The sequence below is a fragment of the Pteronotus mesoamericanus genome, unplaced genomic scaffold (genome assembly GCF_021234165.1).
Source record: "Pteronotus mesoamericanus isolate MK-2021 breed Mesoamerican mustached bat unplaced genomic scaffold, CSHL_Meso_final contig_502, whole genome shotgun sequence".
NCBI lineage: Eukaryota > Metazoa > Chordata > Mammalia > Chiroptera > Mormoopidae > Pteronotus > Pteronotus mesoamericanus.
In genome coordinates, this window is record NW_026555187.1 from 1,950,031 (window position 1) to 2,001,396 (window position 51,366).

The window sequence follows — 51,366 nt, forward strand, 5'->3', positions numbered from 1 at the left end:
ACCCAGACCGGGTCCCCTTGGCGATAAGCCCAGCATCCCACCAAATTCATACCTGGCTGGAACCCTCAGTATTTCCTTTAAAAAAAGGCACCGTGCATTCATTCACCCATAGGGTTTTCTAGGGCCAAGGGGCTTGTGGTGACCATTCTGAGCCAGGTCCCCAGACACTGTCTTCCAGAGTACCTTAGGGACCCCTGTCTAGATCCAGCTGGACACCACCCCACTAGTCACGGACAGATTCAGCGGCCACACTGGAAATCCCTGACATCTGGGAAGGGCTGGATCCCTATTTCAGACAGAGACCGTGGGTGCCAGCTGTGTGGTTGGAAGTTTAGGGTCCCCTCCCAGTCCACGGTGTTCTAGATTCCACACATTCCACCCATGCCCAAGATACCGCTGTGACCACAGGCAGGTTGAGACCCAGGCTGCGGAGGCCTTTATTCATTAGATCAAGAGAGCCACAGGGCACCTCCTTGTTGTCACCCAACCAGGCAGCCAAGGTCCTAGACTCCTGGCCACCGCATGTTCTGTGGGTGGTCCCACACCGCTGTTCTCAAGAGCGCATCCGTGGTGAGGGAAGCTCGGGTATAGTGGCCGCGCCAGGTGGCTTGGAGCATCTTGGCTGCTGCCTGCTGCTGCCTCAGCCGGCGACGCACAACGAAGCCCCTCCAGGCCGACTGGATGACTACGGCGGCCTTATTCTGGCACTGGAGCTTCTGCCGGGGTCTCTGGGGAGTCAGCTGGGTGTCATAGCCCCTCGGCATGCCCGCCTGGCCTGTAGTGCCCTGGCCCATGCCCTGTACCACCCGCGTGGGCAGGGTGTGGCCGCACATGTGGCATGTGCGGGGGCTGGAACCCACAAGCATCACTGCACTGGGTGGGCTCCCCAGCCGGGGACACAGTGACTGGCAGAGGGTGCACACCTTTGGCTGGCAGGACTGGAAGCAGCGGTGGTTGGAGGTCAGCCTGACCTTGCCACTCACTTCAACCCACGTGCCAGGGAACAGCATTTGCCGGGCTCGTCTCTGTCGGGTGCAGTAGCCTCGCCACGTGGCCTGGATGATCGTGGCAGCTCTGCAGAGCTGGGCCAGGTTCCGCCGCACGCAGTGGCCCCGCCAGGCAGCCTGGATGACGACGGCCCACTGGCGCCATACCCTGATGGTACGGCGCACCAGGTAGCCCCGTGCGCACGCCTGTATAGTGGTCACAGCTTGCACTATTATCTTCTCCACAGTCTGCACTGATGCCACTAGCTCACGCAGCTGTCCGGGATCCGTCGCTGCCTTGCTGACCACAGCATCCCAGGGCACAGGGCACCTGGCTGGTTCCAGTGCGCCGCAGGGGGCCTCGGCACTGTTCATGGGCCTGACCGCAACACTGGGGACAGCGGAGTTCAATGCTTGGCCACCAGCCACGCCGGCATCCACGGGGCCCTGTAGTACAGTGGGAGTCAGGGGTGCCCTGTGACTGTCCACAGGAGCGACAACGCTATGGAAATCCTAAGGGCCCTGTAGTGAACCTTGGTTACCAAGGAGTTGCTGGGAACCACTTGGTGAAGACTCATCACCCAGAGATACCCTTTGAACCCTGTGGTGCAACCTAGGGGTGGCCCCGCTGTGCGCCAGATCACCAGTGTAGACAATTGGCGTTGTGCCTGGCATTGCGCCCATGGACATTTCGGGACCTCCCTGGGTGGGCCTGGAGGATGCTCCCCAACCTGCCGGGAGGGCTCAGTCTTGGCCACAGAACCGTCTAGCACTCCAGAGACAAGGCCACCATTCATGGACCTGGAGGACGTTCCGGGGCCAAGGAGGTCGTGGTGGCTTCCCTGAACCAGGTTCCCAGACGCTGGCTCCTGAAATGCACCGGGGACAGCTTCCGCCTGGAGCCCACCGGCTGGCACCCCACTGGCCTCCAGTGGCCACGGCAGCATATGTGAAGCCACACTGGTGGCCCCCAACCTCTAGGAAGTGCTTTGGGCCCCCTCCCAGGCACAGACCCCAGGCGCAAACCGGATGCCTCAGAACTCCTATGGACCAGCGGGGGTGACCCTGATATCACTGCAGAAGCTGCCATGCCACGGGAATGGCTCAGGGCATGTGAGAAACCAAGGGGTTCAGGGGGGAACACGCAGTTGAGGGGCTGCCAGGGACTGCGGTAGTGGCCAACAGGCTCCTGAGGACCAGCAGTGTGGCCAAGGGGCTCCGGGGCACAATGTGAGCCACTGACTCCGGGTGAAGCAAGGGGGCTCCAGTGTCCATCTGCACATGGGGGACCCCACGAGAAGTCACAAAGTGGGAGCTGGGTGCCCCCCAACTGGTTGCTGACCCCTGCTGCAGAGTTGGGGTGACGCTGCCAGCCTTGGTGTGCTTGGCGAAACTTGGGGGCTGCGGAGGGACAGGGTCCATGACACTCATCATAGGACTGGCTCGGCTGGGAGCCACCTCCTCCAATGGCAGCCTTTGGCCTTTAGGGACAGTCTTGTTGTCTGCCAGGAATTCATGGCCATAGTTGACATCAGGCGCCTGGGGACTCTCAGACATCCACGGGGTTGCCCCAAGGACCCTGGATTCCCTACTGGATCCGGACCCCTGGGATAGAACCTCGTTCAGGTCTTCCAGTTTCTCCATGGCCTGGCCATGTCTGGTCTCAAAGGCCATTGTCCCAAGGAGGTGGCTCAACTGTGAGGCTCTTTGCAGAACCAAGGGTACTTGGTGCACTCCTCTGGCTCTGCATCGAGCGCCTAAGGCCTGGGGATGAGCTTGAGCCATGCTAGTGGCATAGGCTGCCTGAAAGGGGACTGTAGACCCCTCCTCAGCCAGGGCCCTGCGGTAAGGGCAGGGGGTGGGTCCAGTGAGCGTGGGCCCCTGAGGAAGGCTGGAAGCCATGTCTCCAGCCGTGAGGGGGGGACAAGCTACACTAGCCGTGGACCTCAGAACTAGGCCCTGACTCAGTTCCCCAGTCATACATCCTGGGGCCACACTAGAGACCAAAGAACCAGAAGAGACATGGGGGCCCACCCCATTTGCCACTGAACCTAAGAGCAGGCTTGGAGAGGTTAGACTAGCGGAGGATTTTACAAACAGACATTGCCTCTTCCCATCAGCACCAGGTGCTGTAATTGGTCTTGGGGGCACACCACTCACCACAGAACCTAGAGGTAGTGTCCTGGCCATGCCACTGGCCACAGAGCCCAGAGGACCCTGGCCCATGCCACTGGCCACAGAGTCTGACCATATAACCTATTAGAAACTCAGGGGGCACACACCTGACCCCAGGAAGGGCTCTGGCCCACACCCCTGATCACAGGCCCTGTGGGAGGGCTGGGGGCCATGCCACTGGCCACAGTACCTGAGGCCGCAGCTGTGGCTGTCCTATTGGCTACAGCACCTGGCACCAGAAGACTGGCCATGCCAATCACAGGCTCCTGGCTGAAAACATTTGCTTGTTGGTAACTGGATGCGGTGACTGCGAACACAGGAGGACAATGGCGGTCCATAGAGACTGGGAGATCAACACCGACCTGAGATATGCTGGGGCTCACGTGGGCCAAGGAAAATCTGGATGGACTCAGACCCAGTCTGTTGGGCACTACAGCCTGAGAGAAGCCAGGGCCCACCCCTGAGGCTTGTTCATGAACCAAAGGGGTACCTGCCCCAGAGGCCCAGGACGCCCATAGGAGCCACACCGCGGCCCTCCTGAGGTTGCTGTGGGCCCATAGAAGTTGCCACTCTTCTCTGGCACGTACTCTTTGTAATGGCAGGAGACACAGGGGCCTGAGACACACTTGGGAAATTGCCATCAACCAGGGTCTCCCAAGATACATTCGGGCGCCTGCCAGCAGCCATGGTGCCCTGAGACATGCCTGTGGCCAGGCCCCTGAACAGAATGCCCGGAGACGTTCTGGTCTCCTGGCCTAGAGGAGAGTCCTTTCCACTGGCCACAGTGGAGAGGTTTGGGGATGAAACAGTGACAGCAGAACGTTCTGTTGTGCTTGGGCACCTCCCACCAACACTAAGTGGCTGATGAAACCCAGGGGACAATTCACTGGGCTCAGGAGCCTGGACGTTTGAGGTCACCCCATGACCCATCAGATGATCTTGACATGGATCTACCCCAGTGGCCAGCGACAGCGGGCTCAGCCACTGGTCCATGCTGCTGTCCCTGGATGGACGTGTGCATTCGAGGTGACTTCAGTCAGAAAGGATGAATCCCATGGACAAGGGGCCACTGCGTTCACCCTTGATGACAGTGGATCTGAATTCACCTCGGGAGCCTAAATTGGCTGCCTAAGTGCATGACCCATACCGCTCATCACAGATGGCCGACCTCGGCTGGGGACCATACTACTGCCCATATTTGCATAGGCTAGGCTAGGGGTCACCCCACTGGTCACAGGTGGCTGACCTAGGCTGGGGCTTACCCCACAGGCCTTAGATAGCTGGCCTATGCTGAGGGTTACCTTACCAGCCATAGAAGGCTCGGTTAGGCTGGGGGGATCCTTATTGGCCATAGAAAGCTGGCCTGCGTGAGGCCACCTTACTGGTGGCTGAGATAGGTTTGGGATCAACTTCTTGGTCAAAACTGGCTGCTGATACAAGGGAGAGGCCACATTACCTAAAGGCAGACTTCTCTTCAATCCTGTCCTATAGGGTTTCTGGCACAAGCTATCTTTCGGACCCATAAAGTTTTGGCTTGAGGACAAGTCCCTCTCATCCCAACCGCCTGAGCCCTGGTGGACATTGAAGGTCAAGTGACTGGACACTGAGCTGGTTTGCAGAATGGGGATCAGCTCTAAGGCTGGGGAGGGCAGGTGGTGGAGGCTTGGGGTCATGTGCCCATGACCTACTCCTTCCATCTCTTCCAGGTCCCCAGGCCTCTGGGACCTCCCCATGGCCTCCCCAGAGAGGAAGTCCCCATCCGGGCTGGCCTCTCTGGACAACTCCTCCACCAGGTCAACAGCGGTCAGGCTGGCCACAGACATGGTGGAAAGGCTGAGTGAGCTACAGCAGCACAGTGAGCTCTGGGAATTGCTCACATTTAGGCCATAATCTGGGGAGCCCTGGGAGAAGCTTCTGGCTGGGTCACTATCTGAACCCTGTGGCAAATGGCCTGCCAGGTCGCTGAGTAGATGGCCATCCACCAGCTCCTGTGGGCATGCCAGAAATGATACACTGTGTTCGATTCTTCTCCTACCCAGGGCTGGCTGCGTGGCGTGGGGTGGGCATCAGCTGGCTTCCTGGGGAGGCTTTTGACAGACTGGGTTCTCCCTGACTCTTGAATGCCCAGCGATGACCAGGAGCCATGGAGCCGGGCAGAGGGCCTGGGGTTCTGTCACAGGCCCTAAGGGCCTGTGGTTGGGTCAGGGGCACTTTGCCCACTGTGGTGGCCCTCGGCAGACCCGAGGTCACCTTGTTGATCATCTCACTACTGCCCACAGAGACCTGCTTATGCTTTGGGGACTGAGTCCTCTGCGTGGTCTCCTCAGGGACCATGAATGGCTGTTGCAGACTTTTGGCTACCGATGGCCAGTACACCGTGGGCGTCTCCCGGGTGACTCCAGAGGGTTGACGCCAACAAGGACACCATCCATAGGGTCTTCAGAGGCACACTGGTGGGAATGGACAGCCCTCCTACCACCTGCAGAGCTGGCAAGCTTCTCTGGGGCCACCCCACCCTCTCCCAATCATGCCAACAGATGTGGGGCCGCCCTGCTGGCCATATGGGGCTTGTGGGAGCTTGGGGCCATGTCACCAGCCACCCATGACCAGCCATGGCTTGGGGCCATGCCATTGGCAATAAGCAGCTCCCACAGATGGCGGGAGTGGCTGCAGGGGGAGCGGCCCGGGCAAACTGCGGCCTGTGTCACTCGCCCTGGGCTTGAGATGTGATGCCAATTCGCCAGCTTCTGGGTGCTCTTGGGTCCCTGGGGGACCCCATATCCCATGACAGAGTGGGGCCCAAACCAGCGATCAGGGGAAACTGAAAAATGGTGGTGATCGCCCTACTGACCAAGGAGGTGTCCAAGAACTGACCAAGACCATGGACAAGCAGGGTGACGCCCCCGACCATGGGCCCATCCCCCACTTCCTCCAACAGCCCAGTTGGCCAGCCTGTGACGAAGCCCTCCCAGGCCCCACCCAGGGGAACCCTAACCTTGCTGGGCTGTGGTCTCACACAGCCCAGGGTGGGCCCCCACGCAGCTGACGGGCTCCCCCTGTAGGTCACCTCCACGGGGGCCGGTGTCACCATCATCCCACTTCCCAATGTTTTCGAGGCAGCCTTAGGAAGGATGAGTCCAGCCCTCAGGGCCGCCTGAGACAAGGACTGGTTCAGGATGGCGCCCAGCTCACCCTGACACAGGGCCTGGTTCAGGATGGCCCACTCCTCTTCCGTCAGGGCCTTGCTCAGCACATCCACCAGTTTGCCCTGCATGGCCTTAGTGAGTTCTGCCCGCAGCTCACCCCGGGAAAGGGCCCAGGACAGCGTAGTGCCCAGCTCACCCCAGGACAACGCCTTCACCAGTGCTGTGCCCAGCATGCCCTGGGGCAGGACCTTGGCCATCAGGGTGCCCAGAACCTCCTTGGACAGGGCCTGGTTCACTGCCGCCCTCACTTCCCCCTGGGAGAGAGCTTTCGCCAGCAGATCACGGAGGTCTTCCTGAGAGCCCAGCACAGCAGCCAGCTCAGCACACAGTGAGGCAAGCTGAGAGGCCACCAGCTCCTCCTGACAGGGCACAGCTGCGCTGGCGGATGATGGCTGGACCCGGGAGGCTCCCCTGTCACCGCAGGATTCAACATTGCATGTGAGGTGTCCAGCGGATGGCAGCAGAGGCACCAGCATGCTCTGGGCCTCGGAGGCCTCCTGGTGCAGGCTCTGGGTGGCTTTACCCTGGGCATAGCTGTGCCCTGCGAGCTGGGTCGGTCTGTTCTCTGGCTTGGCTCGGGACAAAGTGCCAAGAGAGCCAGCATGTTGGCAGGGCTGGGTAGAGGCCTTGAACCCAGCCAGGAGTGGCGGGGGCTGGGTCTTGCTGCTCAGCTCAGCGGCCTGGTGGGCAGTGTAGAGGCACTTTGCTGTTTCTGTGACCAGCCGGACTCGGGACTGGGCCTTGGTCAGCCCAGTAGGCAGATCTGCCTGAGACTGGACCTTTATCACTCCTGTGGCCAGATGTGCCTGGGACTGTGTCTTGGCTAGATGTGTGCTCTGATGGGCCAGGGTCGCGGCCTTGGTTAGCTTGGCAGGTAGATGTGCCTGGGGCGGGGGCTTGGACAGACGCGCACCCAGACTTGCCTGGGGTAGGGCTGCAGACAGCTTGGCAAGCAGATGTCCACGGGGCGAGGCTGTGGTTGAACAGGTGGCCGTCTGTGCCTGGGGCAGACCCACATTCATTTCTGCAGGCACATATACCTTGGACTGAACTTTGATAGAATCTTTCTTCAGGTGTGCCTGCGATAAGATCTTGCTCCTATCCTCTGTCACACGGATGTTAGATGTGGTTGCTGTTTTCACTTGTTTTTGAGAGAAGGCCTTGATTTTCTCAGCTTCCAAAAAAGGCCTAGCCAGAGCCTTGGGAGCCCCAGCCCCCAGGTGTGGCGGGGGACAGTATTTCACCTTTCCCTCAGTCAATTGTGAATGGGACGAGGCTTTGACCATATCTGTCGTCTGCCTCACAGTTACCACGGCCTTGGCCTTTGGTCTATTCAGACATATGTGCGATGAGGTATTGGGAATCCCGGCTGCCACAACTGCTGGAGGTGAAGCCTTCAGATTTCCAGCTGCAGAAGGGGGCAGGCACAGGGTCTTGAGAATGGTGGCCACCGAGCGTAACTGGGCTGGGGTCTTGGTGATCATGGCTGCCAGACGCGTCTGGGGAGGGATCTTGGTCATCGAGGCCCCTGGGAGTGTCTGAGATGGGGTTTCAGAAGCCACTGAACATGTCTGCAGTGGAGTTTTGGCCATTGTGGCTGCTGGGCGCATCTGTGGTGGGGTCTTGGCCATCACAGGCACCTGGCACGTTTGGGGTGGGGTCTTGGCCATCACAGGCACCTGGCACGTCTGGGGCGGGGTCTTGGCCATCACGGGCACCTGGCACGTCTGGGGCTGGGTCTTGGCCATCACGGGCTCCGGGCATGTCTGGGTTGGAGGCTTGATAACTGAGGTCAACAAGCATATCTGGGGTGAGATTTTGGCCATGATGGCAGCTGGTTGTGCCTGGGGTGCAGTGTTGGTCATTGAGGCTGCTTGTTGCATCTGAGCTGGAGTCTTGGTCGCTGGAGCCGCCAAGTACTGCTGGGGTGGGGTCTTCGTCATCATTATTGAGGATGCTGGGCATGGCTGGGTTGGGTTCTTGTTCAAGATGGCTGCCAGGCATGACTGGAGTGGGGTCTTGGCCACGGGGGCTGTCGGGTCCACCTGGGGTGGGGTCTTGGCTATTGTTACTGTGGGTGCTGGGCAAGGCTGGGGTAGGGTTTTGTTCATCATGGATGCCAAGCACAACTGGAGTGGGGTCTTGGTCATTGCAGCTGCCGGGTACATCTGGGGTGGGGTCTTAGTCATCGTTATGGTGGATACTGGGCACTGCTGGGGTGGGGTTTTGGTCATCACAGAGGCTTGGCCTGTCTGGGCTGGGGCTTTGAGGACCTCTGCTTCCACACGATCATGGTTCTGGGTCTTGAGGGGTCCGTGAAGTTCCTGGGCACATCTTCCACAAGGTGGTGGCCCTAGGGCTCCTCCCTTGTTGGCTCTGGCAGTCACTTGTGTGGTCTTCATTATGTCACCTTCTTCACGGACAAGACTGGCACTTCTGACAGTTCTTGTTAGCAGGCACTGGTGGCATTTTATGTCTGGACTCACTGGGCATGGAAGTCTGATGGAGACCATCTGTTGTGGTGGGAAAGTGACGCTTGGGCCTCCAGTGGCACAAGGAGCCCGCACGCTGGGCTGTGGGATGCCTGGCGGCTGTACAGGCAGCTGGTGGGTACAGGTAGCTGAGAGGCCAGCAGAAGGGATCTGGGTCTCCTTACTCACCATGACAGGTGGGGCCGGAAGATACTTGCCTTCTTCTGAATGCCGGAACCGCACTTGCTGGGGGGGGTGGTAAGGGATGTCCCCTTCATCCATGCTCACTTTTTTCTCCACTTCCTTGCCAGACCGGAGGAGGCGCCTGGTATACAAGCGTCGCCAGGCCTCCTGGATGGCTTTAGCTGCCAGCATCTGGGAGGTCAGCTTCTGCCGGAGCCGGTAGCCCCTCCAGTTGGCTTGGATAAGGGTGGCTGCTCGAGACATCATCAGGTCCATCTCGTCCACCAGGACGTTCTTGAAGGCCTGGCTCTCGACCACGGCCCGGAGGCGTGGAATGCGGCGAGGCGCCGTCTTATTCTTGTCTGGCTGTTGCAGGAGGGTCTCCCTGGATGCAGGCGGCTCACGCTGGGGCTGTGGACACAGTGTCCCCACATTGTTTTGAAAATTGGGGGTGGGGTGGGGCTGGAAGGAGCTCTGTCCACCGGGTGACACTTGTGACTGTGTTGCTTGCCGCATTGTCTTGGTTCCTAGGCGGATCAACTCTGCCTGTGGGGGGCGCCAGGAAGGTGGTCAGAGAGTGGAATCGTGAAGACAATGGGGTACTGGCTGGAGCAAGTACTTGTCCTAGGACCTAGATCTCGTTCCTGGCACCTTGCAATCTTTCTCCTATTCATTGCCCTCTCTGTCCTGGCCTCCTGGCCACCTGTATCTGGAACATATTGTGAGTACAGAACTAGTCACACTGTTTTGGGAATTTACTGTTTATGTGTGTGTGTGATTGTTATTTGCCACTCATAATTGACTATGAATCCCTAGAGGGCAAGAAACAGGTCTGAGTCACTTCTTTTACCTCATCTCAGTCATAGGGTCTGGCTTCCGGGTGTGAGTGGGAGGGAGGGTATTGGGTGAGTGGCTAACTTGACTAATAAATGAATGGGTGAGTGGGTTGAAAGTTGGATGGATAGATGGATGCATGACTAAATATTGATAAAGTAGATCAGTGGATGAATGAATGGTAGATCAGTTGGAGGGATGGATGAAGGGTTGGGTAAAAGAATGGATAAGAAAATGAAACTGATGAATTTATGAACAGATCATAAATAAATGAATAAATGGATGGATGAATGGGTGGATGGATGGATGAGTGGGCAGGTAATTGGAGGAATGAGTAAATGGATCAATGGATGGGTCAATACATGAATGGATGGATAGATGAGTAGATGAATGGATGGAGGAGTAGATTGGTGGATGGATGGAGAGGTGGGTGGATGGATAAGTGGATGGATGGATGAATGAATGAACAATCGAATGAATGATTGGATGGATGGGTAGAGGGAGCAAGGAATAAATGAATGAATAGATGCATGGATAGGTGAATGGACAGATGAAACCTGAGTAGATAAATGGGTATGTGAATGGAGAGAGCTGAAGAAATTGGTGAAGAGACCATTGGTGGACTGATGAACGGACGGTGGATTACTGATAAATCAATGGCAGGTGGAAGGATGAGTAGAAGGAAGAATGAGGAGATGACTGTGGTTTTCAGAAGTACCTTAGTGCAGAGATTTGGGATGCTGTCAAGCAACTGTGATGCATAATCTGGAGCCTATGATTGGGTGAAGTCCCCTCCTTCTGGCTGGGGACCCTTGCCCAGCCATCGTCATACCTTGAGGGGTCATAGAGAGTTGGAGGAGGAGCAGGAAGAAAAGGTGCAATCTCAGAAGCCAGCTCGTAAGAGTAAGCAGCGTTCAGCCCTTTATCCCATGCAACATGCAACAACACTCACTGGGCTGGCTCTGTCCTCAAGACCAACATGAAAAAAGGTGTTAAAATAAAAAAAAAAAAAACCCTAAAATCTCAAGAAGACAAAAAACTTTTAAGCCCACAAAGATGAATATACACGAAATCTTATTCCAGTGTTATTTTGTGCATAAAAACAAGACAATTGGAGAGAACCAAAAAGGTGATTGCCAGGGGGTAGGTTGCAAGTGCATAAAAAAGGGTGTTCCAGGATTTCATCACTGTACTGTTTAGAAGAGTAAATACTGAAAACAGCCCAGGCTGGGTGGCTCTTTTGGTTGGAGCATTGTCCCGTACACCAAAAGGTTGTGGGTTCAATCCCGGGTCAGGGCACGTACCTAGGTTATGGGTTCAGTCCCCTGTTGGGGTGCGTGTGGGAGGCAGCCAATTGGTGTTTCTCACATGGATGTTTCTCTCTCTCTTCCTCTCTCTCTAAAAAAACCCAATAAACAAATCCTTGGGTGTGGATTTAAAAAAATTTTTTTAACCTGAAAACAACCCAAATGTTTATTAACAGGAGGTTCTTAAATTCATCAATAGAACACTTGTGTAGGGGTACTCTATCCAACTGTCAGAAATGGTGTTCAGACCCACAAGAATGGCTAAAATTAAAAATGTGGACCACTTGGGGAAATTATCGGTTTCTTGAAGGCAACTCAATCCACGCTGACAAATATACTCAAGAGGCCTCAGTGTTTATACACACCCCAAACAAGAAACCATACAAATGCCCATCAACAGCAAATGACTACATCAACTGCATATTAACAAAATATCAATAGAAGTATCAAGAGATTCATATTAATGTATTTGTAAATCAATGTATACTATTCAACACAGCAAGGAGAATGAGCTTGGCAATATACATGTATCTCACATATATTATTTTGAGTGAAAGAAAAAAAGAACAAATTGATTATCCCAAGTATACGAAATTAAAAAGGGAACAGAAAAGTTAAGTTCTGCTATTAGAAGACAGGCCCTGGCTGATGTGGCTCGGGCCCCGGCTGGTGAGGTTCAGTGGATTGAGTGCGCGCCTGTGAATCAAAGAATCGCCTCTTCGATTCCCAGTCGGGGCACATGCCTGCGGTGCACGCACCCAGTCCCCAGTAGGGGGTGCAATTGATGTTTCTCTCCCTCTCTTTCTCCCTCCCTTCCCCGCTCTCTAAAAAATAAATACATTAAAAAAAAAAAAAAAGAAAGCAGGATATGAGTGGCTGGGAGGGCGCATAAGGAGGCTTTAGGGACAGTCACATGGGTTTGTGTCGGTTGTGAAAATGAAAGCTCATAGATAAGATGCAATTATTTTAAAGAAACATGATCAGTTATCAACAGAACATCATAGCCAAGTAGGATTTATTGCAAGGCTGTAAGAATGGTCCATATCTCTAAATCTCCAAGGTAATTTACTATATCTAGAAATTAAAAGACAGCTTATTGGTTTTTTTTTTTAAGTGTCCAAAGGTATTTTATCAAATGCAATGACTATTTTTTAAGCTTTTTATTTATTGATTTTAGAGAGAGAGGAAGAGGGAAAGAAAAACATTGGCTTTCCCACTTATTTATGTATTCATTGGTTGGTTCCTGTATGTTCCTTGACCAGGGACCAAACCCACAACCTTGGCGTATCAGGACAATGCTCTAACCAACTGAGCTACCTGGTCAGGGTCGGCAATGGTTGTTTCTAATAATAAAAATTTATAAAAGTATATAGAATAGTATGTAAATACAGTCAGGATAACCATAAAACCACAATAAATGCCACATTAAATGGTGAAATCCTAGTCATTTCCCTTAAAAGAAAGAATAGGTGCACAGCTGGCCACCCTCACTGAGGGCATCATTCTTGGTGGTCACAGCAAAGCAAGATGACAAGGACTTGAATAATCAGTGTAAATATTTTAAAAGGAGAGCCACTTGGTGTAGGGATTGTCTACCTAGAAAAACCAAGATATTCTAATTTTAAAATATATATTTATATAAATATATATGAGGGGGGACCCAAAAAACCTATAATTTATTTTAAAAACTGTTTGTTTATCCTTACATGTTTAAACTTCAGTCATCTTCAGAGTACTCTCCATTTGATGAAATACACCTATCAAGACATTTTTTCCACTGCTCAAAACAGTTTTTGAACTCATTGATTTTAATGCTTTTTAGTGCTTCTTCCATTTTTTTTTTGTTTGTTTCACCTCAAGTGTTTCCCTTTTAGGACTTTTTCATATGGGGTAACAGAAAAGAACAGGTCACTCAGGGCGAGATTGGGTGATTAGGAAGGGCGGGGAACAGGGGTCATGCCATTTTTGGTCAAGAACCACTAAATACTCAGCATGGTGTGGACAGGTGCACTCATAAATCGCCCATCATGAAATGGGCAAATGCATTGAAAGAGTCTTCAAAACAAATTCACTGAAGCTGAACTCAGCCTCTCACAACAACGCCAGCTGGAACAGATACAGATGGGTTCCTAGAACACTTGCCTAGTTGGGGAGAGTCTGTACTACAAGAGGCCTGCCCTTCAGAAGATAATTCCAGGCTTTTTTGAGTCCCCCTCATATAGCTATGTAAATATGTATTTGCATATCCTAAATTTAAATATATTATTAATATTTTAATTTTAAAATATAGTTTACATAGTTATATAAATCTGTATCTATCTATTTTTATTTCCTATCTTTCCCAAGGCATGTGGTTGCATACAAAACCAACAGCATTTCTGTATTTGACAAGAAATCAGCTGGATATGAAAATGGGGAAAATACCATTCATAGTAATGTGAAAAACTATACAATTCATAGAAACAAATTTTACACAAAAACCAAAGGAGTTATATGGCCAAGAAAGGAGACAAAAGCCATCTGAAAGACAGACCACAAGGTTAGGAATAAAGAATTCACATAAATTAGTATTACACAATGCCACAATTCACAGAGAGCAGTTCATATTCAATTAGAATCACAACAGGGAGTTTTCTGAAAATGGAAGGAATGCTATCAATGTTCAAATGAAAGAATAAATGAGAGTAGCGCAGATCATGAACACGAAGACTAGTAAAGAGGACCTTGACTTGCCAGACATGTAAGAATACTCGAGAGCCATCTCGACCACAGTATGGTACACACCCAGAACTAGACAATCCATTGAGACAGAAAGGTGAAACCAAAATCAATCCCAATGTAACAATAGTATATTTTATTTTAATTCAAGAGGTAAAAATCATGGCATAAGGTATAAAACAAATGGTACAAGGCAATCCACCAGGGAGAACAGTTTGGATCCCTGTCTTACAAATAGTCCAAAAAAATTCCAGATGGATTTAAATTATGAGAACCATTGCCCTTGCTGGTGGTTTGGTTGGTTGGGACAACGTCCCTACACCAGAAGGTTGTGGGTTTGATCCCTGGTCATGGCACACACTGAGGTTGTGGGTTTGATCTCCTGTCGGGGCATGTACATCAATGTTTCCCTCTCACATTGATCTCTCTCTCTCCCCTTCTCTCTCTAAAATCAATGGATATATCATCAGGGGAAGATTTTTTTAAATTATAAGAACATTTATTAGAATGTGTGTATTTATTAGAATGTGTAACATGTAAATTAGGGAGCTCTCATAATACTAAACAGGAAACTCGAAAGATCTGAACAAGATAAAAGCTTGACTTCATAAAGAGAAAAATAACGTATGGCAAATGATGCCATAAACAAGGTCAAAGGCAAAAGACTGTGGAAAATGTTTCCAATGCATGTGATAAAGAGTCCAAGTTAGTTGACTGCTAACACAAAAATAACCACACTTTTTGAAAGAATATAACAGAATCCAGAGCCTCCACAACATAACACTCACAGTGCCTAGGCTATATTACAAAATGACTCAGTCTACAAATGAACACAGAAATGTAACTCATCCTCCTGAAGAAAAAAAAGTTATCAATAGAGCATGACCCCCAAGATACCCTAGATGTTGAAATTAGCAGGCAAGGATTTTAGAGCAGCTATATAATTATGATTAATAGGAAAATGCCAGTATGCTCATAATGAGTGAAGAGATGGGGCATCTCAGCAGAGAAACAGAAAAAAAGAGATAATAGAAAAAAACAGGTGGAAATTCTAAAATTAGAAATATATAATACCTGAAATTTCAAAATTCTCTGAATGGGCTAATCAGCAAAGTGCAGATGACAGAAGAGTCAGTGAATCTGAATATAAATAGATAGAAATTATCCAAACTGAAGAACACAGAGGAGGAAAATGGGCCATAAAGCAGGACTTAGGGACTTGTGAGACAAAATTGAAAGGTCTAACACATATAATTGGGGTCCAAGAGAAAAAAGGCTATAAAAAAAAAGTGAAGAAATAATGGCCAAAATTTGTTGAAAAAAATGTCTTTATAGATTCAAAAAACTCAGGAAATCCTAAGCAAGATAAATACAAAGACTACACACCTGGGCTCAATCCAGTCAATGTCTTGAAAAACAAAAGTGAAATCTTGAAAGCAGCCAGAGAAAAACAATATGTAACACCCAGTGGAGCAACTTCATCAGTCAGCCAGCTTTTCATCAGAAACTGTGGAAGCCAGAAGACAGCAGAACCACTCTGCAGCAATCTGGTCCCAATCAGGGGACAGAAACTACACAATAGTTTAAAGTAGGGAAGTTTAATAGACTTGTTAATGATGATCAAAGACTAACCATAAGATAGAATGAAACTCTAAGTGGTCTCCTAGGGCTCAGAGAGCGTTTCCAAGGAAGAGCAAATTTGGAACAGATTCAGACCTCCTTGGAGAAGATGTGGCTTGGCCCATTAGATGGCAGAGATGTCTGCTGGTTCGGCCATGCGATTCCTGGTCTGGAGGTGCTGGGCAAGGAAAAGTTGGAGAAGTAGGTGGTCAGCAGCTGGCGCAGTGAGCACGTGCTGGGAGTGCAGGTGCCGGTGGGGCTGGAGGCCTGCAGTGCATGGGCCGCCGTGAGGGCTCTGGTTTGGGGTCAAGAAGCCTGGAGAAAGGTTTCATCAGGTTAAGGCTGCAAAGCTGCAGTGGGATGATGATCTGTACCCATGACTGAATCAGGTTCCACCTGGAGTCCCCACAGTGGCCCTTCTTGCAAACGAGCCTCTTCGTCCAGCAATGTCCTAACAGTGCCCTCTATTGAGAAAGATTAACATCACACTCACTTGGAAGGAGACAATGAAAGGAACTCCTTTATCCCAGAGAACATACTGAGAGGTTCATTTAAAGATTCAGATAACCCAAAAGGAGGCAGAAGAGAGGGAATACAGGACCAGAACTGAGGTACAACAGAAAGAAAAATAGTAAAATGTTAGACTTCAGTCTGCCATATCATTAATGGAGATGATGAGGGACTAGACATTTCCAGACAGAGTTGACCAGAATCAACTCATTTTCAAAGACCCAAGCACTCCTGCCTTCATGACGAACATTCTGGCTTCACCCGCGAGGGCCTGAATGCCCAGTCCCCTGCCCAGCCTTCACTCCAGCCTCAAGACGGCCGAGCCCATTCAGAAAAAGGGGCAATGAGAACTGAATCAGAAGAGCAAATGGGCCTGAGGCCAGCTCCCCTGGAGGTGGGCAGTCATTGTCCCCATTTCAGAGGAGGGACCTGAGGTCTGGAGAAGCCAACATGCTATGTGACTTGCTTCTTTACACTATTTCTGATTTTCCTTTCCCATTAGACTATGAGCTACCCATAGGTGGGGATGTCTGTTTCTTTTGTTTGCTCTTGGATTCCCAGAGTCTAGAACAGTCCACTACTGAGTAGGTGCTCAGTAGATGTTTATAGATGGATAAATGGATAGATGGATAGATGAATGGACAGATGAGATGGACGGATGTAGCCCAAGGTTCAAACTTGGAGTTGGCAGCTTCAGGGTCTGAATTGGTTCATCCTGGGGTTTTATCAACCCCATGGTTCAGCCCTTTCGATGAAATCAACCAGAATGAGCAAACAAACAGATGGCAGAGTAAGAGAAATGAGATTACAGGGGGTAGGAAGGAAGAATAGGGGTCCCTGAACACACAAGGTGAAATGTCCGGCTTGGCAATTTTGAGTGAACTCTTTTGAGTCTCAGTTTCCCTATGTGTCACATGAGCAAAGCCCACTTTCCCAGGCTCCCAAGATGTGATAGACTCTCCAGGCTGGGCCCCCAGGCAGACAAACCCATCATCAGGCCTTTGGGGGCACTTAGCATCTCTGCTCTGAGAGATTGGAGTGCCAACCCCCCTCACAGAGGCTGGAAGGCCCAAGGAGACTCAGGACACTGGATCAGAGAAGAATGACCAGGTCCCCATATACCCACCACGAAGCCCTCCAACCAGCCCCACTCACCTGCCCCTGAAGCTGAACCCACCAGCCTGAATGACCAACCGAACAGCCCTGGTTGCCACGGTGGCTTTATGACTCGCTACCAAGTTCTGGCCAATCACTGCAGGCTCCTGGGAGGAGGGAGTTCTAGAAGACAGACTGGTGGTGGGGCAGGACCAGGTCAGAGCTGAGAATCACAGTGGTTGCTATATATTAGCCCATCCTGGGCAGAAAATTAGGTCTCTAAGCACAGAAATGACCCCAAAATCTCCACCTCTACATGTCTGGAAGCAGCCTCAGGCTCTTATCCCTTGGGCATTTGCTGAGCACCTACTTAAGGCCGGGACCTGATCTGAGCCTGGGGACACAACTCAAATTAATTTGGGGCTGTGAAACCGAGGAAGGGACCAAAGAGGGGATGGGATGGGCTGACCCACAGGACAGGAGTTGGCTGTGGCAGGCCTGGGTGAAGGGCATATCAAGTGGAGGGGACAGGATAGGCAAAGGCCCTGGGGTGGGAATAAGCTGAGCACAATGAGGGAACACACGGGAAGTTGATATGGATGGAGAGGAAAGAGAAGAGGGGGAGGAGGAGTCACAGGTGAGACCTGGGAGAGGAGTAGGGGTGCTTGGGTTTTATGGAGAAGGTGCCCAGGAGCCATGACAGGGTTTAGAAAAAAGGAAACTCTGACTTCTTTTTTTTAAATTTTTATTTATCTTTAGAGAGGGGAAGAGAGGGAGAGAAACATCAGTGTGTGGTTGTACCTCATGCACCGCCCCCTGCTGGGGACCTGGCCTGCAACCCAGGCATGTGGCCAATACTGGGAATCCAACTGGCAACCCTTTGGTTCACAAGCCAGCGCTCAGTCCACTGAGCCACACCAGCAAGGGCTCTGGCTTCTTTTTGTTTTTATTTTTTAGAGAGAGGGAAAGGGAGGGAGAAAGAAAGGGGGAGAAACGTCGATCGGTTGCCTCCCATAGTGCCCCGACTGGGACCAAACCTGCAACCGAGGCATGCGCCCTGACTGGGAATTGAACCGGTGAACTTTCGTTCTGCAGGACAACACCCAACCAAGATGCACCAGTCCGGGCCTGACTTACTTCTTAGAAGGCCAGCTGGTATCTGTGTCTGTCTCTGAGGATGGAGGCTCCTCAGGGTGGGGCTGGGCCCAAGACACCTTAAAATCCACACACAGCCTGGTGGGAATGGACATTAACTCTTAGCCAGTCCTGGAGAGGGCAGAGAAGCTGCCACCCCCAGCCACCTCCTGGGGCTAGACCCAGGCCTGGTGTGAATCACTGCTGGCAGGGCTGGGGCTGACACACATCTTGGCCTCAGCGTAGCAGGATCCTGCCAAAGTCACAACAGCTTGGCCCAGGGGCCTCTGCCTGGCCTCCCTGGGGAGCCGATGGGAGGCGCCAGAGCAAGAGGCCAGCTGCAAACTGGTCTTCAGAAAAATTGAGGCTAGATTAGTGGGTTGGAAGTTTTTTTAAAGATTTCATTTTTAATTTTTATTAAAGATTTTTATTTATTTATTTTTAGAGAGAGGGGAACAGAGGGAGAAAGAGAAGGAAACATCAATGGGGGAGCCAGCCTGCAGCGCAGGCATGTGCCCCAACCTGGAATGAACAGGTGACCCTTTGGTTTGCAGGCTAGCACTCAATCCACTGAGTCACAGAGAGGGAGCCCAGGTTTTATTTATTTTTAGAGAGGGAGAAAGGGAGAGAAACATCGATTGGTTGCCTCTCATACGCCCACAGTCAGGGACCTGGCCTGCAACCCAGGCCTGTGCTCTGATCGGGAATCAAACTGGCGACCTTTTAGTTTGTGGGATGACACCCAATCCACTGAGCCACACCAGTCAGGGCGGTGGGCTGGAACTTTCAACCCCACCTCCCAAGTCTCCTGGGAGGGAAGAGGGCCTGGATATTGAGCTAATCATCAAAAGCCAAAGATTACATCAATTGTTCTTATACAATGGAACCTCTGGGGTTTAAGAGAGCTTCCTGGTTGGTGAACACATGGAGGTGCTGGGCGGTAGGGCGTGGGGCACAGCCCGGAAGGGACCTGGAAGCTCAATGCCCCGGACCTTGTCCTGTGCATCTCTCCCATCTGGCTGTTCCTGAGTTGTAGCCTTTTTAACCAGTAATCTAGTAAGTAAAATGCTTTCTGAGGCTCTGTGAGCTGTCCTAGAAGATTACCAAGCCTGAGGAGGGGGCTGAGGAAACCCTCACTTCAGAGCTGGTTGGTCAGAAGTACAGGTGGTACCCTGGGACTTGTGCTGGTGTCTGCAGTGGGGGCAGTCTTGTGGGACTGAGCCCTTCATCTGTGGGGACTTTGCCAATTCCAGTGAATAGTGTCAGGACTAAACTGTAGGGAACTTGGCTCATGGCTGGAGTTGGAGAGCTGGTTAGTGTAGGGAACAAAACCCACACAACTGGCATCGGAAGGGTCGGCAAACACAGTGTGGGCAGATCTCCTAAACTCCCCGGACCTCCCCTTCTCTCTAGATTGGAATACTGCTCAGGGCATACTTGAGTATTAACTATGTCATTGTTGTTCATCCCCCAAACACTTGCCACTTCTGCCCTGGGAGACGTTTCCTGGACGTGAGCACACCCACATCACAGCACCTCAGGTAAAAGCCAAAGTGGGAAGACTTGGCTGAGGTCACAGGGCAAACTGGTACCCAAGTTGGGACTCGGTCTTCAGAATAGTGAAGCTTTACCCCGAAAACATGGCATTTGGCCACCTCTGTGTCAAGATACCATTTCAGCATCAGCCCTCACTTCTGGGGCCCCTCCTGAAACACCTGCCTAAAGGTAGTGCCAGGTGAAGTTAAAAACCAAACCCCAAGACGGCTCTTAAAGCCTCAAGCAGTGGGCAGCCAGGGTGACGGGGGCCAGAGGGAACATGCAGATGGTGAGGCACTACTCTTCGATGGCAGAGGGACTGTGGGCACAGTGTTTCTTCTTTGTACCTGTAAATCAGGCACAATTCAGCCACCTTCTGGGCAGGACTGGGTACAGTCAGCATTCAATACATGCCTACCAGCCCAGCTCATCCTGTGTCCTGGGCCACCAATGCTCAATAGCAAAGCCCAGATGACATCAGGGAAGAGGGCAGCCTGGCAGTCAGGGGTCTGGAGGTGAGAAACCCAGGTCCAGCCTCCTTAGAAGGCTGTGTGACCTCAAGTCAGTCACCCAAATTCTCTAAACCATAGTTTCCTCATAACCGGAGAATAGGATGTTGGGAGAAGGGTGCTTGGAAAACCCTGGACTCCCAGTCAGTTACCTAAAAGGGAGGCCCCACAGAGTACTCAAACCTGCAGTTCTAGAGGAAGACCACCTGGGTCAGACCCCACCTGTGCCCACTTTTCTTCTTGCTGGAGACTCGACTTCCCCACCCCCTAACCTATAATGAGCACACTGAGCACTACTGACTGTAAGCCAAGCAGTACTCTGTAACCAGGGGTGTGCAACCTTTTAGCATCTCTGGGCCACATATTAAACACACAAACACAAAAACAAAAACAAGAAACAAAACACCACACCTCATAATATTTTCAGTAAATTAGCGATTTTGTGTTGGGCGGCATTCAGAGTCATCCTGGGCCACTTCGCGCCAGCCACGGGTTGGACAGTGTAAACAAACTTAATCTTCACAACCTTATGGAGCACGTTTATGATTGTTCTGCCTATTTCACAAACACTGGCCCAGAAGCTTAAAGTCTCTGCCTATTCCTTCCTGCCCCCGGCTGGGGCTGTCGTCCCCTTTCCATCCTGCAATCAACTCCACCCCGAAGGGGACACGGTGCAAGCTCGGTAGTTCCAGCCGCCGGTTGAAATCTCCAGCATCCCCCACCCAGCCCGGACATCGGTCGGCCCCGCGCCCAGGCGCGCCTAGATGGCGCTCGCTGCGCGCCAGAGGTGCAGGCCCCTCCCGGGCGCCGGCTCCCCCTCCACTGTGCAAGGGAGGAGGGCGGAGGGCGGAGGGCAGAAGGTGTAGGGGGAGGGGAGCGAGCCAGGCCTCGCCCAGCCCATCAGGCCCCGGCGGAGGAAGGAGGAGGCGGAGAGCAGAACTGGCATAAGGAGACTTTACTGAAAACAGAAAACCGGGCGAACCAAGTATTACAAACAGGAATGTAGACTCGTAGCAAAACAAAACAAAAAAGTGGGAACGGGAGGAAGGGTGTCGGAAGGACGGGGTGGGGGGAGGGCAGAGAGCAAGGAAAGGGGAGAGTATTTTTCTTCTTCCCATTTCTTTAAAAAAACCAACACAAGAAAACACACACTCACACAACCAACGTTTGTTCCCGAGTAGAAACATAAATAGGGCAGAATCAAACACTGTTCTCTCTTCCAAATGAAAAAAAAAAAAAAAGTAAAAGAAAAGGCAACGCAGGGCTTCAGGCTGCGCCCCCTCGAAACCCTCTTCGGCGGCGGTGCGTACAAAGGGGAGGCCGGGCGCGCGGGTTTGTGCAATTCGGGGTGGCCGCGCGCAGAGGTCAGAGGCAGCGCGAGGGCAGGGGGCGGGGGAGGTCATGCGCTTGCCCCCCGGGAGCAGGGGGTCCAGCTTGTCGAGTCTGAGGCGCCCTCTCCGAGTCCTGGCACCATCCGGGGGCGTCCCCGGGGCCACGCCCTCTCCAAGTCCGGGACACCCACGCCCCCCCACGCGAGCCCGCCTCTCGGGGAGGGGGGCCGCGCATGCGCTCCGCGCGCGGGCTCAGTACGCGGGCACCTGGTGCTGGGGCAGCAGCTGGCAGCCGCTGTTGACGTGGCTGAGGACCTTCTGCTTGAGCTGCGCCACCTGCTCACGCAGCAAACTCGCGGTGGACGCCAGCTCCGTGTTCTGGCTCTTGAGTGTCTTCACTTTCTCCTCGAGGCGCGAGATGCGCTCTAGCTTGCGCTTGCGGCACTTGGAGGCAGCGATGCGGTTGCGCAGCCGCTTGCGCTCCGCCTTAATGCGCTCTTGAGTGTCCATGTCGATGGGCGACAGCGGCGGGCTCTCGCCGAAACTCGGCACGTCGGGCACCGTCTGCGGCTCATCCTTGAGCGCGGCGAGGCGCGGCGGCCCCAGCGCCCCCGGGGGAGGCGGCGGAAAGGGCACGGGCTCGGCGGCGAAGGCGACCGTCGCAGCGGTCCCTGCACTCCCAGTGCTGCCCGCGTAGCTGCTCAGGTTCGCGTAGACGGGCGCCTCGGGCGTGGCCGCCGCCGGAGCCAGCTCTCCGGGAGGCGCGGCACCCGCGGCCGTGCCAGAGGGTCCCCCGGCCGCTGCGGCAGCGGAGGCCGCGCCCGCACCCAGCTGGTTCTGCTTGTGTAAGTCCTCCAGGGCCTTGACGAAGCCCTCGGCGAACTCCTGTTCCTCGCTGGCCGCCACCTTAGGGTAGAGGAATTGCGTGCTCGTCGGCGTGGTGGTGACCAGCCCGTTGGACTGGATGATGAGACGCTCGAGTTCGGGCGAGGCCAGCTTGAGCAGCCCTAGGTCCGGTGAGGCGAGGAGGCCGTCGGGCGGCGCCGAGCCAGAGGTGCCGTCTGTGCGCAAGGGGGCCGGGGTCGGCGCGGCCGAGGGCTTGAGCGCCGCTGCCACCTGCTCGCTCAGGCTCAGCGTCAGCGCATCTTTCTTCATCATGCTGCCGGCCGCTGCCGTCGGGGGCGCCCCGGGGAACAAGCGACCCGGGGACGCAAAGCTGCTACCGCCGCCACTGCCACTGACGCCGCCGCCCAGGCCGCTTAGCGCCTCATCGCCGTAGAAGGGTGTTTCCATCCTCCGCCTCCCCCGCCGCGCCGGTCCGGGGGGGAGGGGAGTGGCTGCGGCCTCCCGAGGGGCCCACACCCCCCCCCTCGTCCGCTTGGCCCAGTGCCCGCCCCGGCCGCAGCCGCTGCGCCCGGCCCTCCGCTGGCGGCGGCTCCTGCGCCGCGCAACCCGCGCGCCCTCTTATAGCCTCGGCCCAGCGCGATGAGCTCACTGCCCCCGGTCGCCATTGGGCACGGGTGACGTCTCTCATTTACATGGCGGGGTGGAGCCAAGCCATAAACGCCCCCCCCGGCTGCCGTTGCCCTGGTGACGCGCGGTAAACGGCACAACAGCGCGCTGCCTTGTGGGTTGACGTCATGGGGGAGGGCCGCACGCCTGGGCCGGGTCACTGCGCTCGGGGAGGGAGCGCTGTGTACGACTGAGGTCCCCAGCACCGCCTCCCGCCAAGGCACGTCCGGGGTGGCGTGATAGGCCCAGCCACCAGGCGCCTAGCCACTGGGCGTCCGCCAGCCCTGAAGCCACGCCTCACGGCCCCTCGTGGGGCCCCGCCGGCGGGGGCGGTGCCGGTCCTCGGGAACCAAGGTGAGGGATATGGGGTCCCAGATGGATAATTAACTCCCTGGCACTTTCCGCTCCACTGCACGGACGGTCCCTTAACGCGTTTTGGCCAAGCTTTGTGTGTGCTGGGGGCTGAAGGCCTGGAGGAGCGGTGGCCAGTGGCTCGCCGAGGATGTGGGCTGGGTTTGTCTTTACCCGTCCTCACCCCAATGTCTGGTGGTGTGTTTGCCCCAGAAAGACGGGAGGGTAGAAGAGAGCTGCCAGAAGTTGCTGAAAGCGCTTCGATCCTACTTTTCACTGGGAGCTGCCTAAAGCACTGGGTCCGAATTCCTGACGAAATCTGAGTCTCAGATTGACTAGGCCTGAGCTCTTCTCCATCCTGTAGAACCCTGGTGTACATGCCCCTGGCCAGCCACGTACTTTTTAACTCTGCCAGGGCCTGCTGTGGGTCCTCCGATAAGACTGCTTGGGTTTATGCAAGAATCCCAGCTGGTAATCATTACCTGCTTATTACCATTATCAAGACTGTTTGGGCTTAATGAACCGCCATAGACATAAAGGTCGCTGGGGATGGAATATACGAGTAGGAGGGAAGGAACAACCTTTCCAACACTCCCCAGGGATCCTTGGGATATCTGAGTCTGGCGGCCCCTGCACACAACCCCTCCATAGCTCCCACAGCACTCGGGATGGAGCCTACCTCTCAGCCAGAGGGAAGGTCCACACTCTCCTTCCCCCTCTGACCTTTCACCCTTACTCTCAGAGTGTCCCAGCTCCTTAGTGTCCCAGGGCCTTTGCATGTGCTATGCCCTCTGGTGATTCTCACCTTGTTCCCATTATATCCTTGGAATCATCCAGAATGATGGAGTGGATCCTAAGTCCCCAGAGAGCGGGGACCTTCTCCATCCTGGGGCTGGTGGTTCCCCAGGTCCCTGCACAGGGCCTAGCATGCAATGGACACAATGTGTTAAAAGGACAACACTGACTGGCTGGGTTTGCTCTGGCCTAGGTTTGTGTGATTGGCCTGTGGGCAGGAGCGCCACCACCCCCAGCTCACCTCCTCACCTGGCCCTGCCCCCTAATGGCTTTGAAGCTAAAAGGCTATGAAGGAGGCTGTGATTATGAGCAAGAGGCCTGGCCTGGCCTGGCCTCACAGGCAAAGGGCCAAGCATGTGGGTGTGTGTCTGTGTGTATTCGCATATGGAGGGGGTACCATATGGATGTGTCTGGCTCTTTATAGGCACGTGGGTCTCTGTGCCCTCCAGACCTATCCTCTTGGGTCCCAGCCCAGGCAAAGGGGGCCCTGGTAGAAGTGAGTACAGCCCCTCCCTGGCCTGTAGCCAATCCTGCGCTGGGACCCCTATCTGGAACAAGATTGGAGGAGAGGGAGCCATGATTCTCCCCAAGGCAGGAGAGTGATTGGATGGCCTAGGGAGGCTCCACCCTGACCTTGGGCCTTGACCTTGATAGGTAGGGGAATGTCTTGTGAACTGTGGGCAGAGACAGCCTGAACTGAAAGACTGACCAGCAGACTGGCCTTGGGGAAATGGAGACACAGGAAGGCCAAAGCAAGTTACCTCTCTTGAGTCCTAGTTTCCTCTTAATGAAAATGGAGTATTGCGTTTTTACTGGATTTGTCAGTGTAGTATAGGCTCAGTATGGTCTCTATCATTGTCTTACTTTTTTTAAAAAAAACTTTTATCCTTGCCCGAGGACCACCCCCCGCCATTGCTTTTAGAGAGACAGGAAGGGAGAGAGAAAATTATCAATGTGAGAGAGAAACATCGACTAGAGTATGCACCTGGTCAGGGGATCATACACTCCCAGATTGGGAATGGAACATGCAACCTAGGTATGTGTCCTGACCGGGAATCGAACCCGTAACCAAAAGGTTGCAGTACTACGCTTAGTTGTAAGCCACACAGGCCAGGCCTGTTTCACATTATTATTATTCAGCCAAACTTAACTGCAGTTCTGTGGTCTGGAGTTCCCTTAGCCGAGAGTGTCCTTTCTTAGCCTACAAGGCAAACTCCTACTCGTCCTTCAAACCTACTTCCAATGTTCCTTCCTCCAACAAGTCTTCCTTAACCCATGGCCCTGGGGACTTCCCCAGACTCCTTCCATCTGTATGAGCCCTGTCCACCATTTGTATGTGGCTCTATATGCTCCAGGCAGGGCCAGGCAGGGTGCTTGAGATTGGGTGGGGAGGACCTGCCATGGCTTCTAAATGGGGGCCACTGCCTTTGGCAGACTCTGCCAGCCCCACTTTGTATAAAGCCTGGCCCCCCTCAGGCTCCTCTGCTGTGCACTCACTATTCCCTTGGACCCAATGCCCTTCCCTACCTTCTGCTTCTTTCCAGCCACAGAGAACTTTGGGATACCCCAGTGCTGCCCCTCCATTAGGACCAGCCCTGACCCCACAGAGCTGGGAAGGGGGCCTGTGTCCAGATCTGCCTGTGAGACTGGGGGCTTCTTGGCCAAGTCAAGGAGGACCCTAAATCCATCCGCCAGCCCCATGCAATGAACTAGGTATAACTCCCATTCCTTCATTCATTACACACACATTGATTGAGCAGCTACTGTGAGCCCAAAGGTGGAGACACATATGAGTGACACAAATAACCCTACCCATGCAGCCACAGGACCTGAAGGAAGGTGACAAACACAGCTCTGAGGATAATAAATGGTGCTTTCATGGAGGGTAAAAGGGGGTGTTTCAGAGTTGGCATCCCCAGGAGGTGATGCTGAATGAAGGAGCAAGTCAAGAGATGATTGAGGGCAGAATATCCCACTGGGAACAGCAAGTGCAAAAACCCTGGGGCAGAAGCCAGTTGGCCACATTGATGGAGGGCAGAGAACAGTTGGGCTGAATGGGGAGAGCCAGGGAGAAACGGAGGGGTAGAAGGACAGTGAGGGTGACAGGGCCTCCACCCAAACTGGGGTGGGTGGTATTTGTTCCAAGGTTAATGGGGTTGAGTGGGGAGTTGGTGATCAGGGATCAGCCTGGACTGTATGAAAACACCTTTATTATCCCAGCCACTTCACGAGCCTGGGGACATTATCCCACTTCCAAGAAGGGTCCTGTGACGCACCCCGGAGAACACAGCCCAGACTTGACCATAATTCAACCCCGACCCCACTCCTGCCTTCCCGTCGAAGGCCGAACCTGATGCCCGCCTCCGTCCCTCGGGAGCTCTGGCCTCTGCCTGGCATGAAGAGATCTGCTTTCTTGTTTAAAGCAACCTGCAACTCAGTTTAATGTTTAGTCTTTATTTGAAGACTCAGACACCTAAAATTTACTGTATAAAACGGAAAGCCCCAAAGAAAGGGAAAAAAGAAGGCAGGAAGCAAAAAGGAGTGAGGCGGCGGGTCCTTCCGGGGGTGAGGGTCCTTCCGGGGGTGAGGCTTGCCGGGGATGGTCCCTGAAGCCCAGGACCCCGCGAGGCTGAGTACAGCTAGTAGTGGGAGTCTCCCGGAGCTTAGGCTCCAGAGGCTGGAAATGGAGGGGCTGGTGGGCGGGGGCGGGGCGGGGGGGACCCGAGTGGCAGGACCCCGCCGGGCAGCTGGGGGAGGGGCGCCGGTCTCGGGTCGGGGGCGCGTCTGGCCCCGCCACATTCCTGAGGATCGGGTTACGGGAGAAGACGTCGGCCCCTCCCTCCCTTCCTGCTCCGCTTCCGCTCTCGCCTGGAGCCGGACGGGCTGCCACCTCCTCGGTTCAGCGCAGGTGTTTCTGCGGCCGCCCGCGGGGAGGGGACCCAGACCCTGCCCTCTGGGCTGGCAGTGGCTCTTTCTGGTCTCGCAAGACCATTTTGCGATTGGCGCGCTATCAGTCCCCTTCAGCAAGGGTGGATCCCGAATGATACCTGGCAGGGCCGGTGTTTTAACTGTTGGCCCCACAGACGGCTCGCGAGGGTGTCGTGTGCCTGTCCCCAGCCTCCCGCGGGCCCGGCTGAGCGTTCACTACGGTGCTTGTGGACTGACTGACTTTCCTGCAGAGTGAGCCCAGCCCGGAGGGCTCCTTCAAGGAGAAAACACCTCCCCCTCAGGACAGGCAAGGGCCCCTGTGCTCACCCAGTGTACTTTTAAGGTGTACCTGCTTTATACCCAGGCCCAGATGAGGCCCTGTCACAGGTCGATGTTGGAACCAGGGGGTTTGCAGGTCAGAGGGTGTTGAATTTGATTTCACTAGACCAACTCCAGAAGTTGATTTGTTTTCCTTTGGGCCAACCTCAAGCACCAACATTCATCCATTCCACCACCTTCTATTGAGCGCCTACTGTGTGCCCAGTCCTGTGTGCTGAACGAGGGTTTTCTGCCCTGCCCCCTCACCTCCTAAACTGATAGTTTCATGGGAGACAGGAAACAACCTAAGAAGCACATAAGCACTGTCACTACTTTTCCTTCAGTTCAACCCTCTTTTCTGTTTTTAACTTCAGTAAGTGTATTTCAGAAGGGAACCTTAGTGTCATCACCGAGAAGGGAAAGCCAGTTTCTCTTGCCATAAATAAAAGGCAAACCAAAAAACAATGAAATGAGAGCAAAACGCAGGCATTACCCCCTCCCCCAAGGGACACTCTGGGCCGGGCCTGGATCAGGAATGTCCAAAGAGCCCAGGAGCAGTAAAGGCAGGTAAGCCCCAAGCCAAGCCAAATGAAACTTCAGGAGGAACCACAGGGACCCACTTGTTTGTCGCAGAGGGCCCAAGAACACAGTTCAGGCTCAGTGTGCCCAGTCTCAGCTCAGTGATAAGCACCTACTACTTTGGTGTTGATTCTAGAGGGAGAGAGAGACACGTTTGATTTTGTTGTTCCACTCATCCATGCATTCATTGGTTGCTTTTTGTATGTGTCCTCACCAGGGATGAAACCTGCAACCTTGGTGTAGCAGGGTTATGCTATAACCCACTGCACAACCCAGCCAGGGCAAGCACCAACAGTTTTTGAGGTTTGCCTGCATCAGCCAGCACCCTCCCAAGGCCCAGTGGGGTACTGATCCATTTCAGGGACAGCTGGAGGCAGTTTGGCTGGCAGAAGCCTCTTGGGGGTGGGACCCCACGGAGCTGCTGTGGGGAGACTTCAGGTTGGTTCAGTTAAGTGGGAGCTCCCACTTCCTCCTGAAAACCTTGGGGCTGTCCCCACCCACAGTTCTGTGAGCCCCTGACGTCCTTCTCTAAAGAGCTGTGGGCTCCATGTCCTCGCCTGGTTGCCTGGGGATTGGGGAGGGGGTTGTGTAAATCAGTGAATACATGAATAAATAATTAAATGAATGAGTGGATGGAGTGATAGATGAATTCGTGAAGCAATGAATGGATGAAGCAGTTAATGAGCAGCTGCATTCATGCCAAGATTGCAAGCCCACTTTTCACATTTTTCCCCAAAAGTCCTACAGCAGCCCCTCAAGGAGGGGTACCTGTCCCTTTTTCAGGTGGACACAGAGGTTTCTGAGCAAAGCTTGGCTCCAATCTTGGAAGAGCAGATTGGCATCCAGGTGCATCTCTGCAGGAGGATGGGAGGCCGGAATCCTCGGGCCTGTCTTGTACAATGGAGAGATGCAGCGGGACCCCAGGTTCAGGGTTCCAGTGAAGGAGATTTAATGGGGGCGCGACGGGAGCGGAGAGAGCAGGGAAGAGGCCGGGTGGGGTGGAGGCTGAGTCCCCGTTCGTCAGGAAGGGGCTCCAAGGAAGGAGTTTGGCCCCGCCCCCTCCCCACCCCCAGCACTTGAGGCACTTAAATGCTAGCTCGGTCCTTCTAGGCTTGGGGGCGGACAGACCCTTCTCCAAGCTGAGGCTGCCCGCTACGCCTTTCCCCCTCCCCCGCCCCCCGACCCAGGCCCCGCCGCAGCCTCTCCCGGGAGGAAGTGGTGAGGATGCGGGGGAAGGCGCCCCATTCTCACTTCCCCTGAGGCAGGGCGGGGCCTGAGGGTCACCTTCCCTGCCGCGAGAATAGGGGGCCCCCTATAGGAGTGGGAGCAGGGAAGCAGCAGGAGCTGGGGTCTCAAGCAGGGCCTCGTGAACTCCCTAAGTTCTCTGGGCTCCCCTGGTTCTCACCTGGAAAATGGGGGGAAGAGACTCAACCTTGCAACAATTGCGGGGTAAGACGACCCCGCCCTGGGTCCAAAGAGCTCCCCGGAGACGGGGCGACCCAGCTAGTCAGGGGCACGCCCGGCCCTGGAGGGGTCTGGGCCTGGCGGCGGGAGGGATTTCTCAGTAAATAGGACTTGGATCGGGCGGGAGACGCATTCCAGGCTGAAAGAACGGCTCAGGCAAAGGCCTGGAGGCTGCACGGGACCTCCCGTGTGGCCTGGCCTTGCCCGAGACTGTCCTTTGTCGGTACCGCCAGCCTAGTCCGCCTCTGGCGGGAGTTAAGGGAATGAGAGGCTCTCGGGGGTCTAGGCGGGGCCAGCGGAAGAGTTAACTCTGCGAAGCAGCGGGGGTGGGTGGTGAGGGGGGCGGATGGCGTTAGTGCCGACGTCAGGACAAGGCGGGGCTGCGTGGATACGGACGCTGGAGCTGCGGGGGAGGCCTTGGGTGTGCTGATGAGTAGCGTCAGGCTTCCAGTTTCCCGACGTTGCGCCCACAGAGGGGGAAACTGAGGCACTGGGAAGGGTGTGGTGTAGCTGGGACTGAGCCTGAGCCGTCCGGCCCGAACCCCTCCCCCAGGTCGCCCACGGCCCCCCCCCCCCCCCCCCCCACTCCGCGTACCCTCTCCCACCCCACCCCCGCTCGTGCCCACACCGAGACGGCCCCCAAGGTCGCCTGGCTGGAACCAACTGGTTTTACTGTCTTGTTTTCCAGCACACAAACAAAACCGCCCAAATAAGCTGAGTGGCCCGAACTGTGGCCCGGTTAGTTTGCCACATCTGCGTGGGCCTCAGTTTCCTCAACCGGAGGATGGGGAGAGAGCTGACGTTGCAGGCGCACCGCCCAGCCTTTGGTAGTGCGGGGAGCGGGGTGAGGTCAGAGCCAGGAGCCCAGATGTCTGAGTCGGGGACCCCGCGATGCGGGATTCGAATTCCTGGCTGGCTCCAGCTCCCCTTCTCCCTCCTCCTCCTCTCCTTCCTGCCTCCGCCCCCTCGCCCCTCCCCTCCACTTCTCCCCCTAGCTCCCCCGTCTCCTCCCTTCCCCCTTCTTGCCCAGCTTGGCAGCCCCGCCGGGCCGCTAATTAAATACAGGGCTGGGGGAAGGGGACAGCACGCGGTTAACCCCTTCCCTCCCAGTCCCTGGAAACCTGCCCGGGGCTGGGGAGGGCACTCCCTCCGCCCAGGAATTGAGGTCCTAGGACAAGCCCATTTGATGAATGGGTAGACCGAGGCCAGGGGACCTGTTCCAAGGTTCTGGGCTAGTCAGGATTAATCAGGGCCTCCGGATAGAGAGGTCAGGGAGCATAGATACAGTGGGAAGGAAAGTGGAGATAGTGACTGAGATAAACAAAGAGCAAAAGATAGAGATGGAGGGAAGGGGATAGGAGGAAAAAGGGAGGGAAGAAAAGTTTAGAGGAGCCAGTGGGAGAGAGGGCCAAAGACCCACACAGAAAGGAGGGAGGAGGAGAGACAGCTGGGAAAGACTGAAGACAGGAAGAGACATAAGTTTATCAATCATGTTTTAAACTGGGCTTCATGGTTCTTGGCTGGGGACTGGAATGAACCTGTCCTCAGTGTTGTTGGCATAAAGAGAAGGTGACCCCGTAAATCTCTATAGTGAAGATGGAGTGACTGTCTCCCAGGGCAGCACAGTTGGGGCTGGTGGTGACACAGGCTAATCAATATGGGGTATGATGGTGGAAGCGGACTCACAGGCCAACCCAACCTGTCCTGGAGACCACAGGGTATGTTTCCTGGCCTGGCTTGTCCACTGACCACTCTCTGCTGTTCCCACTGAAGACCAGCCTGCCCAGGGAGCCATAGGTCACCCCAAGGCCCCACTCTGTCTTTGAGATTCTGGGTCAGGTGGAAAGGACCCAGACACTGTCCTTTCACTGTCTGGTTTCCCCTTCATTCTGCACACTGGCTACTGCCATTCTCAAGCTGGGTAAACTAAGGCCCTCATTCTTGGGTGGGAACAATTAGAAAAATAGGTGATATATAACAGCAGGCAGTGACAAGAGTTAGGAAGAAATTGCAGGGAAGGAGAGCAGAGGGGGTGCAGAGGGTCCATGCCACCTTTAGACAAAGGGGGTGCTGTGTGGGTGCCCCAGGCGTGTTCCCAAAAGCTGGGGAAGCACATGCAAAGGCCCTGAGGTAGGAATGCACAGTATGTTAGAGGAGCATCCAGGAGAAGGCCAGGAAAGGGGTGAGAAGAGGGAAGATGAGGGGAAGGTAAGGGAGGGGGGATCAAAGGGGTGCCCGGCTCATCAGCAGCTGGGGTGGTGGGTAGTTGGATTCCTTACCAGCCCAGGTGGAGCCCATGAGTACCCTCTCTACCTCAATTTTCCCACCAGTGCCCATGGTCCAGGGGAGGTTCAGGGGCCATAGGGGCTGCCCTGGGTCACAGGGACCCATCTTCTTTCCCGAGTACCACCCTGACCCCCCCACACACTGTGGCGCCCCGCTTTGGCCCATCTCCCTGTTGCCCCTAGCCCTGCCCACTCCTGCTGTCCACTGCCAGCTCTTGCCCATGATGTTTCCTCACCTGCAGTGCCCACAGCTTGAGGCAGTCCCCACCCCCTCCCTGGCAGAGCCTAGAGACCCTGCAGGGAGCCAGTGGCTCAGGAAGCAGAGGGACTGAGGAATGAGGGAAGGTGGGCATCTTGGTCCTTGAATGCTGTCAGCAGCCTGGGTAAAAATAGCTGCCCCCCCTCGCCTCTGCCCCCAGCATGGCAGTGACGTGACAATGACACAACAGTGGCTACAATGACGGGGGATGTGCCTGAAGGAGCATCTGGTAAGATCCACGTTGCCATGGTGATGCTGACTCAAGCAGAGGCAGATAGCATCATCTGGTACCTGCTAAAAGGTGTGAGATGCTCAGGCCCCATCTCTCCACCCTGTTCCTGGTCTCTCACCCTCATTTCCATCTTTTTCGGTCTGTCTGTCTCTCTCCGTCTCAGAGTACAGCCCAGACCCTTCCCCATATATCCCAGAACCTAAAACTACTGTCCAACCCACCATCCTTTCCCCCTGTTCTTCCAGCCACACCAGCCTGTGCTTTCCCTCCAACGCACCAGCCCATTCCCACCTTAGGGCCTTTGCATGTGCTTCTGCTGGGAAGACCCTGAGGGTCTTTACCTGACATTTATCTTATTTAATTCTTGGCTTCCTTATTATCTATTTCTAACCCCATCTCCAGAGTATAAAGACCTATGAGATGGCCTGTGTTTCCTCTGGAAATCTGTCTACCTATCTCTGCCTTCCTTTTTCCACTGGGAAATTAGCATGGTCGTCACAGTAGACTTCTGGCGGGGGGGGGGGGGGAGGTTGCAGATTAAGCACTTACAACTGTGCCTAGTAGAGAGAAAATGCTCAAGAAACACTTCTGCAGAAGTCCAAGTTCCATGAGCTGGTGAAGGGAGAACACACTGGTCCATCCAGTGGAATATTCCAGTGCGATATTATTCAGCCACAGAAGTGGTGAAGTACTGACACGCTGTAATGTGGATGAACCTCGAAAATGATGCTGAGAGGAGCCAGACACAAAAGGCTACATGTTGTATGATTCCATCTATATGAAATGTCCAGGATAAGCAAATTCATGTTTGTGGTTCCTAGGGGCTTGCAGAGGGAAGAGTGGGTATGTGGTTTCTTTACAAGGTGATGAAAAGGTTCTGGAACTAGATAGAGGTCATTGCACAATATTGTGAAGGGTGCTAAATGCTACCAAATTGTTCATTTTTAACTGGTTAATTTTACGTTAGTGAATCTTAACCTCCATAAAAATAATAAAAAGGACATTGGGTAAAAACAGGAAATCTGAATAAGGTGTGGACTTCAGTCAACAATGGCCAGCTTGCTGCGTCTCTATCATGCCCAGCCAATAACAGTCCTGGGGTCTTTGCACCTGCTGTGTCTTTAGCTGGAGACTTGGGGAGACTGAGAAGCTGAGTCAGACCCCGGTGAGCCAACTCCGTTGGCTCCCCTCGCCTTCCCCTGGCCACGCGAAAGGTCAGGGTGCCGGCTGGTTAGGCAAGAGTGTGACCAGGAGGCAGAAATGGCTGGGATGACATCGAGGACACTTGGGTGCCTTGGAGGGGAGAGCCTGCCCCCCAGGGGAGGGAGACCTACCGCCTATGTGGGGTTCCACAGCAAGTTGGGAAGGGGGTGGCTATGGTGCTCAGTCCAGCTGTGGGCTCTGTTGGCATTTGCTTCTTGCAGACTCGTGAACACAAAGAGCAAGAATCATTTTCTCATTTTTAAGGAAAACTGAGTAAGATCTCCCTGGACAGTGTTGCTGTGCCCAGGCCTCCCTGTCCAGGAACAGACTTCTAGGGGTTTCAGAGGGCCGCCCTTCCAGAATGTTCTGGGGAAACTAAGTTTCCATGGTGACAAGGGAGAGAGGCCACAGTCCACAGGCACTTGCATTTAGGGACGCCCTCCAGCCCTGGCCGCCAGGGGTGCCAAACGTGCTGGAGGGGCGCAACGTGGAGGAACAGGCCCTGGGTGCGCGGGCCTGGTTTTCAAAGGAACAGAGAAGGGAGCGAGGGAGGGAAGACACTTGAGGACCCGCAGAGCAAGAGTATTTTTAGGCGCTGAATGCAGCCCTGAAATATTTCCACGGCCACTCCCGAGAGTGAGCTTGGTGACTATTTCGGTGCCTGGTTCCAGTGGAGGCGGGGCGAGGATGAAGTCACCTCTGGGTGGCCCGGCCTAGTCTGGGAGGGAGCTCTGAGGGTAGCACTAGGGGCCTGCGAGGTGACTGCTCACCGGGCCAGGCGCCTGGTGCCAGCTTCTGGGGCAGAGGACAGTGGCCTAACGGCTGCCCACAAAATGGCACCACCGCTTGGAGCCCCCCAGGACAATGGGCCAGTTATGCTGACCCCAAGGCTTACAGAGTTGGAGGGGGACACGGGTGAGGCTTCAGACACTCCACGGGTGCTCACTGAAGCACTGCGAGGTGGTTTCATGCATGAACAGAGCACTTGCTGTATACCAAACATCCCCGCAACAACCCCCCAGAGGTGGAGTCCAGTTATCAGGGAGGAAACTGAGGCACAGCGAGGTCAAACATGCAGGGTCCTTTGTGTGCCTTGAACCTTGTCCCTCAGCTGAAGCTATTGTAAGGGGAGTGAATTTTTAAGCAGGAGCCCATCTTGCCTGCTGCCTGCTCCAACTGACTCCGGACTCCTGACTCTGTACTGGAGACAACAGATCCTCCAAGTTCAAGGGGACAACAGAGGGAGGCGCTGTGAGGGGGCACTGGAGCCCTGGGGCCCTGGGGCCTCGGGCAGGGCGCTCACCTTCTCTGTGTCTGTGGGAGTTCAGGGGCTTTGCACTTGCTCTTCTTCCCTCCACCTGTTTTCTGCTCTCTCCCCATGGCCAGTGTCGCCTTGTCCTTCCGCCTAGTGTGACTGTGTCCCCTCACCAAGGTTTCCCCCTCCATTGTGAGGAAAGGTCCTGCCTCAGCCTCCACAGGAAGCCCATCTGCCTGGGTCCTCACAGCGCCCCTGCCCCTTCTTCAACCTCACGGCTTCCACCCTGGGCTGAGTCCCGAGAACTACCTCTTCCTGGTCTCCTGGCTTCCACCCTTGCCTCAGTGTGTCCGGGAACCCTCTGCGGCCTCCCATCTCGCACAGGTCCTGCATCCATGCCATTTCTTGCCCCCTCACTTTGCTCCCATCGCCAATCTGCAAAGGGCCTCTGTACGGGCTGCTCCTCCCTCTGAACACTCTTCCCCAAGTTGTCTGGCTCCCTGGCCTTCCTCAAGCCCTTCTCAGATATCGCCCTCTTGCCTTCGCTGACGGTCTCTCCAGGGGTGGTATCGCCCTTGCTTTCTTCTCCAGAAGCACCTAGGACGGGGTTGTGGCCCCCATTTTCTGTCCTAAGCCAGCCCTCTGCTCGCGTTGTGGCAGGTGATGTCTCCCACTGGGGCTGGACATTAGGCCTTCTCCCATACCCCCAATGGCTAAGTTGCCCTTTGTCCACTGAGGGATGGCAGAGGACACAGGCACACGCTGAGCCACTGGAGACACATAATGCCAGTGCCAGGATGCGCCTGGCCCTAAGGTCCAACTGGAGGTGGGAAGGCCACCCGCCCTCCCACCTGGGGGAGGTGGGGGCGGTAGGCTCAGGGCAGGGCCGAGGAGGGCTGACCGGGAGGTATGTGCGGGCAAGGGCGACACAGAAAAACAACAGACCTCCCAGAGGGCTGGCTGCACCTAAGTCCCAGAAATGGGCTCTTGGCTCCAGGCAATGTCACACCTGGGCACATGAGGCTCCCTTATGGGGACCAGGAGCAAACTCCAGGGGGAGGGGGTCACTGTCTCACTCAGGGGCCCTGCACTGTCAGCTGAGAGGGCACAGGCCCCACTGACAGACCGTCAGAACAGAAAGATTGAGGCCCCGTACTTTTGGTTTCTCTTCTCGCTGAGGGGCTGAAGCTGGTTTCTTGAAACCAACCAGGAAGAAGGACTAAAACAGGGCTGTCCCAACAGCCAGCTCAGGACAGAGCCTCCAGGGAGCCAGGCATCCAGGCAGCAGGGCTGGAGCAGCAGCTCTGTCAGGGTCAGGGGAGGACAGCGAGCCAGGCTGCCTCCTGGAAAGGTCAGGGTCAGGTGGGTGCGGCAAGATTACACAGGCTGGGGGCGGGCCGGGCCGAGTGCAGTGCGAGACCAGAGGTGGGCTCGCGCCCCTGGACTTTAGAAGGGCGCTGGTGGCCTCTGGATGTTCTTGGTCCCAATCGCAGTCAAACCACCAGGAGAACAAAGAAGGCCTCTAGAGGACTTCTCATCATAGTCCATGGGACACCTGACCCCAGAGCCCCCACTTCAAAGCTGCACCAGACCAGGAACCCTCATGGACCCCTGAATCCAGGGCGATGGTGGGGGTGGGGGTGGGGGTCTTGGGAACAGGGCTCCTCCTTCCCCACCAGTCCTTCGATTCTTGTCCCTTCAGCCCTGTCAGCAGCCTTGACCCGCAGCCCACACTGCCAAGGGGCCATGGCCTGCACGCCTGATGAGGGAGCGGGGTCCCCCAGCCGTGGCTTGCCAGAACCCCCGCCCCACCCCAGAGAGCTGCTGTTACTAGATGAGGATCCGGGCAGCAGCGAGTGCCCCAGGGGTGAGACCCAGAAGCAGCAATGACGGAGGTGAGGTTGGGGCGGCAGGGAGGCAGACCACATTCTTGAACCTAAAATGCAGAGATCCTCCAGACCTGGGAGACTCTAGCACTTTGCAGTTCCCACAAGTGGAGTTTCCAGGGCAACACCCTCTATTCTACTCACCCCTCAAAACCAGTCTCAACAAGTGGTAAGTGGCGGGTGCTCATCTCCCAGCACCTGCCGTGCCTGTACTTACGAAAGGAAAACCAGCCTGCAGACAAGGACACTGGGCACTTTGTGAAAGTGTGGTTCAGTGTCTCAGGCAGTGTGGATGGTGGTGCCTTAGAGACAGTGAAAAGACTCAAGAACATCTATCTGCGCGTTCCTCGGGGCAGCCGCCCGTCTCGGAGACCTCTGGTGTGAAAGGGGCTCGCAGAACGGGCGGAATGTTGGTGGCAAGGCTGGGCCTTGTCGGTGCCTGCTGGCTCCCACCCCAACTCTCCCAGCATCAACTTTCTCTACAAAAAGGGGAGGGAGTTAAGGCAAATCTGGGGCAACCCCTGCCCCAATGCCAGTCTCACACCTTGCCTTTTGTAAGAAAACCAGAGGGACGCGGGTAAGTATCCTGTTGAAACACCTACCCTCACCCTGGCTGGTGTGGTTCAGTGGATTGGGCACTGCCTTGCAAACTGAAAGGTTGCCGGTTTGATTCCCAGTCAGGGCACATGCTTGGGTTGTGGGCCAGGTCCCCAGGAGGGGGCATTTGAGAAACAACCAATCAGCGTTTCTCTCGTGCACTGATGTTTCTTTCCCTTTCTTTCTCCATCCCGTCTCCTCTCTAAAAAAAATACAGCCCTGGCTGGTGTGGCTCAGTGGGTTGACTGCTGGCCTGTGAACCAAAGGGTCATGGGTTTGATTCTCAGACAGGGCACGTGCCTGGGTTGCAGGCCAGGTCCCTGGCTGAGGCATGTGAGAAGCAGCCAATTGATGTTTCTCTCCCTCTCTTTCTCTCTCCCTTCCCCCTCTCTATAAATAAATAAAACCTTTAAAAAAACAAAAACGAAAAACCTACTCTTAGTAAGATGGGCCACAGCCCTCAAAAGGAAACCCCTTACAGGGCTGTGATTTCCCGAGGTCACCACACGCTGTATGTGCCCAGTGGCTCGAAAGGAATTTTGGATTTGCACTTTGTAGTTGTGTGTTGTTTTTATTTTTGTAACACAAAAAGGGAGGGAGGCAGAGGGGCAGGGCCCAGCCACATCCCCACAGCAGCTTCTGAGGCACCTGTCTGTCCAGATTTGTTCTGAAAAGACCACCTCAGATCTGTGTTTCAGGAAAACGCCATGGACTGTCAATCTCTGTGCAAAGAGTGTAAAAGGAAAACAACCTGCCCGTTTGCCACAGGGATCCCACAAAAGATACAAAACAAAACTGTTTGGGAAGTGGCCCCTTAACACACAAGGGCAAGGGCTCTAAAGATGCCGTAACGCACAGAAACTTCCAGGAATCAAGTTGGCTGCAACTTCACAAAATCAGAAACACCAAATAACACTTCCAACTGTTGAAATGCTGGATTAAAAAAAGGACTTGACATAGAAGAGGATCACAAAACGCACAGGTGGGGGGTCCCCCTACCACCTGCCTCTCATTTCCGTCCTGAACAGACTTGTGGACTGGAGCAGACATGCAGCCTGGAGTGGGGGCGCTCAAGTCCCCAGGGGCTGCAAGGCCGCCTCACTGCTTGCCCGTCTGCCTGCCCGGCTTCTTTTCCGGCTGGCCTCTGCCCGTGCCTGGGATCCCGCCTCGGCCCCGGCCGCCAAACACACCTGCAGGACAGAATGGGAGCTGCAGGGGAGCCTGGTTCCAGGTATTCTAACCCCTCTGGGCCTCAGTGGCCCCCTCATAAAGCAGGGAGGGCAGGCTGAAAACTGGGGTGAAGTATCTGACCAGAGCCAGGCATGGGTGGTGCTTGAGAATGTTCTCAGTGTGACAAAGTAGGACACCAGGCCCCCTAGGGTGCAAGGGGTGTGAGGGAGGACAGAGGTGGGCCACAAGTTATCCCAGACTTGGGTCAGGCTTCCTGGGAGAGGGCCCAGGGCTGGGGTAGGAAGTGATCATTGGAAGAACAAAGCCAGAAGAGCTTCCAGGACGGGGGAGGAACCAGGACAGGAACCAGGACTCTGAGGTCTGCTCTGGAGACCTAGGACCTCCCTCCTCATGCTAGTGCCGCCGTGTGGGTACAGAGACCAGTGCCAGGAGGGGTTGGCCCACCTCACCTCGCATGGGTCAGGACCAGGTTTGCCAACTGGGCTCCACCGAGGTCTCTAGCTGCCGCTGAGGTCCCTGGGGCCTTGCTCCAGAGTAGCCAGAGCAGGCCCCTCCCCCTCCCCTGCAGCGCAGTCAGCAGTGGCGCCCCCAGTGCACAAGGCCTGGCCTTGGGTATGAGACAGGCCCTGAGACCCTGGAGCCCCCACTAACCCCCAGTCCCTGTCAATCTTCCGCCTGGAGTGCCCTCCTACCCTCTTCACTATGGCTCACTCCTGTCACCTGAGCCTGGCTCAAGCTGGCTCCAGGCCTGGCATTGAGGAGGCCCCCCAGACGGAAGAGACAAAATCAGGCCGCTCCAAGAACAGGAGCCTGACCAGGGAGGTGGGGTTTACACATGGCCTCTGGGCACAGGGTCCGGCTGACTGCCCAACAAATTTAATCTTATGCCAGAGTTGCATCTCAGGGCAGTGAAGGGGAGTCTATCAAAAAGGTGCTCCCTTGGCTTTGTATCAAGGGTCCTGTGCCAGGCCCTGACCTTGGGCCCTCGCCTGTACCTTGATGAGGTGGGCACTGCTGTATGCTCTCTAATGAGGGGAAACTGAGGCTTAGGAAGGTGCATGCCATGCCCAGAGGAAGGCAGGCAGGCAGGCAGGGTATGGAGAAAAGGGCTCAAGGCCCAGGTCAGTGTGGGTACCAGATGGATCCCCTGGGCTAGACCTAGAGCTGAGAGAGTGCCCAGGACTCAGCTGGGACCCTGGGTTGGGGGCTGGGATGGGGCAAATGGCAGTCAGCAGCAGCAGCCGCTCCACAGAAGAGCCCTGTGAGTCACAGCTCCCCAGCTCTGTCTGGGGCCAGGGCTCAGAGCCAGGCCCGCTGCTGTACCATGAGAGCACCAGCCAAGAATGTCAACATTGGGCCGAAATGGATGCCACGTGCTGCAGTGAAGGCGCGCGCGTGCGTGTGTGCGTGCGTGTGTGTGTAGGGCCTACCTCGCCCGGCACCCCCCATGCCACGGCCTTTCTGCTGCTTCTGCTGCTGCAGGCCACCACGACCACGACCTTTGGCCACCACCTCTTCCTTGACCATGTCGATGATCTCGTCAGGGATGCGTAGGTACTTGATGGTGCTGCCACGGATGTAGCACTCCGGCATCCGCCAGAACTTGTCTCCATCCTGCACGAGAGGGGCGGCTATCTGCACCTGGCGTCACCCCTGGAGGCTGCCAAGTTCCCAGTCCCAGATGTGACATGGGACCCTTCCAGTGGGGTCTTTACAGGCCTTCACACCCCTGGCACACGAGGAAGAGCCAGGGCTACACGGGAGGTGGTCTTCATGGCCTTGGCCTGTCTTTTGGCGGGGGATGGGATTTGTGACCTGCAGCTCAAAGCCCAGGGAGGGGGCTGCCCCATGCACCAGGTGCTGCCGCAGCCCAGTTACTGTCAGCTCCTGCCCCTAGCTTTCTAGAACCCACCCTCTGGAACCTTTTCTACATGGTCTGACTCATTCATTCATCCAACTATCTATGGCAGGGTCTGAGTCTGGCACGGGACACAGGGCAGGAGGATAGCGACCTTGTGAGACAGGACAGGAGAGGGGTGGGAGGCAGGTCTGGCACGTACCAGGAGCAGCTCCCCAAGATGCTAGTTTTCAGGGAGCTAATTGAGGCTGGAGAGAGGAGGGGGCTCGAAAAGCCTAAACCCTGCGGTTCCTAGGACAAGGACTACCCCCCGCCCCTGACACCAGCACAAGGCCTTCCCCTGAAGTCCCCTCCTGCCGCCCTTGGGCAGGAGCCCAGGGCCTTTTCCATCAGATTCATTTCCCAGCCCCACCCCCACTGCCCAGAGCCAGAAGCCTGGGTAGCCTTCTCCTCCCCCCACACCCTTAGAAATCAGACCAAGACCTCTCCCTGCTTAGAACCCAATCAGAGCCCTGGTTGGTGTGGCTCAGTGGGCTGGGCGTCCTCCCACAAGCTGAAAGGTCGCTGGTTAAGTTCCCGGTCAGGGCACAAGCCTGGGTTGCGGGCTGGGTCCCCAGCTGACGGCATGCGAGAGGCAGCAGATGGATGTTGCTCTCACATATCTCCCTGCCTTCCTCCCTCCCTTCCCCTCTCTAAAAATAAACAAGTAACATCTAAAAAAGCCACACAAACAAGCAACAATAAGGGTTCCCTTGGCCCAAGGATCAGGTCCAAACTCACGATGGCTCCCGGGGTCCAAGATCCAGCCCCACCCTGGCTGCTCTCTCTCTCTCTCTCTCTCTCTCTCTCTCTCTCTCTCTCTCTCTCGGCACACTCAACATACCTTCTAAACAGAACTTTCTGGAACACACAAGGAGGGCTTTCGGCCCCTAGCACTTTGCACACACCACTGTCGGTTGCCTTTCCACGTCCAGCTAACTCTAGTCCTTGACAGGGCTTGCCTCCCAGTCTCCAGTCTCGCGAAAGATCCAGTCCTCCCCAGTCCTTGCCAGAAGTCTGGTCTGGCCCAGCAGAGGCACTTGGTGGGTTAGACAACACTCGAGGGCTGACTCTTCCCAGGAACGTTCACGAGCTCCCATCCCACAGAGGAACCCCACGAGGCCCCGCACATTCCTTTCTCAGAAAGAGTGGGCAAAGGGCCAAGTCTGTGGGGATGCAAAGCACAGCCAGGCAGAAACAGAAGGATTCTGCAGAAGCTCGCGGCCAGGGCTGGGGCCAGCTGCTCCTTGATCAGCCCTCCCTAAGCCAAAGTCAGGCCGAGCCCAGCACGCTCCCTGCAGGAGCCAGGGCTCACTCTGCTTTCCGTGGCAGCGACTTAGCGCCTCCAAACCCAAGCTTCCCCTGGGATCTTGGCCCCTGGGGACTCTGGATTCTGCCACCCACCACCCAAGGGATTTTGATCCTCACCCGAGCCTTTCCTCCAAGCCATCTGGTCACAGAGGGAAATGCCCAGGGGAGGCACGTTTCTAGTCTTAGTTGATGCTGGAGACTGGACCAACCAAGCCCTGAAGCTGGTAGTTGGTTCTAGGTCCCATAAGTGGACACAGACCCACGGGCCATGTGCAGAAGGACATATGCGTGCAAGGCTGTGCACCGCAGCCCTGTCTGCTAAGGCCACAATGGAGTCACCCAGGCACCTGCTACATGTGACAAGAAAACCAGGAGGGAGCTTCTAGCAGGCTGGCGTGGAAGCTCCTTATGTACCATTACAAGAAGCAGGTCATGGAGCCGCGTAGGTGAGGGAAGGGGCCATGCCCACCAGTCTGCCTGTCAGGGTGCGAACTGCCCAAAGGACAGACCAGGGGTAGGGGGCTGCCTTACGCAGTGCGTGGCAAACCCTACAGGCACAGGCTCCAGACAACCCCACCCTGGCTGAGGCCCACAGCAGCAGCTTCTCCTGTAACCTGGGGGGCTGTGGCTAGCAGGGGGACTAAGAATGGAGTCCATACATATCAATTCGAGGGAGCCCTGCCTCCACCACCGTCCTTGTTCTCATGGCTCTGGGGTCATCCCAACCTGAGACCCGAGGGACCTGCCCCAGCCCTGGTGGCTTAGGTTCTGGCCCTGCACTTCCTGGTTTCAGGCCTGGGGAGGTAAACAAATCGCCTGTTCCATGGGGCCAGAGGGCCACCCTCGCCCCCTGGTGGCCTGGACACCCCACAGCCGCACCACAATGGCCTACAGACTGGAGCACCAGCAGCTAAGGCAGACAGGAAACGTCCCCACAGGTACAGTCCTCCTAAGTTCAAAGTCCAAGGCACTACGGACTTGGAGCCCTATCCCTTGGCACTACTCCACACCAGCCTAGTCCCTCAGGCCCCGCCCCTGGTAGGATGACTTGTGGTAGGCTGAGTAAGGCCCCCTCCTACTCCTCCCAAAAGGAGGAGAGGGCCTTTGTGCCATCTGGAAGCCAGAATGCTGAGGCTCTGTAAGCCTCCAGGCCAACCAGGCACTCCTGGTCACACGGTTCCTCCTCCCCACGCAAGCCTGCCCCACCCAACAGCCCCCAGGCGTCAGGCAGACCCCAGCTCAGGGCACTCACCCTGGACGTGCAGATCACCTCGCGCAGGTTGATGTTCATCCAGTTGTCACAGCTTACAAGGTGCCCGTTGTACGTCTCACCATTTTTAAGCTCTACCAACTGGAGAGAAATGGGCCCCAAGTCAGTCATGGGCCCCAGGGGAGGAGCATCCCTGCCACTAAGAGAAGCCCTGCCTTTATTCAGACGTGCTCTCAACTCCTCTCAGGATCCAGGGGCCACTGCGCTCAGCCCCCAGGCCCCCAGTAAGTCCATCTTACAGGGACATGTTCTGCTTTCTCTGTGCACTTTGCTGGGCATTGTAGATTTTCTATGAGGAAACCATTCTTTTTTTGAGGGGGGAGACCAAAATAGACAGGCAAACAACGAAGACTGTGATTTTAAAAAGGGCCAACTCAGGTGTCTGCCCAAGAGAAACAAAGGCGTTCTTCCCTGCAAATATGCACACAGGAGCCCTGGCCGGGCGGCTAAGTTGGTTGGAGCTGCATTCCGTACACCAGAAAAAGGCTGCGGGTTTGATTCCCGGTCAGGACACATACCTAGGGTGCAGGTTCAGTTCCTGGTCAGGGCCTGTACAGGAGGCAACCAATCGATGTTTCTCTCTCTCTCTCTCTCCCTTCCTTTCTCTCTAAAAGCAATAAACAAATCCTCAAGTGAGGATTTTAAAAAAATGTATATACAAATGTTCACAGTAGCCAAATATTCACAAATAGCCAAAAAGGAGAAACCCAAATGTCTACCAACTGGTAAATGATAAACACATTGCGATCCATCCACACAATGGAATATCACTCAGCCATAAAAAGGAGTGAAGCACTGGCACACGCTGCAGCGTGGATGGGCCTGAAACATCGCGCTGAGAGAAGACACGCACAGGCCACAAGCTGTGTTCCCATTTATATGAAGTGTCCAGATCAGGCAAATCCAGAGAGACAGGAAACAGACTGGTGGTTGTCAGGGACTGGGCGAGGGGGATGGGGATCCCCTTTGGGGTGATGGAAATGTTCTGGAACTAAATAGAAGTAATAGTTGTACATCATGAATTGACTAAAGGCCACTACATTGTTCACTTTAAAAGGCTGAGTTGTATGGTATTTGAATTGTACCGAATAAAAAGAAAACAATACACTGAAGAACAAAAAGTCATTTTAAAAAATCACATTCACATTTATACACTCATACATCACAGGATTAGTTAAGTTGCTGGGAAGAGGAATGCAGGGGGCTTCATGTAAGTCCCACTCCTGTCTGACATTTTTGGGGGAAAGATTTTATTTATTTATTTTTAGAAAGAGGGGAAGGGAGGGAGAAAGAAAGGGAGAGAAACATGGACGCGCACGAGAAACTCCGATTGGCCGCATCTCGAACGCCCCCCACTGGAGACCTGGCCCACACCCCAGGCATGTGCCTTGACCTTGACCAGGAATTGAACCTGTGACCTTTCAGTTTGCAGGCTGGCACTCAATCCACTGAGCCACACCAGAGAAGGCTTGTGTTTGACATTTTTAATGAGCACATATTACATTTGTAAGCAGCAGCAATGACACAGGTCCTGACCCATGTGGGAGGGAAGCGAACAAGCTGCTGTTTTGTGGACAGGTGGGGAAGCAGGTTTGGCTGGAGGCACCTCACTCTTCACCCAGTGTCCCCATCCCTGTGCTGGGGCTGGTCCCCACTGAAACTCGTCATCCCAGATGGCACCTACTCACCATGGGGTGATTCTGAGCCGTCTTCAGCAGTGACAACGGGAGCTGAAAGACAAACAAGGGCACAAGATTTGTCTGTTTAATCGGCACCAGGGGTCCAGGGGCACAGAGGCCTAATCCCCTAAGGAAAAGGCACTCTCCTCACTGTGCACAACCCCAAGACACACACCTGCCTCCCAGAGGCAGCTGCTACCTAGTCCCACTGCTGACCATTTGGTATTTTTTTGGTAACTGGTGCTGTCATTTTCCTCACACCCACCATGCTTATCAACAGCATCACAGCACACAGGTCTCTCTGCTGCCCCTCTCTGTTCAACTGATGTCTCAGATACACCCACACGGACACCAGCAGCTCCAGGTCTCTCATTGCCAGCATCGCATGTGGTTACCATGACCCCTCTTTACAGATGGGGATACTGAGGCTTAGAGACTGAGAATGTTGCCCAGCACTAGAGCTAGTAAGAGAAAGAGCTCAGATTGATCCCTCTGTCCACAGCCAGGGGGGACAGCCCCAACTGGACCAAGAGTGACTCGCCAGGCACAATGGGGAGTCCGCCAAAACTGAGGAGACAGGAATTCGCCAGGTAAGAGGAAGAAACATTCCAGAAAAAGTCTGTGGTTCCTGCAAGAGATGGCGGATAAAGGGTGGAATCTTTTAAAACTCACCCAGATAAGGTGGGCTTTTAAGATATTTATTTTTCCATCATTGCTGAATTTTTTTCATAATAAACATACTGTGACTAGGGGGGAAAAAATCAGCTCTTCTCATTCCTAGAACACAAATCAGGACCTGTATACTGGAGCTGCCTCAGGCTCTCCAGAAAGGTGACTCAGGCGGCAATGCTGGGGCCCAGGGTCCAATGGCAGTCCATTCGTGTGGTTAGATGAAGGTTCTGGACAGAGGGCCCGCAGACAAGAAACTGCCTCTGGGAGGAATGAGGCTCACCTCGCCCTGCCCTGACCTCCCACTACCGATCCATAAGGGCAGCTGTTCCTTCAGATGGTAGAACTGGAAGGCCTCTCCTGTGCAGGCCGGAAATGGCCCTCAACCCCCAAAGGGTGGACCACATGGAATGGCCTGGGTGGAGGTACAAATCCAATATCCCACAGGCCTTCCCTGAGAAGAGTCGCCAAGGGAGGTCCAGTGACAACAGGAAGCCAGGCCCAAGCCCACTTCCTGCACTGGCTTCCTGGACAGCTGAGATAAGGAGAAAGAATAGGCCATGTGGAAAAGGGGCAGCTGCTCCAAAGAGGATGGGCAGGTTAGGGACCAATGTGGCCAGCCCACAGCTCCTGCCCTCTCCCTTGGGTACACCTGTGTGACGCTGCAACCAGGCCTTGAAGGAGAAACGGGAGACTCAGGTCCACACTTGGGGCCACACCCCAGATCGCCTTTGCCTGTGGAGAAGCTTCGGGGTTCCCCGGGCAGTGGGACTCTAAACCAAGGGGCTAAGATACCTGGGTCCTCCTCCCAGATCATCCCAGAGGGGACAGGGTCAGGCTGACCCTGAAATGTGAGAATGAAAATGCTCTCAGTTGCCAAGATGCAGAGGGTCAGAGGAGGCACCTGCCCTGGGGACACACAGCAAGGTCTTGGTAAAGCCATTCAAAGTAGACCGATGCTTTTCAGTAGGGGACCCACAGATGTCCTTTTGTGACATATACAACCCCTATGCTGGTGATGGCCTCCCTTGGGTCACCACCCCATCCCCGCTACTGGCAGGACAGCTTTGGAGGACCCACGGCCTCTGTACTTGTCACCGGTAGTGCCCTAACCATAAACCATCTGAGGACATGTGGAACATGGAAAGGACCAGGACCTGCTCCCAGCTCTCCCCTGAATTCCTTACCACCCAATCCCCAGGAGGCCACAAGGCCAGACCTGTCAAGGCTCCAGCGAACCGGCTCACTCTGCTCACACGCCATGCGGGTTCCTCTGCCCAACCTTTGTTCCTGTGGCTCCCTCCGCCCGGGGTGCCTCCCCTGGGCTGATTGCTGCTCTAACGTCACCTCCCTCCACCAGGCCTTCATAATAACCCCATTTAGGAAACGAGGTTTCCACCTGGGCCACCCTCTGCTGTTTCCATTATAGGACTAGCCAGTCTCTAATTATCTTGTTTACTTGTCTCCCTGGCTAGACTTGAAACACCACGCCTCCTGCTAGACTGGAAAACGCAAAACGTGTGGACTTTGTCCAGCACCAAGCACGGGGCCAGGCACACGAGAGGGACTCAGTAAATATTTGCTGAACGAGTACAAGGGAAATACACATATTGCCCAGGGAGGCACATGGAGCAGGTAGCATGCTTGCCCCATCTCACAAATAAGGGATCGCTCAAGGGAGAGGTGACATCCAGACAGCCCTCCACTGCTGCAACAGCCAGGGACAGTGGCCACATCTTGCCATCTACATCCTCATCCCCAGACAAAGCTGGAGACAGAGGAAAGAACGGGAGGATCCCAGAGAACTTAAAACGCCATGGGAAAGAGGAAGATGCATGAGGATGTCAAGGGAAACAGGAGAAGGCCAGACACCCAGTTAGTTCTGAGGGAGACTGGGCCAGCTAACCGAAAGAGGATTCCGTTCTCTGGGCTTTCTCACAATGGGGTCTGGACCAATCCAGGACTAGACTCAATGGCTTCCTGAGGCTTCCAATTCAGGAAGCTGTCATGGACTACCCCCACATGCACACCCAGCCCCATGTTTCCGGCCCTCCGTGATCACAAGGAACTGAGCGTCATGCCTTGTCCACTCCTGGACACTCTTGTGGCTGAAACAGCGTGCGCTCTTTGCACAGGCGTTGTACTAGACTCTGGGACTCTATCAGGATAAACACAAAGATCCTGCCTCAATGGAGCTTTACAAAGAAGGGTCCTTCTGGTCATGCCCTCAGGCCAACGCTGTCCTCCAGCAGAGAGGAACCCCATCCCTCTTCTCAATTCCTGTACTACTCAGCAGCATTTCTGGGAGCCGTCATTAACCCTGAGGAACTGCAGCAATAGTCTCAGAGTGACTCAGGTGTTGATAGGCCAAGAATATTCCCACGAGGCCCAACTCTGAATTCCTCTGTGGGGGGGGCCTCCATTTCCCTGTCAGGGTCTCAATTTTTCCTTCTGTGAACTGAGAAGGAGCAGTTAGTCCAATTCTGGCTCAAAATACGCCCCCACTCCATGCCTGCTGTGTGATCCTGGGAGAAGAAAACCCCTTTTCTAAGTCTACTTTTCAGCCTGAAAACGAGAGGCACTGGAAGTTGTGCTGCTAATTTTCTAGGGGCCTTGCAAGCCCTGAAATCCAAAGAACTGGTTTAATTTGAGAACTCGGGGGAGGGCACCCTACTTCCTGCCACTCCAGCTTAGCCATGAGGTTAGATGCAGTTGGATGCACTCGGGGATACCTCCCTGTCAAATTCCCTGCTGCATTCATCGAGCCCTTCGGCCAGTCCCCTTCCTCTCCGGCCTCGGCTTCCCCATCTGCAGAATGGGAAGACTGCGGCTAGTCCACTATATTATGACTACACGTTCCTTCAACCGTAAGTACCCGGAGACCGACCCGCTGGACACCCTAGGAGAGCCCCCTCCCTTCTCCGAACTCAGTTTTCCCGCCTCGGGCCGAAGGGAAGGACTCGAGGCCCACATCGCACGCTCGCTCTGCTTCGCCCCTGCCCCAGCCCCAGCCCCGAGGGGCCTTGGCGGCCGCCTCCCCGGCCTCCGGACAAGAGCTCGCCACCGCCCTGCCCTCACCATGGTATCGGCAGGAACCTGACCCGCCGGTCACTTCCGCCACCGCTGCCGCCGCTGCTCACGCGCCCACCGGTAGCCGCCCCGCCGCGCGCCACTAAGCTGAATGGAGTGGCAGCCACAGGATCCAGTCCGCACGGAGCTCTAGGGAAGGGCAACCAATGCACGTGGAGTAGGGCGGGGCCAGATAGGCACAAGGGGTAGGGCGGGCGGTGTTCCCGCCGGAGGAAGAAGGGAAAGAGCCGTAAAGTGACGCGGTGAGTGCTGTAAAAGGGGGCGGAGCACCGGGCGCCTGCGCTAGTGTCCTTACGGGTTCGGTTTCTTGCTTAGGTAGAACCCGTGGTGACCTAGGGTCCACGCTGTGGGCAAAGTTGGTTATTCTTTCCAGCTTGCAATTGGAGAAACCGAGGCTCCATGGTTATTAGAAAGTGCGTTCTGGCTCCTCTTCTTCTAATGTTCATTGTTGAGGTTGGTCCTTATCCAAGGCACATCTTGGTAAGTTGGAACACAATGTGCCCCTCTGAGCCTTAGTTGTACCCCCCTGTAAAATAGCTTAATGATAGTGTCTGCTCTAGAAGGTTGCAGTGAGGATGAAACGAGTTAAGCCAAAGGAAAGCCCTTTGGACAATATCTGGCAAATACTGTTGAGCACCAACCATTTGCCTGCTCTTGGAAACACAAGTGAAAGAACCTGACAAAACTGGCTATCCTCGGGCTTACGAGCCAGCTGGGGAGACAGACAGTAAACAAAATAAATAGGCACATGTATTTTTCCCTTGGGCTGTTGTAACAAACTACAAACTGAGTGACTTAAAACAATGGAACTTGATTCAGAAGTCTGAAAACAAGGTGTCAGCTGGGTTGCTTCCTCCAGAAGGCCCTGAGGGACGATTCATCCCATGCTGCTCTCCCAGCTTCTGCTAGTTGGTGGCAGCCCTCGGAATTCCTTGGCTTGTGGACACATCTCTCCAATCTGTTTCTTTCTCCACATGGCTTTCTTCTCTGTGAGTCTGTGTCTAACCCTTCCTCTCCTTTCTGTTATAAGGACATTCCTTTCTCTTGATAGACCCATTCCGAATCCACAATAATGTTATGTCCAGATCCTTAATTACATCTGCAAAAATCTTATTTCAAATATGGTCACATAGATACCTGGGTTTAGAACATATCTAAGTTATGTTAGTGGATTGATCAAATGCAGAACCCATATAAAGTGTCAGGCACTTCTCATCCCTGGACCAACAGTTTTCCTTCAGAAGCCAGCCTTGAGATGAGTACTTGAGGGCACATAGTGTGTTCACAGGGTGACTCCAGGAAGCCGCCAGTGAGGGTGGAGACCCGATACAGCATGGGAAGGATCCCTGCACAGGGCATCAATAAGTAGGTGAGGCAGAAAGCAACTGGGGGTCAGTCCATCTGGGGACCTCCAGGAAACAGCATAAGAGCTCATGTTTCAGCCTTGACAGAGTAGCTCTGTTGGTTAGAGTGTCAATCCGATAAGGCAAGGTTGCAGGTTCGATCTCCGATCAGGGCACATATGAGAAGCAAGCAATGGCTGTCTAGGTGGAACAACAAATCGATGTCTGTCTGTCCCTTTCCCTCTCTCTCACTTCCTCTCTAAAATCAATAAACATATCCTCAGGTGAAAATTTTAAAAAAAATTTTAAATCAATAAAGTTTTCTTTAAAAAAGGGCTCGTGTCTCATTATGGTCCTGTTGTGGTCCTGTCCAGGGTCAGGGCTGCTGGAGCATTTATTCTTCAAGTGCCATCTATCATCAGCCCAGGGCTTCACACAGGGGAGCTGGCGAGGTCTGGGATGTGCGCAGGACGCTGGTAGGAGGCCAACAACGATGTGCTAACTGGTGACTCGCCAAGCCCTATTTATTAAGGATAAAGGCTGCTTGATGTAAACAACAGAAACTGAGATACACGATATGTCCCAGCGTTAATATGGTGGCGGAAGTAGGAAAAAAAATCTTGTGCTGGATTACTCCTTTCTGTGACTTTTCTAGATCTTTCTAGAAAAGTGTACAGGCTTTCTTTTGCCCAAGAGGCAAACTCCTATTTTATACTAGAAAACTCTGCTTGGGTGACCCCATGTGGTAGGCTGAGGTCACTGCGGTTTTTGTCGGTCCTTTCAACATAGGGGTGGCCAGAGTTCACCATTCTCCTGGCCATAGTGATTGGTTAAAGGACAAGCACGTGACCAACCGAGGCCAACTAGAACTAGAATCCCCCTTGAGAGGGATACTGAGGGCTAGGAGGGAGAAGGGTGCTTTCCATGGAGGTTGTTAAAAGTGAAAGAGTGAGATTTACAAGTAAAATAATGAAAGCCCAGTACCATCATGTTCCAACATGCACAATACTTCAAAATACGTAACAGCAGAGCTACCGGGTGGACAGGGAGGACAGTGTGAGACCCCGGATTGAGCTATGTCTGAAGCCATTAAATCTGACTTTCCAATTATATGAGCCAAGAAGTTGGTTTTTATTGCTTAATCCGGAGTTTGGACTCCATCCCTGGCAATTGTCAGAACGTGCATTAATGCATAGCTGCTCCATGAACTCTTCGGTGATAACTGCAAGATCTAATAATTCCCTTTCTTATACTTTGAACTTTGGTACCTTGTATAGGTTTTTATTACCTGGTTTGTTCCCTTCAGTGCTGACTCTGGATGTTAACAGTTTCCTCCCTTATATCTAGTGTGGTGGGGGAAAATGAAACCCATTGCAACTTCCCTCTCTTCACACCCTAGGCTTCTAGTAACATGTGCCCTTTGCACCAGAGGGCAAACTTATTACATGTTTGAGCTATAAAACCTGATTGTGGGAGAGGTTTTCAGTCTGTTCTCTTTTCCCACTTGGTTTGCATCTCACTCCCGCAGCCAGATCAGGCCTGCTCTGAATTTTCTGAATTCTACCTGAAGCTTCCAGAGACCCAAATAGCTGCTGAATATGCAACCTCCAGTCTGTCTGCAAATAGGTATTCTGAGG

General features: G+C 54.4%; 3 protein-coding genes across 4 annotated transcripts; all 3 read right to left on the bottom strand.

Annotated features, from left to right (window-relative positions):
- Positions 1-503: 503 nt before the first annotated feature.
- On the bottom strand, positions 504-9,537 carry IQCN (IQ motif containing N). The gene is made up of 2 exons (XM_054578811.1): positions 6,157-9,537; positions 504-1,433 (listed from the first exon to the last, which is right to left on the bottom strand). Exons 1-2 carry the CDS (start codon positions 9,535-9,537, stop codon positions 504-506), a joined length of 4,311 nt encoding a protein of 1,436 aa, XP_054434786.1.
- Positions 9,538-21,207: 11,670 nt separating this feature from the next.
- Positions 21,208-23,049, bottom strand: JUND (JunD proto-oncogene, AP-1 transcription factor subunit). The gene has a single exon (XM_054578729.1). It carries the CDS (start codon positions 22,906-22,908, stop codon positions 21,868-21,870), a length of 1,041 nt encoding a protein of 346 aa, XP_054434704.1. The 5' UTR covers positions 22,909-23,049; the 3' UTR covers positions 21,208-21,867.
- A 14,641-nt stretch (positions 23,050-37,690) lies between these two features.
- LSM4 (LSM4 homolog, U6 small nuclear RNA and mRNA degradation associated) lies at positions 37,691-48,476 on the bottom strand. Of its 2 annotated transcripts, none has more exons than XM_054578880.1 (5): positions 48,375-48,476; positions 44,637-44,678; positions 42,931-43,029; positions 39,901-40,084; positions 37,691-38,469 (listed from the first exon to the last, which is right to left on the bottom strand). In XM_054578880.1, exons 1-5 carry the CDS (start codon positions 48,375-48,377, stop codon positions 38,378-38,380), a joined length of 420 nt encoding a protein of 139 aa, XP_054434855.1. In that variant the 5' UTR covers positions 48,378-48,476; the 3' UTR covers positions 37,691-38,377. The 2 variants fall into 2 exon arrangements, with proteins under 2 accessions (XP_054434855.1, XP_054434856.1); XM_054578881.1 differs by lacking the exon at positions 48,375-48,476 and adding an exon at positions 46,516-46,715.
- Between the last annotated feature and the right edge of the window lie 2,890 nt (positions 48,477-51,366).

Bases quoted from the DNA above. Each gene is read 5' to 3' on its own strand.
- IQCN (XM_054578811.1), bottom strand. From the start codon at position 9,537: ATGCGGCAAGCAACACAGTCACAAGTGTCACCCGGTGGACAGAGCTCC. The intron at 1,434-6,156 runs GTTAGGGTTCCC...ACTGTACTACAG, and splicing joins TGAGACCACAGCCCAGCAAG to GGCCCCGTGGATGCCGGCGT.
- JUND (XM_054578729.1), bottom strand. From the start codon at position 22,908: ATGGAAACACCCTTCTACGGCGATGAGGCGCTAAGCGGCCTGGGCGGC.
- LSM4 (XM_054578880.1), bottom strand. The intron at 43,030-44,636 runs GTGAGTAGGTGC...ATTTCTCTCCAG, and splicing joins CGGCTCAGAATCACCCCATG to TTGGTAGAGCTTAAAAATGG. The intron at 40,085-42,930 runs GTGAGTGCCCTG...CCTCTCGTGCAG, and splicing joins AGGTGATCTGCACGTCCAGG to GATGGAGACAAGTTCTGGCG.